This window comes from Phoenix dactylifera, unplaced genomic scaffold, assembly GCF_009389715.1.
Source record: "Phoenix dactylifera cultivar Barhee BC4 unplaced genomic scaffold, palm_55x_up_171113_PBpolish2nd_filt_p 000602F, whole genome shotgun sequence".
Lineage (NCBI taxonomy): Eukaryota > Viridiplantae > Streptophyta > Magnoliopsida > Arecales > Arecaceae > Phoenix > Phoenix dactylifera.
This window is the reverse complement of record NW_024067999.1, coordinates 1-72,089: the sequence shown is the minus strand read 5'-3', so window position 1 is coordinate 72,089 and position 72,089 is coordinate 1. Positions and strand designations below refer to the sequence as shown.

Below are 72,089 nucleotides of genomic sequence, written 5' to 3'. Positions count from 1 at the left end.
GCGTCTCTCTAGTAAAGCATCTCTCTGGTCGGCGCTCTCTAGTCGAGCGCCTCTCTGGTCGGCGCTCTCTAGTCGGGCGCCTTTGGTCGGCGCTCTCTAGTCGGGCGCCTCTGGTCGGCGCTCTTTAGTCGGGCGCCTCTCTGGTCGGCGCTCTCTAGTCGGGCGCCTCTCTGGTCGGCGCTCTCTAGTCGGGCGCCTCTGGTCGGCGCTCTCTAGTCGGGCGCCTCTGGTCGGCGCTCTCTAGTCGAGCGCCTCTCTGGTCGGCGCTCTCTAGTCGGGCCCCTCTGGTCGGCGCTCTCTAGTCGGGCGCCTCTGGTCGGCGCTCTCTAGTCGGGCGCCTCTCTGGTCGGCGCTCTCTAGTCGAGCGCCTCTAAAATGACTCGATTTGGGTTTTCCTCCCAACAGTACCTAAGTTTTTTTAATCATCAATAAAATAAAAGAGAACTGAAGCCCTACTTTTATAATTTTTCTATCTTCTTCTAGTTATCTTTTGAGAGATTTTAATTAAGTGGGTTGAAGAAAATCATCTTCTCTCTAATCAGATCATTAACAAAAAAATTGCTTCTTTATGCGTGCGCGCGCGCATGCGCATGCACACACACATACATCATACATGCATACATATGTATGTATGTATATATATATATATATAGAGAGAGAGAGAGAGAGATAGACAAGGCTCCCTAAGAAAAAATTTGGATCCAGATCTAGCTGACTCCCTCATCGTCCGGCTAGCACCAATCTCACAGCGAGCACTTTCCCCCTTTAACGTTAACGTTAATGTTAGCTATTTAGGAAGAAAATTAAAAAAAACAACATTTAATGAGACAGAACGGAAGGCCACGAATGCTCCTATCCCTTAGCCTCCTCCTTTCAAACCAACTAGCCTCCCCCCCTCTCTTTCTCTCTCTCTCTCTCTCTTCATTTGAACCCCCAACCTCTCTCTCTCCTCGTTGAACCCTCCCATATCTATCTCTCTCTCTCACCAGAACCCCAACCTCCACCTCTCTCTCTCTCTCTTTCCGTTGAACCCTTCCATCTCTCTCTCTTTCGCCAGAATCCCAATCCCCCCACCTCTCCTTATCTCTTGTCGGAACCCCACCACCCCACCTCTATCTCTCTCTCTTGTTGGAAGGAACCCCAACCCCCCATCTCTCTCCCCATTAAAACCCCCACCTCTTTCTCTCTCCATTAATGCATCCTATCTTAAAATATTTAAATTTTAATGATACAAAATATTTGAGTATAATTTACTAATTATATATTTTTGGAGTACCTAAGGATGCATACAGAAGGCAAAATAATCACAAAATGACCTAAATATATGGAGAAGAAATCAACTTAAAATGCTCAAGTTGGAAAGGATTTGACTAGTATTTTTAAAGTTTTGAAGTAAAGGAGTCGACTCCAAGTCATAAGGAGCCGATCCCTGAATGCCCACAGTTTTAGACAGAAATCTTGATTTTGAAGGATTTTAGTCCATTAAAAAATATTTTGAAAGATTTTAGGAGTTGACCCCAAAGTAACACAAGTTGACCTTGGCATAATAAAGAAGACTGGGACGCTTTCACCAGTCGACCCTAGGTAGATTTTTTGATGTGTGGTATATAGTACACTTGGACATGTGAACTTTAGTTATCTAAAGAAAATAAAACAAATTAGATTGGTATAAAGTATAAATGATAAAAAGTTGATAAATATGAAATATGTGTTAAAACTAAAATCACTAAAGGTTCATTTGGTTGGGGTACGTCAGATTACGAGATAATCTAATGATTTTTGAAAATTATTTATCTAAAAAAATGATTGTGGGAAAAATAAATTTTACCATACCTGGTTGGTGGAAAAATTACTCTAGACGCATCCGTGATTCCATTTAATAGTTAGTTGCTCATAAGTCAAAAGTCCCCTTTCCGGGGTAAAGTAAGCAATGATGATGGAAAACCATTTCTGATCTTATGATAGCAGAACATTGAACCAGTGGTTGGACTTGGTGAGCTATGTTGGCAGCCAAACAACAGTTTCTACTGAGTGGTCTCTGCCTCTCTGGATTACAATAAGATAAATCCTGCTACTCCAAAATGGCAGTCTCCATTGACACTTAGATATGACTAACAGAAATGCAGTGTTGTGCTTCAGGTGGCAGTGTGATGTAGAGATTATTAGGTTGCATGATGTTTTTGGGAAGACAGTAGTAGGGGCTGCTCTAGTTTCTTGCTTAGTAACCAAAACATTCTGGATTTGATTATTCATTGGTGCATCTCCAAAAATATAAACATGGTTAATTATTATAGCGGCAGGTCTTCCTCCCTTTCTCTTAAAAATAGATTTGTTGATTGAGATTTTTGATCTATTAAGTAAACTATCTCTCTCTCTTTGATAAAGAAGTTAACATTGTACAAGAGGGGTAAACAAGACAGCATATTTCTTGGTTTACGCAAATTGTTTCACTAGTATAGTAAATTTAATAAGGCCACGAACATGTCGGCAACTATAATTTGCTCTGCTTTTGGCTTTTGTCTCAAGTTATTAAATGGCTCAAATTAATATGATTAGTGGACATTTAGCTCCATTGCTTGCTTGAATGGAATCTATATTAATGCACCAAATTAGGTGGGTCATTCATCATTGCTGCACTAAACTTACAAACATGAAGCCAACTCAATTCAGTACAAATATTGTTGGCTTCAATAGTTCAAGGAGATGTCAAAGCTATTTAAGTTACGATACATGATTCAATGGGGTTCATCCTCTTCCTCTCAGAAAAGTTTTAGTAGCTAACTATTTAGCTTGTAAGCATTCTATCCATAAGACGAGTTACATTCAAAAGGCTCATTGTAAACATAGTTCCAACAATTTATCTTTTGCTGCCTCAAAGAGAGTGGGCAACCTTACCCAAAAAATGGAGAGAGGAAAAAAGAAAGAGGGGGCAACTAATGCAACATTTCAATAATATAATATACTAAAATACCAACCCCTCTAAATTTCTAAGATTTGCGTATTACATATTGTTTTTTGAATCAGCCATTTATTTTAAATGACTTGTATAGATTTAAGACGTGTTTGGTATTGTTGTTGTTTTTTTTTAATTATTTTGGTTTCTTGCAGAGAAGTGAAATAATGCATGGAGATTAATGTTATACCTTTTGCACAAAACTTCTGCTGGTTCTTTCTTTCATTCACTTATTTTTTAGAAGCAATAAATCTTCATAAGTAGAAGCTCTCAAGATTTTATAAACTATTTAAAAAGAAAAAGGTCTCATCATACATATTGGTCTATCTAGTTAAATTTTCTTCTAAGCTTTTTGAAAATAAAAACATAAAACAAAAGCAATATCAAATGGGGCCGTTGTAATTTTACCAATAGTGTCACGCCCCGAACCCAGCACCCGGGTCCGGTACGCGACCGGCCGCATGAGCCCTAGAGCAGTGTCCTAAAGATCATGCAAGGCCTAAGATAAACAAGAATCCAATAAATCCACAATTAATTTAGTAATTCAAATAGACAAATCCGACATGTCCAAATAAACAAATTAGTTCAATTACAAGATCTTCAAATGTTCATCAACATCAAAGAAGGGTAAACAAACTAACTAACTAAGGACTCTGGTACTTGCACTCTGCGCCCATCCCATCCAAATCTATGCATCCTGCAACTCTGGGAAAGAAAAAGAAGAAGAAGGGGGTGAGCTTTACAGCCCAGTAAGAATCCCTACACATCCATACCAACACAATAATAATATGAATTTGAAAGCCACGACAAATCGATGCACATTTCCTGAAATCATAAACCAGCTATCAAAAGGCTCAAATAATCAATATAAGTATGTACGTCAAATATCAATGAAAGTCCAACCACGCAAGAATGATATAGCATACGATAGCTCATAAATCTTCATTAATGTTTTCAATGCCTTTTCTTTCCATTCTATATTAACTTGATCCGGATCAATTATCTTTCCGACTTTGGGCTACATCCCGGTCACGTTTCTGGCCCGTGACGGGGCAATCGATAGTATCACATTTCCAGCCTGTGACGGGGCAATCGATAGTATCACATTTTCAGCCTGTGATGGGGCAATCGATAGTATCACATTTCCAGCCTGTGATGGGGCAATCGATAATAACGAGATAAGCCCAAAGTCCCTGTTCATTTAATCAATTCACAAACACACATCCATTCCCTTTTTCCACTTTATTTCCGGCCTAGACTAACCATGGTCACGTTTCCGGCCCGTGACAGGGCAATCAATATAACATGGTTAGTCCATACCACCACATCCATAAATCCAAATATGTAGGTATAATACACATACATGCATCCATCACACTACCAACCACAAGCCAACACGATCAAAATATAATTAAATATAAAACTATTTTGCTTTGTCCGGATTATAGCATATCAAACATATATAGTGCAAAAATATGTATATCACGTAGGATTGGCGTACAAGGATTCTTACACTTTGCTGACAACCCAGACAGACCACCGTGATCTACGAACTAGGGTGCGTAGAACCTTGCTCAATGTCTCTTTGTCCAACAGTTTGTTACCCTACAGAACCAAATCAATATTAAAAAAATTATCCGGAGTATCTGACAACCCAAAACCCTCCATTGACCCACGACTATCCAGCAATCCTTACAAACAATGATCTCCTCGAATCAAACTAGAGAGAGAAAACTCCAATCTAGAGAGAGAAAATGGTGAGAGAAATAATCCAAGTAGAGAAAACCTAGGAGAGAGAAGAGAGGAGAGAGAAAACTCTTCCTCCTTCTCAAAATGAGGGAAGCCGATCCATCTCCCTCTCTTCTCGAATTAGGATGGCACAGCCACCAAGGTGCCCATCCTTGGCGACGACGGCCGGCCTGTGACGACCCTCAGCTGTGGCACCACCGGAGACGGTGGTCGGCCGGCGGCCAACCAACGAGGGGAAGAGGAGACAACGGGATCACGAGGAAGAAGGCCTCGGATCCCCCATCCCCCATCTTCAAATAAATCATAGAAATCCCTCACCCATCTCCATACAACCCGATCGACACCCAACACCATGGATCTCGGCCAATCCCGGCGGCCGGCGGCGGCAACAACCGGAAAGAAGAGGCCGAAATAGGGGTACCCTGTTTTGGACTCTTCTCCAATGATTCACCGGCCAAATCCCCAACCACAGCAGCCCTAAATCTAGCAAATGACATGTAAGGAGAGGAGCCATACTTACCTCGGTCCGACAGTGTGTTCCGGCGATCTTTCCGGCGAGAGATGGGTGGAAGAACCCGTGAGCAACTCCCTCGGATCCAAGCTTCTTCACCCGTCGGAATCTTCGACAATGGGAAGTGGTCTTCCTCCGCGGCCGGCCGGATCCCGGCGTCGGTGCTGGGTCTCCTCCGGCGATCAACCTCACGCCGCCGCCGCCCCCTCTCCCCCTTTTTTTTTGTGTGTTTCTTCTCCCACGATCATACCGAGGGCACGATCGTATATGGTGGATTGGCCCGGTTTTTTCGGGCCGGCCCATCCACCCCTTTTTTTTTTTTTCTTTTCTGGGGTATTACATACTCTCCCCCTTAAAAGAATTTCGTCCTCGAAATTAACATACCTGAGGTTTCAAAAAGCTGTGGGTATTTGACTTTCATCTCTTCTTCGAGCTCCCAAGTAGCCTCTCTTTCTGTATGATTATTCCATTGTACCTTTACAAAAGAAATGGTTCGGTGTCATAGTACCTGATCCTTTCTGTCCATAATTCGTATTGGAAACTCCTCATAGGTCAAATCCTCCTGAAGATGTAATGGCTCATATGCTATCACATTACTCGGATCTGGGGTGTATTTCATCAACATTGACACATGCAAAACATTGTGCACACTGGATAAAGCCGGTGGTAAAGCCAGTCGATATGCCACATCTCCAACCTTGTCCAAAATCTCAAACAGACCAACATACTTAGAGCCCAATTTACCATGAACCTCTAATCTCATCACTCTTTTAGTGGGTGACACTCTCAAGAAAACATGATTCCCCAATTTAAAATTTCAGTTCTCTCCTTCTATTATCAACATAACTCTTTTAACGACTTTATGCTGTACGAAGTCGTTTTCTGATCATTTGCACCTTATCTATGGTCTATTACACTATCTCTGGGCCTAATAATTTTTTCTCGCCCACATCATTCCAACAAATAGGAGATTCATGTTAAAACATTCCAGGTCTAAGCCCAACCAAGTAATCATCAACCGTTAATGCTATATTTAAGATGCCCAAGGTTCTTCCAAAACTTGTCAATAATAGAAGAACCCACAGGTGAAAATTACATAGCTACCTCTAGATCATCCATAGAATCAACATGGCTACCTCTAGATCATCCATAGAATCAACAACATTCTCCTCTATTAGAAACTAACTCAAGTGTTCCATCATAATACCTTTTAGATCAAATATTAATGTCCTTAACCAGTTTCAAAATAACTCAAACCACCACACTTCCGCTGCGCACTCTGATTTAATCCATTAAATACTCTAAAGCCTCTAAATGATTTATGACCGAAATATCGCTTTGCACTTGGAGTAAGAAAATCTAAATTTTCAAACTTTAATTGAGCAAAACCTCCAGATCTCTCTGTCCTCAATTTATGTAGAGTATACTAACCATAACTAGCACTCAAGCCATTAATCATGTTTAAGGTCAGTACATGATCTTCACAACCATTTTAGAATCCAAAATATCTAGGTTTAATTTAAAATAAATTAACCTTGGATTTCCTCCGCAATTCGATTAGGCAATCTACGTTGATCTTCTTCCCAAAAAGATTTACTTCAAATTCAATGGGTTAAAAGCTATTGAGCCAATACATTATGATTAGAAATTAACTCTATCGATCTCTAGATCTTTCCCCACCAAAATTCTTAACATTCATCAGCAATGCTATATATGATAATTCATGTAAGCATCTCATGATCGAAGTCTTTACTCAATATGACATTTATTAGTGGCTTCATCAACAATGACAAAAGATCCCTGCTCAAATCTTAAACCTAGGCTTGAGTTTTACATTAACACATCAAATAGTCTTCTACAATTACAAGTAAAATCCAGTAGCCCAATCCAAATGTGAGAATTCAAATAATTAGAATTCCCCCATCAATATGCATATTCTATGGCCTCAAAATAATCAAATATATTAATAGGAAATAGACCTATTTGTAATATTCAATATGCCAATACCAGATATAATCCACATACATATTCAACTTCGAAGAACATTCCTTTCAATATTATGAAATCTTCTTAGCTCACTCCAATACTATGGAAGATCTACGTACAAATTCCATTCTAATAATTAGCAACAAAACCAAAAGTACGATCACATCATAACCCATATCAAGTTTGAACTTCCAGGTCATTTAAATAATATCTGAATATGGTATAACCGATATGCCATTGTTGACCTTCGTACAGTTATCTTAGGTCAACCTCTTTTTATCATCATCAAAGACAATTTATACTTTCCTTCCACACTCATCGAAAACCAAACCTGATGCATACATTTTATCATAATGCCCAGTGATCTTACACCTTAAGCACTGAATTTTATTGTCATGTCCCAAGTGATCATAACCTTAAGCTATTATATATTTCAGTCACAGTCCCTAGTGATTTTAAACATATGCTCAGATTTCAATTTTGTCACTATCCCTAATGATCTTAAACCTCAAACTCTAATGCCACTAAGGCCACAGTCCTTAGTGGTCTTAAACCTTAGATTACATTATCATTCCTGTTACAATCTTAGGTGATTATAAACCAAGGCTCTGATAGTTTTTCGATCATAATTCCCCACTCACACTCACATGAATCTAAACCCTAGGATACCTTAACCTTAAGCTCTGATACCACTCTGTCACGCTCCGAACCCAGCACCCGGGTCCGGTACGCGACCGGCCGCATGAGCCCTAGAGCAGTGCCCTAAAGATCATGCAAGGCCTAAGATAAACAAGAATCCAATAAATCCACAATTAATTTAGTAATTCAAATAGACAAATCCGACATGTCCAAATAAACAAATTAGTTCAATTACAAGATCTTCAAATGTTCATCAACATCAAAGAAGGGTAAACAAACTAACTAACTAAGGACTCTGGTACTTGCACTCTGCGCCCATCCCATCCAAATCTATGCATCCTGCAACTCTGGGAAAGAAAAAGAAGAAGAAGGGGGTGAGCTTTACAGCCCAGTAAGAATCCCTACACATCCATACCAACACAATAATAATATGAATTTGAAAGCCACGACAAATCGATGCATATTTCATGAAATCATAAACCAGCTATCAAAAGGCTTAAATAATCAATATAAGTATGTACGTCAAATATCAATGAAAGTCCAACCACGCAAGAATGATATAGCATACGATAGCTCATAAATCTTCATTAATGTTTTCAATGCTTTTTCTTTCCATTCTATATTAACTTGATCCGGATCAATTATCTTTCCGACTTTGGGCTACATCCCGGTCACGTTTCCGGCCCGTGACGGGGCAATCGATAGTATCACATTTCCAGCCTGTGACGGGGCAATCGATAGTATCACATTTCCACCCTGTGATGGGGCAATCGATAGTATCACATTTCCAGCCTGTGATGGGACAATCGATAATAATGAGATAAGCCCAAAGTCCCTGTTCATTTAATCAATTCACAAACACACATCCATTCTCTTTTTCCACTTTATTTCTGGCCTAGACTAACCATAGTCACGTTTCCGGCCCGTGACAGGGCAATCAATATAACATGGTTAGTCCATACCACCACATCCATAAATCCAAATATGCAGGTATAGGTTATACACATACATGCATCCATCACACTACCAACCACAAGCCAACACGATCAAAATATAATTAAATATAAAACTATTTTGCTTTGTCTGGATCATAGCATATCAAACATATATAGTGCAAAAATATGTATATCACGTAGGATTGGCGTACAAGGATTCTTACACTTTGCTGACAACCCAGACAGACCACCGAGATCTACGAACTAGGGTGCGTAGAACCTTGCTCAATGTCTCTTGTCCAACAGTTTGTTACCCTACAGAACCAAATCAATATTAAAAAAATTATCCGGAGTATCTGACAACCCAAAACCCTCCATTGACCCACGACTATCCAGCAATCCTTACAAACAATGATCTCCTCGAATCAAACTAGAGAGAGAAAACTCCAATCTAGAGAGAGAAAATGGTGAGAGAAATAATCCAAGTAGAGAGAACCTAGGAGAGAGAAGAGAGGAGAGAGAAAACTCTTCCTCCTTCTCAAAATGAGGGAAGCCGATCCATCTCCCTCTCTTCTCGAATTAGGATGGCACAGCCACCAAGGTGCCCATCCTTGGCGACGACGGCCGGCCTGTGACGACCCTCAGCTGTGGCACCACCGGAGACGATGGTCGGCCGGCGGCCAACCAACGAGGGGAAGAGGAGACAACGGGATCACGAGGAAGAAGGCCTCGGATCCCCCATCCCCCATCTTCAAATAAATCATAGAAATCCCTCACCCATCTCCATACAACCCGATCGACACCCAACACCATGGATCTCGGCCAATCCCGGCAGCCAGCGGCAGCAACAACCGGAAAGAAGAGGCCGAAATAGGGGTACCCTATTTCGGACTCTTCTCCAATGATTCACCGGCCAAATCCCCAACCACAGCAGCCCTAAATCTAGCAAATGACATGCAAGGAGAGGAGCCACACTTACCTCGGTCCGATAGTGTGTTCCGGCGATCTTTCCGGTGAGAGATGGGAGGAAGAACCCGTGAGCAACTCCCTCGGATCCAAGCTTCTTCACCCGTCGGAATCTTCGACAAAGGGAAGTGGTCTTCCTCCGCGGCCGGCCGGATCCCGGCGTCGGCGCTGGGTCTCCTCCGGCGATCGACCTCACGCCGCCGCCGCCCCCTCTCCTCCTTTTTTTTTGCGTGTTTCTTCTCCCACGATCGTGCCTAGGGCACGATCGTATATGGTGGATGGGCCCGGTCTTTTCGGGCCGGCCCATCCACCCCTTTTTTTTTTCTTTTCTGGGGTATTACATACTCTTCCCCTTAAAAGAATTTCGTCCTCGAAATTAACATACCTGAGGTTTCAAAAAGCTGTGGGTATTTGACTTTCATCTCTTCTTCGAGCTCCCAAGTAGCCTCTCTTTCTGTATGATTATTCCATTGTACCTTTACAAAAGAAATGGTTCGGTGTCATAGTACCTGATCCTTTCTGTCCATAATTCGTATTGGAAACTCCTCATAGGTCAAATCCTCCTGAAGATGTAATGGCTCATATGCTATCACATTACTCGGATCTGGGATGTATTTCATCAACATTGACACATGCAAAACATTGTGCACACTGGATAAAGCCGGTGGTAAAGCCAGTCGATATGCCACATCTCCAACCTTGTCCAAAATCTCAAATAGACCAACATACTTAGAGCCCAATTTACCATGAACCTCTAATCTCATCACTCTTTTAGTGGGTGACACTCTCAAGAAAACATGATTCCCCAATTTAAAATTTCAGTTCTCTCCTTCTATTATCAACATAACTCTTTTAACGACTTTATGCTGTACGAAGTCGTTTTCTGATCACTTGCACCTTATCTATGGTCTATTACACTATCTCTGGGCCTAATAATTTTCTCTCACCCACATCATTCCAACAAATAGGAGATTTATGTTAAAACATTCCAGGTCTAAGCCCAACCAAGTAATCATCAACCGTTAATGCTATATTTAAGATGCCCAAGGTTCTTCCAAAACTTGTCAATAATAGAAGAACCCACAGGTGAAAATTACATAGCTACCTCTAGATCATCCATAGAATCAACATAGCTACCTCTAGATCATCCATAGAATCAACAACATTCTCCTCTATTAGAAACTAACTCAAGTGTTCCATCATAATACCTTTTAGATCAAATATTAATGTCCTTAACCAGTTTCAAAATAACTCAAACCACCACACTTCCGCTGCGCACTCTGATTTAATCCATTAAATACTCTAAAGCCTCTAAATGATTTATGACCGAAATATCGCTTTGCACTTGGAGTAAGAAAATCTAAATTTCAAAACTTTAATTGAGCAAAACCTCCAGATCTCTCTGTCCTCAATTTATGTAGAGTATACTAACCATAACTAGCACTCAAGCCATTAATCATGTTTAAGGTCAGTACATGATCTTCACAACCATTTTAGAATCCAAAATATCTAGGTTTAATTTAAAATAAATTAACCTTGGATTTCCTCCACAATTCGATTAGACAATCTACGTTGATCTTCTTCCCAAAAAGATTTACTTCAAATTCAATGGGTTAAAAGCTATTGAGCCAATACATTATGATTAGAAATTAACTCTATCGATCTCTAGATCTTTCTCCACCAAAATTCTTAACATTCATCAGCAATGCTATATATGATAATTCATGTAAGCATCTCATGATCGAAGTCTTTACTCAATATGACATTTATTAGTGGCTTCATCAACAATGACAAAAGATCCCTGCTCAAATCTTAAACCTAGGCTTGAGTTTTACATTAACACATCAAATAGTCTTCTACAATTACAAGTAAAATCCAGTAGCCCAATCCAAATGTGAGAATTCAAATAATTAGAATTCCCCCATCAATATGCATATTCTATGGCCTCAAAATAATCAAATATATTAATAGGAAATAGACCTATTTGTAATATTCAATATGCCAATACCAGATATAATCCACATACATATTCAACTTCGAAGAACATTCCTTTCAATATTATGAAATCTTCTTAGCTCACTCCAATACTATGGAAGATCTACGTACAAATTCCATTCTAATAATTAGCAGCAAAACCAAAAGTACGATCACATCATAACCCATATCAAGTTTGAACTTGCAGGTCATTTAAATAATATCTGAATATGGTATAACCGATATGCCATTGTTGACCTTCGTACAGTTATCTTAGGTCAACCTCTTTTTATCATGATCAAAGACAATTTATACTTTCCTTCCACACTCATCGAAAACCAAACCCGATGCATACATTTTATCATAATGCCCAGTGATCTTACACCTTAAGCACTGAATTTTATTGTCATGTCCCAAGTGATCATAACCTTAAGCTATTATATATTTCAGTCACAGTCCCTAGTGATTTTAAACATATGCTCAGATTCCAATTTTGTCACTATCCCTAATGATCTTAAACCTCAAACTCTAATGCCACTAAGGCCACAGTCCTTAGTGGTCTTAAATCTTAGATTACATTATCATTCCTGTTACAATCTCAGGTGATTATAAACCAAGGCTCTGATAGTTTTTCGATCATAATTCCCCACTCACACTCACATGAATCTAAACCCTAGGATACCTTAACCTTAAGCTCTGATACCACTCTGTCACGCCCCGAACCCAGCACCCGGGTCCGGTACGCGACCGGCCGCATGAGCCCTAGAGCAGTGCCCTAAAGATCATGCAAGGCCTAAGATAAACAAGAATCCAATAAATCCACAATTAATTTAGTAATTCAAATAGACAAATCCGACATGTCCAAATAAACAAATTAGTTCAATTACAAGATCTTCAAATGTTCATCAACATCAAAGAAGGGTAAACAAACTAACTAACTAAGGACTCTGGTACTTGCACTCTGCGCCCATCCCATCCAAATCTATGCATCCTGCAACTCTGGGAAAGAAAAAGAAGAAGAAGGGGGTGAGCTTTACAGCCCAGTAAGAATCCCTACACATCCATACCAACACAATAATAATATGAATTTGAAAGCCATGACAAATCGATGCACATTTCATGAAATCATAAACCAGCTATCAAAAGGCTCAAATAATCAATATAAGTATGTACGTCAAATATCAATGAAAGTCCAACCACGCAAGAATGATATAACATACGATAGCTCATAAATCTTCATTAATGTTTTCAATGCTTTTTCTTTCCATTCTATATTAACTTGATCCGGATCAATTATCTTTCCGACTTTGGGCTACATCCCGGTCACGTTTCCGGCCCGTGACAGGGCAATCGATAGTATCACATTTCCAGCCTGTGACGGGGCAATCGATAGTATCACATTTCCAGCCTGTGATGGGGCAATCGATAGTATCACATTTCCAGCCTGTGATGGGGCAATCGATAATAACGAGATAAGCCCAAAGTCCCTGTTCATTTAATCAATTCACAAACACACATCCATTCCCTTTTTCCACTTTATTTCCGGCCTAGACTAACCATGGTCACGTTTCCGGCCCGTGACAGGGCAATCAATATAACATGGTTAGTCCATACCACCACATCCATAAATCCAAATATGCAGGTATAGGTTATACACATACATGCATCCATCACACTACCAACCACAAGCCAACACGATCAAAATATAATTAAATATAAAACTATTTTGCTTTGTCTGGATCATAGCATATCAAACATATATAGTGCAAAAATATGTATATCACGTAGGATTGGCGTACAAAGATTCTTACACTTTGCTGACAACCCAGACAGACCACCGTAATCTACGAACTAGGGTGCGTAGAACCTTGCTCAATGTCTCTTTGTCCAACAGTTTGTTACCCTACAGAACCAAATCAATATTAAAAAAATTATCCGGAGTATCTGACAACCCAAAACCCTCCATTGACCCACGACTATCCAGCAATCCTTACAAACAATGATCTCCTCGAATCAAACTAGAGAGAGAAAACTCCAATCTAGAGAGAGAAAATGGTGAGAGAAATAATCCAAGTAGAGAGAACCTAGGAGAGAGAAGAGAGGAGAGAGAAAACTCTTCCTCCTTCTCAAAATGAGGGAAGCCGATCCATCTCCCTCTCTTCTCGAATTAGGATGGCACAGCCACCAAGGTGCCCATCCTTGGTGACGACGGCCGGCCTGTGACGACCCTCAGCTGTGGCACCACCGGAGACGGTGGTCGGCCGGCGGCCAACCAACGAGGGGAAGAGGAGACAACGGGATCACGAGGAAGAAGGCCTCGGATCCCCCATCCCCCATCTTCAAATAAATCATAGAAATCCCTCACCCATCTCCATACAACCCGATCGACACCCAACACCATGGATCTCGGCCAATCCCGGCGGCCGGCGGCGGCAACAACCGGAAAGAAGAGGTCGAAACAGGGGTACCCTGTTTCGGACTCTTCTCCAATGATTCACCGGCCAAATCCCCAACCACAGCAGCCCTAAATCTAGCAAATGACATGCAAGGAGAGGAGCCACACTTACCTCGGTCCGACAGTGTGTTCCGGCGATCTTTCCGGCGAGAGATGGGTGGAAGAACCCGTGAGCAACTCCCTCGGATCCAAGCTTCTTCACCCGTCGGAATCTTCGACAAAGGGAAGTGGTCTTCCTCCGCGGCCGGCCGGATCCCGGCGTCGGCGCTGGGTCTCCTCCGGCGATCGACCTCACGCCGCCGCCGCCCCCTCTCCCCCCCCTTTTTTTTGTGTGTTTCTTCTCCCACGATCGTGCCTAGGGCACGATCGTATATGGTGGATGGGCCCGGTCTTTTCGGGCCGGCCCATCCACCCCTTTTTTTTTTTTTCTTTTCTGGGGTATTACAAATAGCCTGACGAATTTTAGGCTTCATGTGACGAATTTCAATATCGAAACCTTTTTCAAACCAATATGACACAATTAAAGATGAAAATCCTTCTCAATCTTGGGATCTCAATCTCATGGCTGAGCAAGTTGCGGATATTTTTTCAAAAGCACGCTCCTCTAGATTGGATCATCTAGTTTGGATCAAGTTAATGATGAGAGCACGATAAAATCCAAGCCTGAATGATATCATTTCAAACTAGATCTGCCATCATGAAAAAAGCATGCAAATTTTCAATATGCAGTCCAACCAAGAAGGCTTGAAGAAAAAATGAAATCTCATGGTACTCCACATTAACACAACTACGAAATGTTCCCTTTTTTATTAGTAACCAAGAAGAATCTTATAAAGAAGGAGAGCACGCAATACCCAATATCATTCTAGATATCAAATGTAAACTTATTCTATACAGGCTTTTGCAACAAATTTATTCCTTTCCCTTTCCCTTCATTAGGATTTTCTTTATTATCTATTTATTAAATTTGGGTCTCTTATGACCACAAAACTCATATTTATCGAGATGTGTTGCATGTACTTAGAAACAAGAGCAAGCACCGAACAAATTGCAACTTGGGCTTGGAATGGGAAAACCCAAATTAGGGAGGAGAGGGAGTTATAGAAAAGGTAAGGAAAAATTATGAAAAGTTGCAAGAACGGAGTTACAATAGATTCAAATTACTTTTTTAATAAAAAAACTAACCAAGTGAATGAGCTAACTAGTAAATGACAATTTTGCTCATTCTACGACAAGGGTTGAGATTTATCATCTAAATCAAAATTTGTACTAAAGCAAAATTCAGTTATTATTTGTTGCTATAACAGAAACAGTAATTGTTGTTTGCCTAAGGAGCTTTATCATCAATAAGATGATGATTGTCATAATAATCATTATTAGTTGTTAAAGCAAAAGACAACTAATAGTACTAAGATGATGATGACATTATTTGATTAGGTTGCTATTACATAAAATGAAATACTATTTTTTAAACTGACTAGAGATGTGCTTCCATCTGAATTGGTAAGATCAACATCCATCTGAATTGGTAAGATCAACATTGGCTTTCTTTACGGACTTTTTTCTGAATCAGACAAATCCTACCTTTGTTACTCAGTCAAGGTGTTGGAGTGATTGTTCTCTGCTTCACCAGCAACATCATACTCATTTAATTACTTGGTCTTGGACTAATCAAGGTGACTTGTGATGGGGCTTTAAGGAATGGGAAGGGTATTATACCTTTTTTTATACTCAGAGATGCAGTGGCTATTTTATTATGGACTGGTGGCAGGAAGCTGTTCTCTTACTCTGCTGTTGTGTTGCTGAATTAGTTGGGGCCCGGTTGGGTCTATTGTATTTTATACTCAGAGATGCAGTGGCTATTTTATTATGGACTGGTGGCAGGAAGCTGTTCTCTTACTCTGCTGTTGTGTTTGCTGAATTAGTTGGGGCCTGGTTGGGTCTATTGTATGCTGTGGTGATTTACCAGGCAATGGGAAATAGGATGGAAGATGATTCAGCCGCTGTTATCCATTGGATTTCTAAACCTTCTAATGATAGGTCGCAATGCAACCCTCTGTTGAGCGATATATATTCTTGGAGGGCTAAGCTCATTTCCTTTAAAGCAACTCATATAAAGAGGGAAGGCAATCAGGTTGCTGATTGGTTGGCCGGGCTAACTTTTACTGGGGATTTTGTGCTGCAGCAAGGAAATGTTCTTCAAGCTCATTTAGGGATAATTCTATTAGCAGTTGCATATGGGTCTGGTTATCTTAGAGGATAGTGCTGTTTGTAAATTTCTGCTTTGGTTTTGGTTTGGTTTCGTGTCTGTTTCTTGACCAATGTTTCTATTATATAAGCACCACTTCAATGAGATAATGATTAAAGAATAGCTGCCACTTAAATTTCTTATCATGTAACTCATACCGCCATGGCAAAATGCATTAGACCCATAAGCCATGATACAACCAAATCTGTATTTAACTTTTAGTACCCAACTAGATAAGTACATGGTTGATAAATTTGGATTTAATATAGTTACAATCACCTTTCAAATCCAAATCTATGTTATATGTAAAAATTACAATTTTGAAATTAGAGAATGTTCTATCTTGATTCCATATATCATTTTTTTTATACTTAGAATATCCCTCCTATTTATCTTAAAAAATAGGTTAATTGTCCCACTAACTTTCTTGCCCGTGTTAACTACCATATGCTCTCTTCCGCTGCTCCTTTTCTAAGTGGACTTCTTTCATAAAAGTCCCAAATAGATTGAATTATATCTCCTTTTCTAATCTGATATCCAAATAGATGGACTTTTTGATTTGACTTCTACATGATGTCCTCTCTCAATTCCTCTAACATGCATTGCATGTGTATGGTTGCTAGCATTATGAAAAGTTAAGCTATCCTATTATCTGAAGTATGGATTTGAGCAAAATGCATTTAAAGCAAAGTTGCCCTTTTTTATTTCCAAGTTGAAAGTTTAATTAATGATATCTTAATCTTCGTTTAACTAAATACTATGCACTACCATAAAAGTCATTAGATATTACATCATTTGGACATTTTCGCATTTTATATCTTATAAGTTTGATGCATTTCGCCCTATATGTAATAGCCTAGTGTTTTTTTAAAGCTAACGGGCCAACCTGAAGAGGCCGGTGCCCATTGGAGGGTGCGTGTTTGGCGCGTGTTGGAAGAGAAGTATCCAAGTAGAAGTCTTCTTCTCTCTTGACTAAGGCGGACTCCAAGAGTCCTAGCGCAAGCTAAACTCGGGCTAAACCCTAGAATCTCATCTATTTAAGGGTCTCCTCCTCCTATGAACTCCACCATTGAATCCTGAGAAATCATCGTCATTGCCAAGCCTTTCATTGCTGGCCATTGTAGGCCACCGTCCATAGCCTTTTCATTGCTCAATTTGAGAAGGAGAGGGAGAGAAAGTCCCTTGTTTTAAGGAAGAGGAAGAGGGCTCTCTCCTCTCTCTCTCTCTCTTCTCTTTTTTCCCTCTCTTTCTCTTTGTTCTCTCTACTTTTCTCTCTCTTTAGTTGGACCAAAGGATTTGTGGAAGAGGGATTCAGAGGACTCGATGGTAGACCCCTAGTTGAGGGTTCTAGGCAATTAATTTTCATTTTATGATTTTTATTTTAATATTGGATTTGGTTCTGTAGGAGAACAATACTCTGGATACGAGAATGTCGAGTAGGGTTCTTGACACCTAGTTCTTAAATTAAGGTATGGACTGAGTTGAGTTTATCACTAGTAAAAGTAAGAATTCTCGAATATTAATCACTTGCATGTATAAGCTATTTTCTGCATTAGAGATTTTGCTTTGTGTGGTATATGATGATTGCTTATTATATACTTATTTGTTAAGTATATATGGATCTTTATGAATGAATATATCATATATTACTAATCTTGATTTGTGTGGATTTTAATACTTGCATGCATCGAATTTTGTAAAGGAGTATGATTTTGAGTCATATTTACATAACAAGCAAATAATTGAATTGTATATTTGCATGGTTGATTGTGGTGCTCTGGACTAGCTATGTTGTTAATGCCCTACAACGGGTTGGAAACATGGTACTTATTGTTGCCTCACCGAAAGCCAAAAATATGGTATCATTGTTGCCCACCAGGGGCTTGAGACGTGGTATTGGTGATGCCTTGCCACGGATTAAAAATATGGTTGTGGTAGTCCAAAGCTAGGATTCTAAATATTATCGGATCTAATATATGCTAATTTGAGATAATTATTTGATATGATTTATTCCATTAAAAGATGTGTGTTTACTATGCTCATTTTATGGTGATGATATTTTGTGGCATGGAATTTATATAATTAAAAATTATTTGGCAATCTCTTATTTATTATTATTATTAAGATGTGGGTGTGTGGAATTTTTATTAGGCTCGAAAGCTCATATCCATCTGTTATTTTTTTTAGAGTTATAGGATGTGTAGAGTCGGATGGGCTAAGTGTGAAGTTCGAGCATCATAGTTACTGGTTAGTTAGTTAATCTATTTTCTAATAGCAATGAACGTTTGAAAATTTTATAATTAAACAAGTCAGTTATTTGATTATTGTGAATTTATTTAGTTGGATTATTTAGCTATTTACTATTGATTTAAATTTCTAGTATTATTGGAAATTGTTCTTTTTAGGTCTTGTATGATCTTTAGAATATTGCTCTAGAGTTCATGCGGCCATATCATGAAGTCGACCCATGTGATAGATTCGAAGGGTGATATAATATTAGACCAACTTATCATGAGCATCTCAAGCTTTTTATGCACTCATCTTATGGAAAAATACCACAAAAAATATCCAAGTTGAATCCAGCCTTTGTTCCGTTCCCGGCAAGGGATTCCATTCATATAAAGTATATCTCCCATCCGAGGCTCTAGTCTAGCTCTCTGGATTTATATCAAACTATGAAGTTGTTGGGGGAAGAACCCCAAGCCATACATTTACGGAGGTGCTCGGCCGAAGAGCGCCAGCCGGAAAGTTGCTCGGCCAAAGAGTGCCGAACGGAGAGCTGCTCGGCCAAAGATCGCCGACCAGAAAGCTGCTCGGCCAAAGGATGCCGACCAGGAAGGCGCTCGACTAGAAGGCGCCGACCAGAGTGCGCGCCAAGAGGTGCCCAACCAAAATAAGCTGCTCGGTTAGAAAGTGCCGACCAAAGACAGCGCCGAGGCGCTCTGCTAGAAGGTGCTCGCCTAAAGGGCGCCGACCAGGAGTACTCAAAGCAGCCCCGCCACAGGGCGCCCCATTGGGCCATCAGCTCGGCTCGGCACCCTTGCCGAGCCAATGCCTTAACCAAATGTTCAACCTCCGCCTAAAGTCCAAGGGACTTGACAACTCCTACGGCTTGCGACCTGCCACTATCTCCAAGCCATCAAGGCATAAGATCTCCTCAGGCGTTCGGCACGACCTGCCATTAATGCATGAGACTCCCTCAAGTCTCCGATGCACTCAGGCATTTAATGAACACGGCCCAAGACGATCTCCGGATCACTGAACCATCAGAACGTATGGCTCTCCCTGACCGCCGGTTCATTCGGTAATAAATGCACTTACCATCCACGGACCCCAGGCCCACCACAGCCGGCGGTTCAACCACTCCAACAGGTCCGATCGACCGTGACAACTCCCTGATTCCGGTCTGATCCGGTCCCGTTCTCCATTACGCCATTAATGGGCCAAATCGTGCCCAATTATTATAAAACAGGACAAACCTCCTGTCACCTCCCAGGTAACAAAAATCCTCCTATAAAAGGAAACCTGGAGGGAAAAGGGAGGGAGGACCAAAAAACCAGAGAAAAAACCCGGAGCTGGAGAGAACCCTCCTAAACCGGGGGAAAAAGGAAGAAAACAGCACAGACACAATTGAACACGAGATTCTCTTTGTCTTCTCCACATACTCTCTCCCCTGCTCTCTCCACATACTTGCCCCCTCTGACTTAGGCATCGGAGGGCCGGCGCCGGGGAGCCCGGCCACCGGTTTTCTTTGCAGGACTTGCACACCCCCCCGCAGCGGAGGATGCAGCCAGCCGGCGCACCGCCGTCCGCCCCCTGCAGCAGCGGAGCTCCTCCTTCCCCGGCTTCACGGCGGCCCCCGGGTCCAATTTCCAGCAACAGAAGTTATGACTTTATGCACTAAAACCGTTTGTTTCATTGTAATAGTTGGGCTTACCCGTAAATTTGTTATTTTATTATTAAATTTTATTTATTCTTGAAAGAAAATTAATAGTCCTTTCTAACATGTCCTAAACCCTTGGAATAGGGATGAAGGTGCGATTTAAGCAAGGCCTTGGTATAAATACCAAGAGACATCCTCAAAAAAATATGAGTTTTTTACATGGATATCCTTCTAAATATCGGATCTTGCATGAATACCCTTTCAAAATTGATATTTGTATGCATACCTTCGTAAAACTCTGATATTGTACAAATGCTCATAATATAACGGTTGTTATAATGGTGTTAAGAAAAATCATATTTATATTAATTAAAAGATAAAATAAAATTTTAAAATTATGCTATTGTTTCTATCTTCTTTCCTTACTATCGGATCGCGATCTATATATACGTCTCCCCATTAAGAGTATATTAGTCATTTTAATTTGAAACCATTATTTTTTTAACGCCGTTAGATAGCATGGGTACATATAAAAAAAAAAAAAAAAAAGAGGACAGAATAGTAAAATAAATATTTTATAACGGTATACATGTAAATATTAATTTGAAAGAGTATTTATGCAAAATCTGATATTTAGAGGGATATTCATGAAAAAAGTTAAAAAAAAAGAAGTTGATACCTTCGGGGAGAAGCCCATACTAGCTGTTTACTTGTTGGATCTTGGAAAGATATGGAATATTGTTAAATATTGATTTTTAACATGTGGTCCCTTTGAGGACTTGCATACCGTATACGGTTGGGAGGGACATGCAAATAAGGATAATGGCCTATAGGCCGGTCGTCTAATTTGCAGTCCCCCTTTTATTTACAATCACTGCATACCGTATACGGTTGGGAAGGACTGGGAGTTAAAAAATACTTAGGCATAGAGATTGGGTGTTAGAAGAATGGCTAAGAGAGGCTTATTGTTACAGTGTGGTCCAGCGAGGTCTGGTCAATAAGTTTCTTTCAAATATTTAACCAAAAAAAGGGAAAAAAACCGCCGGGCCATTTCCTTTGGGCCCTAGGTTGGGATTTTTGTGTAGTGGCCTCAAATTACAACCCTTGACACCGAGAGATGGCCTGACCTCGGACCAGGCCGCTCACGGCCCAAAGTGGCCATTTCTGAAGGTTTTTAGTAGGTGAGAGAGGGCGATACGGTTTCTCCGAGGACCATCAGCCATCAGGTTGGTCGTTTCCGATCGCTGGGCAGCGGCAAAACAGCCCTTGAAAACCCCTAAAATCTCGCGTTCGTTGCTTCAATCAATCGTTTTCCTCTTCCTTGACAGCGGATTCAGATCATTCCCAGTCCCAGGTGATTCTTTCTATTTTACTGCTTCCATATTAGGTATTTTTTTTAAATGTTTGGAAATTTATACTCGATATTAACCCCAACGGAGTACTCAAAATTTCTTTTCTCTCCAGTTTCCTTTGCTTTTGCATGCCTTCGTACTGATGATGGCGCCTTTATTCTTTTTTGACAATATGAGTTTTAGTTTGAGCTTTTATTTTGGCTTTTAGATGGTAAAATCAAAGTGGGCAAGAGAAGAGTATGAGAAAAAACTTGGGGAAAAGGAACAACAAGTGTAGTTTCTTATCCCAATTTTTTTTGCCTTCGTAGAGGCTTATTCTACTTGCACGAATGTCGAGAATATTCTTGAGGAATGCAGTCTTGTGATTGAAAGGACTGAATTGCGGATCCATGGTTGGCGTCCGTATTCTTTCAGTTCTTCCAGATTTGAGGAAGCATTTGTTTTGGCATATTTGAGCTAACATAGGGCCAAATGTTGCTCTGAATGTTGTTTCCTTGGGTTGGAGATCATTGCTTGGTCTGAGTGGTAGAGAATGGTTTTGTTGATAACTGGTGATGAGGAAGTGTTACCAAAGTATAATAAATCAATCACTCAGAAGGCACATAAATGGAGGTTTAACAAAGAAAAGGAAAGAAGAAAGTTACATCCATTTTTTTTTATTCATAATCATGCAGTCTTTTCCCAACTATTTAGGCTCCGCTGGAAAGCTACATTCAGGCACACACACCAAAAGGAAGTGACCAGCTAGAATTTACTGGCCTCCCATTTAATCTTCATCTCTTTTAGTTGTCAACTGGTTGTTGGCTTGTCCAATATGTGTGGTCCTCCATTCAGTGCTATCATAGATTTTCCACTTTTAGCTTATCCTTCATGAATCTCAATTTCATTCCCTTAGGGTGTTTTTCTAATCAAAGTAATATTTTCTAGGCATCATCTTATCAAGTAATGTGACATGCTTTAACTTGCTAGCGACATTGATTCTCATTTTTAAAGAGTATTTTCTGGTTAATATGTTTCATTCAGTTCTTCCATGGTATCATCAGAGGCTCAACAATTGATTGTTGAAATGCCTATCACCACCTTATCGTCATCAACATCATGAGAACCCAGGATAGAGGATTAAATGAACCAGCCAAAATCCTCAAGTTGATTTTTGGCATCATCATATTGAATAAAGTTGAAGCACTTGCATGTTCTACCTAACACATGAAATCTGATAATTTGTCTGTTCAAACATAGTTGCAGTGCTACCTAGTTGTTCTTGTAGTTTAAACAACTCTTCAGATGGAGGTAATCAATTCTCTTAGGAACTTAATTAGATACTAAAATGCCGAAAGAGATCAAACTAGTTCCCTAAATTAGAATTAAAGTTGTTGTTGTTGTAGTTTGGACCACGGTTCGCTGTTGTGGTACAGGACCCCATACCGATGCCACGCTAGTACTGTGTCGGTACGGTACGGTACGAATTTTTTTGGCATATTGAGGGTACTCCTTTCATACTGAATATCAGCACTGAACCAGTATAGTATGGTACGTCCTGTACTATTTGGTTCGGGCCGGTGCGACAAACCATGGTCTAGACAGCTCTGCACATGTAGAAAAATAATCAAATACTCTTAAGAACTTCATTAAATATCAGAAATGCCAAAGGAGCTCAAACTTGTTTTCCCTAAATTGAAATCAAGGCTGTGATATTTTAGATTTCCAAATTTCACTCAATTACAACAGTTAACAAATATTATTTCAGTAATCAATTGAAACTAGAATATCAATTTCATGGCGCAAAACCATCTGAGTTTGCATACGAAAAAGGGACTGCTGAAATACCAACCATATCTCCATTGCATTTAAACATGCTTTCTAACTCTAATTTTGTCACAAGTAGGATACTGTGGAGTCTCACCTGAAAGTGGGTAGAAATTAGACTCAAACTCTTTCCGAAGAGCTGACCGGCTGCTTTAACAAGTTTGTTTCCTCCAAAATTCTTATGACTCTCAAAGGGTGACTAGTTAGTGATGCCCGAACTACAACAGGGTTTAGTGGGCTTCTTTTCATAAGAGGTGGCTGACTACTTCAATAAGACTTTCTCCTCTTTAACTTCAATTTATAGGACTCTCGAAAGTTGACTGGTTTGTCATGCACACTTCCCTAAAATTTGAATATTTGAAAGAGATTTTGGCTCCTCAACTTGTTTACAGGCTTGTTCTGTATAAAATGGATTTCCATGCTCTCTTTTAATCCCATTTTTGAATGTAACTGTTGATTGCTCTCTGTTGATGGTAAGAAGTAGGTACTTATGTTTAAATTCATATTTAGAATGACCCTGACAATTCTATTTCCTGGGATAATAAGTACTTCCTATGCACTGGAAATTTGATTCTCTGAATAAAATTTCTCTAGAATTGTCCAACTTGTAGCATAACATATTTGTCAGATGTGAATTGTAGGAATGTTGACGGGTCATGCTATTAGTTTACATGAAAGAAGTGAATCAGATGAGCTTTTACTAGCAGATCCTGTATCTGAGATTGATGACGAGGAAGCAGAAATTTCTGGAAAAGTATTGTATAGAGCCTCATTTGAAGAGCTTGCAAAAAATCATGTGCAATGTGACACAATTATATGGGTATTGATATCATTATTGCTTGTTTTGGCTTGGGGAGTTGGTGTAGTTATGCTTCTATATCTGCCTGTCAGAAGATATGTGCTGCAGAAGGATATATCTTCACGCAAACTTTATGTCACACCCAACAAGATAGTTTACAAGGTAGTTATTGGCTTTCTTATATTTATTTACTTTATTTTCTTATACTCTGCTTATTGGTTCCAGTTGTTGTTCATGACATGATATAATTTTGCAAATAGGCCAGAAGACCTTCCTTTTTGCCTTTCCTAGGGTTTACAAAGGTTGAGAAGCACATACCTCTTCACACAGTCATCGACATCATTATGGAACAAGGTACATGTGAGAATAGTATTTTTATGTTTATATTATTATATTGCATTCTGTTGCACTATGTTTGTCCATGTCTCATATCTTATTCAAGTTTGATCTTTGCATTACCTGACCTAGTAGTTGATCTATATTTGTCTGCAGTTTACTAGATAATAGTTTTTAGCTATTAGTTGTTGCTCTAGACCATAGTTCGTGATACTGTCCTAAACTGGACAGTAGGGGGCGTACCGTATTGGATCGGTTCTAGTATATAGTACAGAAGGCGTATTGACACTCGGTACACTGAAAAGATTCTATACTGTGCCATACCGATACAATGCTAGTGTGGCACTGGTACATATTCCGGTATCGAGATGACAAACCTTGCTCTAGACCTTAACTTTTTAAATATATTTCTTGGACATCTTTAGGGAATTGAAAAATGCCTTTTCTAGTTCAAAATATGTACATGCGGATTTAGGTCTATAATACTTTATGCGGAACTTGCTGAATATGCATGATTAGGCAATAAGACTAATTCTATGGATTTATACAAGATTATAACAACTTAGTTTGGAGTAAGGTCAAGACAGAAAAATGTACCTTCGAATTGGGAAGTGATAGTGCCTTAGATTAAAACATTTTTCCTCTTTACTTCGACCAAGAAATGTGAAAAGTTAGGCACCATGTACTGCAAGTCTTTGATAAGTTGGGATAGTGATGAAAGTTTGTCGAGTTTTTAATGCTATCTCATACATCCTTTTGTTTCTTCAAAGGGAACAACAGGGTAAAGGATTACCACCTTATCCATGTTAAAGTGTAGAAAAAATAATGAAATACATGAAGTATATAGTTTACTATATAAGCAATCTTTTGCAAAATGGGAGCTGTTGCGCTTGTACTTTTATACAACAAATCTATATTGAGCGAAAAAGGTTGTCACTATACTAGTGTTAGTACAGGTAAATGCTTGGTCCTAAGTTAGGTGTTTTGCATAGTAATTTGACTGTTCATCTCTATTATGATAAGCTAATATAAACCCTTTTTCATGTCCTTAAGCCTATATTCATGCTGAAGTGTTTGCCACCTGTCCACCATGTAACAGGAGTGCACTGGCTAAAGGAGAGCTGTTGCACTTCTCAACTTAAATTGATCTTAGGATATCCGATTCCCTGATGCTGTTGCACCGAGTGCTAGCAAGTAAAATTTTTCCAGTCACATGATCACAACTATCCGTGCTCTGTCATTTGCACCTTGCACTTAACATGCATGGGTAATGTACATTCTATGGAACTCTCACAAAATTTAAACACTGACCCTCCTCCTTGGTGCTTCTCTACTTAAATTGATCTTAGGATATCTGTTTCCCTGCACCAGCTGTTGCACTGAGTGCTGGCAAGTAAAATTTTCCCAGTCATATGATCACGACTCTCCGCGCTCTGTCATTTGCACCTCGCACACCTAGCACTAGTAATGACATAACAATTTCAGGGGCTTCTTGTTATGTTTTATACATTTATAACAAGCTTTTAAATAACGGCCATTATTTTGCTGTTATTTGTTGTAATGGCTGTTATATAATGGGAATAATTTCCATTATTTATATGTCCATTGTTCCTCTTAATAAAATAACGTTTTCAATTAGAAACTGCATGCCATCTATGAAATATTCTTTATTCAATGAATAGTGAGTTGAGCAGAAAATGCCATTTTTCTGTTGGCATCTTTAATTTCCAGTTACAATGGCTATTATAACAACCGATATAATAGTCAATAATTTTTTTGTTGATAAACTCAGTCCAGGTTGTTTGAGGCAAACAAGGGTCATTATCTTTGTTATAATGGCAAATGATAATATCTAAGTGTGTCCATTAGTTTGGGAATTTACTATCATAAATCCTCCCCCGCCCCCTCATATCTTTAAAAACCAAATCTCTTCTCTATTTCAAATATGTGCCTTATCTATTTATGCAACCCATGGGCTTTATTGCCCTATCGCTTCCTTGACCTACCAAAGCCTATAAATGGTGTTTTTAGTTTGATGGCATGTTCACTTTTCTAAGTAATCAATGAACTCTAACGCTGATCATGTAAATACAAAAAGAAACAATCTCATCAAATAACCAAAACAAAAGTGTGAAAATGCTTTTAACATTAAAAAATAACTTCTTTTCTTTTGTTCCTTTTAAGGGTGCATTTTGGTAGGGAGCATCTCTTAACCACTTTATGTAGTCTTATCTTTTTTCGAAAGCCTTTAACTGTTAACACTTCAATTATTCGCCACTATGATTGGAGGGTATGATTTTGGGTTTGGGAGCAAGGTTGGAATAATGGCAGCTGTCTCTACTATTACAACACGACTTATTTAGATCTTTATCCATGGACCTTAAGTCTCCTTTCTTGAAATTTTACGACATGTTTTCTGTAGGGTTCTTAAATATGCCCCTTCTTTGTAAGGATACATCCCCATTAGTCAAACTTTTGCTTAAGGTACTGAAAAAGATGACTGCACCAGCTAAAAGTGGACTCTATTTATGGAATGGGGATCATAACCATCAACACTTTATCTCTCACATGATCTCAAGTATCCAAACTTCCTCTTGCATGCAGCCATGTGCCTAACTCTGGTATCTATAGTTGCTTTTTATCACAATTTGAGTCTAATTGTCAAGAATTCAAATTTCACCTTTGTTCAATTCTAATTTATCACATATCTTTTAAAGATTCTAGTTAGAGTTTCCTGTCATTGCGAGACTTGAGAGATCACCTATTTTGAAGATGTTGATAGAGGAATAACTTGTTTCCATAAGAATTTGAGAGTCTTGAGGTAAAATTTATTGAGGTGTAACTAAAATACCTTTGAAAAGATGGTGATGAAGGTTTGATGAAGAAAAGACAGAAGTTTATAAAATTGTGATTTTTTTAATTCTATTTTTGGAGGGTAATGTAGGGCCATAAGGTGAAGCTATTAAATCTGAGTTGGGTGTCAAAGGAGGTGATGATGATGGTTAGAGGGGGATGTTAGGGGTCATCAAAGTTGGGGATGGTTAATCTTGAAAGACTTGGGTACATATAGTAAAAGATTTGAATACATTTGGATTCTATTATATATATCTAAAATGGAGGCTTAGCTTGTATAGGACTCTCCAAAGTCCAAACACTATGTGGACACTAGTATTAGTGATGCCGGTATTAATATGCTTGACTACTATAAAATTTATTGCTTAATGTGCAACATATATTAATGATGGCTGTATTAATGTGTTTGGCCATCATTAAAGAAGTTGGAAAGAGGAGGAAAAAACCATACCTTGTGCATTGTAGGGGGCCAATATTCTTTGTTGGTATAATGATGGGAGTTTTTGCATGGAGGCTTTTGTACAGAGTTCTCCATTTGCCATGTACATGCTTGTATTAGTGACAGGAGTTTTTGCTCGACCGCAATTAAAGCTCATTACTCAATGTCAAGGTTTGCCGTCTTGGTACCGAACCCCGTACCAGTACCATCCTATGACAGTATTGCTATGCGGTATGGTACGAGACAATGAGACGTACCGATTGATACGGCGAACCTTGCTCAATGTGTAACAGAAATTTGGTTATTAAAGCCCTTCTATTTATTATAATTTGTCGCATTATTTTATTGCATTTCAGGAATAGCTGGAGAAAGGAGAATAAATCATACCCTGTGCATCGTGTTGGCCAGTATTCATGATGCCGGTATTAATGACTAGAGTTTTTCTATAGAGGCTCAGCTTGTATAGAGTTCTTTGCTGGCCATGTGGATGTTGGTATTAAAGATAGGAGATTTAACTCAGTTATCGGTATTACTTAATATATAACAGAAATTTTGCTAATGAAGCCTTCTATTTATTATAATTTGTTATATTGTTATATTGCATTTAAAAAAAAGTTGGAAAAAGGAGAAAAACTTGTACCCCGTGCATCATGATGTTGGCATTAGTGATGGAAATTTTTGCATGGAGGCTTTTGTGCAGAGTTCTTCTTTCACCATATGGATGCTGTTATCAGTGGTGCTAGTATTAATGATGAGAGTTTCTGCTCTACCATCATTAAAATTCATTGCTTGATGTGGGTCAACTTGTGCATAGTTTGCCTTTTGCATGTGGACATTAGTATTAATGATACCGATATTAATGATGGGAGTTTCTACTTGGTTATCGTTGTAGTTCATTGCTTAATGTGCAATAGAAATTTGGCTTTTGAAGCCTTCTACTTATTATAATTTGTTAAAATTGTAATATTGCATTTCAAAAGCAGCTAGAAAAAGGAGAAAAAACTCTACCCTACATGTTGCAGGGGCTGGTTTTGATAATAAGAGTTTCTATATGGAGACTCAGCTTGTGCAGTGTTCTCTATTGGCCCTGTAAATGTCGTATTAATAATGGAACTTTATGCTATACCATCATTAAAGTTCATTGCTTAATGTGCACCAGAAATTTGGTTATTAAAACTTTCTATTTATTATAGTTTACTACATTGCTATATTGCATTTCAAGAAGAGTTTGAAAGAGGAGAAAAAATGATACCCCGTGCATCTCACTGGTTATATGCCAGTTTTTCACTATTTTTGATAAAGACTAAAGGAGGCACATATAGAAATACGGTTGTAGGTCCATGTTGAAAAGGTTAGGAGAAGTGATATTGCTAAAATTATATGGATAGAGATGGTGTATAAGGATCTACAATGTCTCCAATTTGAAAAAGGGAGAATATGGTGGTTGAAGCATAGAGCACATTTCCAGTTTAAGAAATACCTTTTTCTTTTCTAACCTGATTGATGGTCACGTTTGAAAGCAGTCTTTGGTTACCAGTCCTCTTCTTTGCTCCTTTCTGATAGCGGGAAGGTTGAGTCCACCTGAACTGAATTATACGGCTAGTTATAGAGAGACGAAGGACCACTTCGTAAGGAGGCAGTTCGACGGTCTTTTATCTCGCGACTGAACTAATAGCAGGCTTAGTTTTGATAGACATGAATTCGGAAGTATGAATTGATATTTGATCCCAAGGCATGTGGATTAGAGATGCATAGTTTGGAAACAAGAATAATATGATAATAATGGTAGAAGTGGGCGGTGGTAAAGTAGAATTGGTTCATTCAAGTGTTTTTGCCTTCTTTTTTGCAAAAATAAAGCAATAATCCATTTTATTACATCTTTCTTTCAGATGTCTACCCATTCCACCCCCTACTCTCCATAACATGGTCCCTCATCTGCTAACTAAACAACAATTGAGAACACTATACAATTGAAAGCTAAGCTTCAAGCTGAAGTATTTAGTCTTCCTCTTTGTTTGACAAAAACTCCTTATGCATCACCTCATTTTTCTCCTCCCTTCTCTTTTTTACATCTGCACTAGACATAAAAGTTAGGTCCGTCGAACCGGTATCGGTCGGTGGACGGGTCGGTACGGTATCAGTTTGGTACCGTACCGACACACGGTATGCTTGGGCATGCTAGTTCCGTACCGGCACGCCCATTTTTTTAAAAAGTTTTTCAAGTTTAATTATTTTTTTCAACTTTTTCAATGATTTTAAGTCTAATTTGATTTTTTTTATATTTTTTGATGTTTCTATAATCTCGATTTAATCTAAATAATGCATCTTGTTGTTTTAAAATGATACAAAATATAAAATAATTAGTGAGATGTTGCATGCTATAAGAAACAGCTTGATATATTCTCAAATCAAGTAGTGAGGTAAAAAAATATAAAATAATACAATCAATTACATATATTTAAAGTACAACATATATGTTGATATTTAAAATTTCATCGAGTGGCGAAGCCTTTTGTAAATATTCAGATTATTAGCATAGTCAGGGTACATCAGCCCACCCCTCTAACCAAGTGGCATTGTAGTTTTGTATGTTTATCTCATAAGGAACGCGCTCTGCGTTATAAGCACTCTCGAATCTCTTGCTGAAGCTCTGCATTTAAGAGGTATTCTCTGGCTGATAAATTGGCTGATAAAATGACTGTGAAGGGTCTATCCGAATAAGCCGGCAACAAAATCCGACCCATAAAATACTTTGGGCTGCATAGAGTAATAGCCATAGGAAGATGCCTTAGATGCACCATATCTATATCCGTATTCGTATGGGTTATAGGCTGCCTGTGGTTGTGGATACTAGGATCCAGTATACGACTCGAAACCTAATACGTTTATAGATTCTACTTAATGTGCGAGGTCATCTGTAGCTGCATCATGTTCTTCTAAATGATTTTGAGGAGCCCGTCTCCTATATGAATCGGATCCTCGTGGGCTCCACCAAATCATGCACCGTGGTCCTCATTTTGTATAGCATGCATAAATTGGGACCCACTGATGAATCGAAAACCATACTGCAGTTATGTCTCATAAACGGAGGTCTCATATCCTCTACTCTCCTTGGCCAACAGATTTATGACCACCAGAGTTGCTGCTCTTGGTCTCTGAATCTAGTGAACTGGCTTCTTCTCCACACTCTCTATTAGGGCTGCAGGTGCCATTTGTTTTTCTTTTTTGGTGTTCTGGGCAACTTTCTTATTACTCTTCGTGCTACTCACGGCCGATTTATCCTTTGAGCCACTTGCTGCCTACTTAATCTTTGTGCTACTCTCTGTTTGCTTACCCTTCGTGCCCTTCTCTGCTTGGCTATGTTGGGAGGATGTATGCCCTCTTGGCCGAGTCGATCGGATGGCGTAGTGGCCTCGTATAAGCATCTCTCGATCATATCTTTAAGATGTCTCGGATAAGGAGTCATGTGATGATTGGCTTTCCTATGGCTATGGCCCATCAGTTAGAAGGGTACGTAGAATATTACTGTCTGCCCATTGCCCTACATCGATCCTAGCTTCGCTGGCTACAAAACCGATCGGTCGTGGAGACGATCCTTACTCATTAAGCCCCTCCATGCCTCTCTCTCCTCCCCCTCAGCATAGATCTTCCACCATGATTTGTATTCCTTGGAACCACATTTGATGTTTACGCTGACGTGCTGGGCACAAACCCTATATTTATACTTGTGTCTGTCATCTTGACACAGGTACTCTAGGGAAACTTGCTGAATACAGGTGTCATAGTTGAAAACATCAATTATTGATGTCATTTCATGGAGAGAAGGTTTTCATGGATCACTCTATTGCATTTGGTGGTCTATTTTGAGAAACTTTGGGAAGACTACTAGGTTGTCACAGTAAGTTAGTCTGCCATCTCAGATGCTTACCGCAATGTATCTCTCTCATAGTGTTACCTAGACATGGGACACAGGTGCAAGGTTCTAAGGATCCAAGTATCCTAACCAATCCAACACAATAATCTCAAAAAACTTGCACTTGGAGAAATTGATATAGAATCACAAAAGCATATTTCCATACGTACATACATATACATACATATACACAAACATACATACATATAGATATATGTATGCATATATGTATCTATTGACGTACACATACATGCACACACAACACATTCACTATATATATATATATATATATATATATATATATATATATATATATATATATATATATGTAAATTAGTGAGATAATAACTCTAATAAAAGAAGGTTAAGGGAGAGATCCAAACAAATTTAAAACTTAAATGCTATTGGCACTTGAAATACTGAAATGCACTTGAAAAGAGTGCACCATAGTTTTTGATGAAGCAAGGTGGGCAAAATTGGCATTTTGGCCTTGAAATAATGCCCAACTCTCCTTAAGTGGCACAGAAAAGGGACTAATCTTGAAAGAGAAAGAAAACAAGAGAAGAAACTTTAAAATATTTTCAGGTACATGACGGAGTACATATGTCAGCTACCTAAGGCAATGCTTGATGAACTAGCTCAAACCAAGTGCTACTTCTAGCTCTTCCCTTCTCTCTCCCTCTGTATGTGTCTGTCCTCTTTCCTTCGTTATTCTCCTTTTTTTCGCCTTTTTTCAGTAAAAATCTAGGATGAGCCATTGGAGTTGAGTGCAAGTTTTGTTTTCCTTCTTTACCTTCATCTGTTAGGGTAAGACATGGGAGCTAGGGTTTATCTTGCCCCTCTTTAGCCCTTCTGAATTGTCTAGGGAAGAGACATTGCTTTTTATATATCCTTTAAGGACAGTGAGATAGACAACTTATTAGGCAAGAAAGGCTTTAGTTTTCAGTGCATAAAAGTGTGATCCTACGACCAAGCCATGCCTGTGGCATATCTCAGCAAGTGGTGTCATGTATTGTCGTGAGGATACAACAAAAAGCCCAGATTTTCTGTGTCTAGGTTAACTGCGCTTTCATATGTGCTATGTGGGTTTCAAAGATTATTACCTTATGTTGCTTCTTATGCTATTTATCTGTGTTTCGTAGTTCTTCCCGTAGGCAAGTATCAACTTAAATAGTGCATGCTTTACTTGTTTTCAGTAGTATTTGGCTTTTGTTGATGTAAAAGATGCTGCAATTTTTCCCCCTAGATCTCTTGAGTTCTGTGGAAGACGAAGGATTTTCTTTTGTTAAATTATCATATGAAAGTTTAGGTTCTAACTGGGGTTTAGGTTATTAAATAAGCTCAATATATGCAACTTAGCACTTATAGTAGTTTCTATTAAATACTTCTCCACTGAAATGTTGTCTTTTGATGCTTATAGGTTGCCTGCAATCATTATATGGAATCCATACATTTAGGATCGAAAGTATAGCTCATGGCAAAGCTGCACCAGTGGATGAACTACAATTTCAAGGTGTTTCCAACCCAGGACTTCTAAGGAAGGTAAACTCCATCAGTTTACAATTTTGCTTGAGTCAGCAGATGTTTCCATTTACTAGGGGAATTGATAACAGCTGCAGTAGTTTTGAAATTAGCATAGCTAGGATAATTATGCATAATCTTTTCTCTAGGTTTTATAAGCACATCGTAATAGAATAGGATACTTCTAGCTAGAGGTTCGCATTCCAATCATTCAAATGCAATTCAAAGATCAATCAAACTTCATGTTTATGCTACTGAATTATCTTGTAAACTGTCGTATTATTGAATTCCAAGTTGATGGGTTATTAAGGGGATCTATGAAAGAAAACTTAAGTTTGTACCAAAAAAAAGAAAACTTAAGCAATGTGGTTCACAAGATATTATGAAGATTTTATGGTGATAGATGGGAATTTTGAATTCAAACCGAGTTAATAGTTGTCTTTATTGTTATGTTTTTCAATTTGAACAATTCTTCATCTAATGGATGACAAAACTAATCTCTTAATCATGGAAAGGAGATGAGATTATAATAGCCCAAGGATCATGTTCAAGGTTTGCGAACTCAGTACCGGACCTTGTACTGGTACTATGCTGATATATTGTTGGTACATCTGGTATGGGGTCGATTCAGTGTATGGAGACTCAATGCACCTTCTGTACCAAGGTACCGGTATAGTAAGCCTGGTACGAGGCGGTATGTACCGATAAGGTGAACCTTGATCATGTTACCTATATATGAGGTCTTTCTACATGATTTGATTATTCTCAAGGACATCGACCAGTGAACACTTGGCATTGGTTTTTGTTATGTCGGTTCCATCTACCATCCTCCCATGATCACGGGCAATTCTCTCCCTTTTTTTTGTGAAAGAACTAGTAATGAAATTATTTGATTTCAATTTTTTGACTTATCATAAGAGCTGTTCTAGACAGGTTATCTGTCACCCTCTGCTTCCAAGAGAGAGAAGAATATATCCATTGGTAGTAGCAAGAATGTGTTCGATTCTCTCCCTGCAAACTCGACATTTTGCTTCAGTTGACAAACTCGAATCTGCATAATTACGATGTTAAAGAAGTATTTTCCTGTTTTTATAGTTCAATTTACCTGCATGGATTTGCATTAAAATTAAATATGGAATTTGGTTTACATCATTCTTCATCAATTAGAAACATATAACCTAATACAAGCCTCAGAACTTTCTAGTCATAATATTTTATGTTGCATCTTGCTGAACTTTATCATTGTAAATAAATGTTAATTCTAAGTTCATGCATTGAAGTAGTTAAATAATGCATAACATTGTCAGCTTCCAAAGAACAAGTATTTGTGATAATCCTATATGGACAATGTGGGTTAGAAGAGCATCGCGGTCATACTTGCTAGTAATTATAAGATGAAACAGATCATCTCTAATGCTTAGCCTGAGTTCATTTGTAGCATTTATCTTTTTAGCCCGCAGTGAGTCAAGTTAGGTGATTTGGTAAAAACCATCCAGGTTCCTTGCATCTCTTAAGTGAAAAGGAATAGTGATATCATTCTCAGGGAATATGGGTATTAGGTAATGCTTTGTTCCTGCTTCATGGTAGGCTATCTGGTACATCATAGCCTTGGGGAGCTTTTGAGAAAGTTGCATCTGACATTACCTCGGGTAGTGTAGCATTGCTTGATTAATTACTTGAAGGCAGGCTTGGTTTGCAACATTCGATCAAATGAATAACATTTGATAGCCATAGAAAATAACTTCTTGCCTGCTTTTTGAGTAGTGCTATGTACTGCATTGTTGCAATGGGGACACTTCTGTAATTATGCTGTTACACCTTTAGACTGCTGGATTCTTTACTGGAACATATTTAAACCTTTTGGATGATGCTGGATGCAAAGAAATGAAAAGAAATGAACAATTTTTGCTTTCTGAAAGTCAGTTCTAATGGTAGTATAGTAGGATAAAAATGATGTTTGTCCATAACTGATTTTACTTCTCTTACACTTGGGATTTGATTGTCACTCCAATTTGGTCTGGCTGTTTCTTGAGTTACTTAGAACAACTTGATGATCTCCTTGTAATATTTTAAGTTATGTTAAAATTGAACAATGAGGTTATTTCATGCATAGTCATGTTCTAAATTTTGTTGGAAATGAAATATTTAGAGGGAACTTATTGCTTCTGGCATGATTGAGATGAGATGGTGCGTTGAAGTAGTTGAAGCGTTGCTGCCCTCATTAAATGGTTCATAATCTTTAGAAACAGAATCTGTTTTAAAAGTTTTGTTTGATCTTGTTGTCATTTGCATTTGTGTACGCATTTTGGCTTCTAGTGAGCCATGAATAACTGAATTTTTGTGATTAGAATTTTTTTTTGTCTCAGTGTGGGAAGCATAATTTTGGAGGTGCCAGAGCTTGCAGCGCCAGTGATCATGCTCTGGCGGACCCAAAAAAACATTTTTGTCTTTATAATTAATTAAAAATCTCCTTTACAAACGTGCAAGATCTATGAATATTGGCCCTTTCCTCTTTACTGATTGGAAAGATTATCTTGTCCTTTTAGTATTAGTTACCCTTTTTTAGATGTAAATGTGGAAATTTTACAATTACAGATTTGCTTATTATGTCTATTGTTTGTATGCCAAATGGCTGAAATCTGCTTATCAGGACATGGACATTAAGCCTTTGATCTTTTCTTTCCCCCTTGTGTGTGTGCATGCATGTGTATGCATCTGTATTTGAGGTGGTGGTGGTGTTGGGTGGGGGTGGCAGGAAGGAATTGGTTTGGGGGTTCCAAGACAGAAGTTGGCCTCAAGAGTGACTATTATTTTGAATTGCGTGAAATAAATTGATGCAAGTAATTATTTCATAATTTTAATTTTTTGAGATCCAAGGTTCAATTTTAAATCATTAAGTATTACTATCCACAAGTTATATAGCAACTTATATCAAAAAGGATTTACGAAGAATATGGAGTAAATTCTACTTCACCATTCTGTGGATATTGTTTGAGTGATCACTTTGAAACTTGCAAAGCACCTTGAAGAGCCTAATGTAAGCAAAGGCATCCTGGATTACTTTGAAAGTTTTATGACAATGAAATTTGATTTGGATATTTATTTTGAGGAACCAGACTTGGAGTTTTGCATTGGTGAAAAATTATGGCTGTTAGAGTATCCATAATCATAATGATGACATGAGACATTTTAGAGAATCAGGTTTCCTGGTAGCCTGCAGTCCACATTCAACGTAGATGGGTAGCTAACAATTATTTTGAAGATACTTGTGTCATGTACCCAATTTTAAATCTTACTATTGAAATTTGTGTCAGTTGTTATGTTTTAGGCATATCAAGTTTTTCAATGAGGTTTAGTGAATTGAGTCTTGGATCTAATACAAATGTTGAAATAGATTGTTAGGTTTATAGTCTCTATAAACATGTTCTTTGAAGCATTTATATTATTTTATATAATTTTAGTTGCTTTGTACTGCAATGCAAGAATTAGCTAAATCTTAGCAATGATTTTTTTTCTCTTTTCTTTTTCTTTTCTTTTCTTTTTTGGGGGGGAGGCATGGGGAGATGGGGGGCAGGGGGGATATTAGTATATTCCATTCTTACCTTTGTTTGATGAACTTGTGAAATGTCAGCCCTAGCTGTTCATGTCAGAACACAGTTGTAATATTGTTTCCTTCTAATATTTCATCGTTACAATTGTAAGAAGAACCTAGTTATTATTATTATTACTTGTGTTGTTGCAGAATTTCAACTAAGTATGCTTCTTAGTTCCTACCATAACACAATTTTTTAGGAATGAATTAATTATTCTTTTGGTACATTGATGCGATATTGGGCCCTCTTTATGTAGAGTCTTTATTTATTGTGCATAATTATCTGTGTGAAAAACGAGATGGGCTTTAATTGGAGTCTAAGCTTAAACATTGTTGCACAGACCTGGGCCTGAAATTCTTAATGAGAGTCTTGAGTGTCTAACATGGACGTTGACTTGCTCAGGTACCTATTATATATTCCTTTGTCTTAGAAACAGACCCACATGGTCTCTGAATCAGGGCCAATTATAGTGCTGGCCTTTATAATGTCCTACTATAGAAATGTTAATGAGGGTTGGAGAATGTTCCAAATCTAATATAATACAAAAGTGCTCAACCATGGAGAACCTCTTGCATGATAATTATTTTTAGCAAGATGTTCTCGAATAAATTGATTTTGAAATTAGTGATTAAAAAGCTCATTTAATGCTACTATGTTGTTAAGATCTGTTATCTCATGTCTTTAATTATTCTTCTTAGACAGCATGTGAAGCATGATTCTATAAGGGGAACTTTAATTTTTCCTGTGAATGATCTATGACACTGCTTAAATTTGGGCCATTTTTTAGTCATATCAAATACAGCAAGGGTATGTCCTTCAAAATTTCTAATTTTTAAAAACTTTCATATACAATTTTCTCCTTAAAAAAATGAAGTTGGCACTTCATTTATCCTATATTTATTCTTTATTAGTCTTGTTTATAGCCATATTTACCAACTCAGACATTTTAAAAATTCAAAATCTGCATGTTTAATTAAATAGAAGAAAATTAAACTTGTTGACCTAAATATCTATTATCATATATCAAAAATTGAGAAAGAAGATACCAAATGCAATATCAGTTAATGCGTATGGATTTTCATTCATTTTGGACACAGAGTAACATGAAAGTTTTTAGATTGATTAATAGTTGGAATTGAAGGTCAAGTATATGGTCAGAATTATTCAGCTTATGTCTAGTTGGAGTATGTGGTCTAGATTTATTCACAGATAACAATATTATGCAGAGTAATTTTCCTTTCTAGTTAGATTCTGACCTGTAAAACAGCCCTTTATAATTTCCTGAAGCTTATCATACTGTTTGAAATCCAATTCCCACCCTGGTACCACCCATTGACTGAATTGTGGATCTGATCTGACCTCGTATTTGAGCTAAAATTTGCCCTATATCCAATCTAGGATAGCACCCTTTTTATATCTTTTTATTGGCAGGCCAATCCAAGGCTAAACCACATTGTCAGCCCTAAGCAATCCCAAGAAGGGTAAAAGGGAAGCTACACTGAGGTATAGGAGGGAAGGATGAAAGATGTGAATTTCAGCATCCTGAATACTTGGGAAAGCCAACCTAGTGCTTTGAGCTATAACAATTCCAAACAATTTTCTGTTGGTTGCAATAATCAGCTTACCAGATTCTTTATACGGTACAACTACAGCTAGTAAGATTATTATTGTCAAAAGGATATTACATGGTCTGCAGTAACCGCCCGGTACGGGGCGTCCCGTACTGTATTCGTGGAGAACCGGTATGAAATACGCCTTCAAGTCGGTACAAACTCCGTATCATCCGTTCGAGGTGTACCGACCTGTACCGAGGTGCGTACTGGACCATACCGAGATGGAAATTGAGAAAAATGGTTGGAGAGCTATTTCAACACAGAGATGTACCGTGCTGTATTGGACTGTACCAAACTAATAAAGTATCGATATAGTATTCAGTATCGAGATTGCGGACCTTGAGATGTTGAGTTGAAATATGGCTATGGAAACAATTTTTTTTATATTCACCTGCAGCCAATATGGCATAGTTCCTCACATATAACATGCTGGAAAATGCATGAACGTCTGGTATACATATGCGAATATATACTATCCTGTGTAAAGCCATAATGTAATTTAAAAAAAAAAAAATCTGAGGCAGCTGTTTGCACCCAATAATATTGTAACCTTTAGCCCATGCATACAGTATGACCTTTCATAAGTGATATGTGTGTAAATTACTTTTTGCTACTATTTACCATAGAAAATAAGTCCATTCTCCTTCTGCAGTTGCCTTCATTATTTTTTAGAAAGCTGTCTTCTAATGCTCAACATTTTTTTTCTTCTTTTTTTTGGGATTAAATATGATTTCTTTAATCATGTGTTATTTTCACATTCAAGTATGTATTTTAAGCATCACATTTCCAATGGTTTTCTTCAAACAGGTGAGTAGTTCTTCCTTATATTTTTTCTAACCTGGTTTTGCTCAAATAGAGTGGGACCTGAGAAGAATAAATTCCTTTGGGAAAAAAAATTGAAATGTCTTCTTAGCAACTTTTGTGTGGAGTTCATTGTTAGGGCTGCAAGTGGGTTAGGCTGGATTAGGCACATTGCAAAACCATTCCATGTTTGAATCAACTCTAGAATTTGGTCACAAATTTAAATCCAAGCCTAATCCATTTCTATTCTGGTCAGTCTACAGCACATTGAGATTTATTTTATCGATACGTTGGGTTTCTAGGCCAAACCAGGTTGAGAATAATTCTGAACACAAACTATGAGAAACGCGTGTAAATTGGATACTTAATTTTATGCTGAAAGATATTATGCAAGAAAACTACCATCAAGTAAAATGTAGAAGTTACGAACAAACCATCCTGCATAAGATTGATTGACAAACAGATTAATTACGATTAAACACAAATTGGTGATTAATTACATAAAAGTTATTATTGCTAGCAAATTGATTTCTTAAATTCAAGGAAGGTTGCGGAAAATATAGTGTATTACTTTAGGGTCTGTTCATGTTGTCTGGATTCAACTTGAAGTAAATACTGATCCCTATCTGGTCAATATTAGAAAAGATCATAATATTTTTTTGATCCAAGCCTAATCCAAATAACACCAAATCAAATTGGTCCAGGTTATTTTCAGGTTGGTTCCATATTGGAAGCTGGTTTGTTCAACCCACCTGCAACCCTACATAGCATGCAAATGGCCTTTTTTTTATCACCAGGCCTTCCTGCTTTGTTCATTATAAGCAAATATTTGGCAAGTTAATAGATCAAATTTATCATCATTTTGGAGTCTTTGCATCTCACTTGTCAGATGAGCTGTGCTGGATCAGTAATCTCTTGATTCTCATGTCTTATTATTAATATGTTTCTTTTTTCTTTAATTTCAATCATTGGAATACTCAATTATCTTTGATAATTAGTGAATCCTTCATGATTTAGAGACGTGTCCATTTCAAACTAACTGAGTACCCCATTTAGGTTATTATAACAGAGGCTGCAAAGAGTATCCAAGAAGCCAGGAGTTGGAAGCCTACAATGCACCCCGGGGAAGGTCTATCCACACCAACTCATATGAGATCTCTAACCGAGGTTCCAGCAATTGAGAAGTTTCAATCTCCTGGCTGGAAGGTAATAGGTTAAATTTCTTGTAGTTCGAGTCCTTTTTTAGGTGAGGTAGTTCAACTTGTTTAACGTTTGTTTGCATGCTCTAAGTCAGTGTCTTTGATTGTGATTCACACATCATACATAAATGCCTTTTACCCTTCTGTGGTAGTTTTTTCTTTCCTTGATAAAACTATCCTGTTGGTCTACACCTGTTTTCATGAGTTATTTAGTTTAAGGAACAACTTTGTGTGTTGTTTAATAGAAAAACCGAGTCTTTCTTCGACTGGGCTTGACTTATAAAACATGAATAACCTTGTTAGTTTCCTGTCAAGTGCGCGAATTGTATGACCACAGCATACATAGATGCCCAAAATGTTGATACCTAATTTGTACTTCTATTCCCCATTTAACAAGTCCTAATCCTGAATTTTATCATGCATAAATGCATAATTGTGCTATCATTATATAACATTTGTTTTCACATCTATAGTCTTTGCACCAAACTATAGGAGTTTTTGGGATCCCCTAGCTTGATGTGAACTTTGTTGTATGGAAAATTGACATTCGGCTTTCCTAAAACATCAGAGAGAGAATCTAGGATTTTAAAGTTAACTGTTGATTTCTGCAGATGGGAGATTCTGTAAACCCTGAAAGTTGGGTACTGTAAATTGAATCTCGTTAGTATCTCGTTAGTTGATTACATATCCCATTTATGGAATTATGGAGTTGCATACCAACTAATTTGGCCTCTGCTGCAAGCCAGCGTTCACTGCAATGTCAGTTGATCACACAATGACACCATGATATAGTATATACATATAATAGCCGATTTACTAATTGACCAATCAATTATGTGATGCTTCTGGAGATAAATGATTTCCAATAGAGTGCACATAACTATATAACATTTGTTATGAAATGTGCAGGTCAAAGCTTCTCCTAGACGTGCTCTGTTTGAGGCTGGAGGGGTCATACCTGGAGACTTGTTGCTAAATAAACTTGAAGAAATAAAGCAATCAGTAAAGGTATGGGACTTGTTTTGTGTTAGCTGAACTTTGAAGAAAATGCCTTATGATTGGTATTTAATTTTGCTAATCTTTTAATTGATTTATGATTAATTCTCCATATTAACTGTTACATTTCTCATTGTCTGTCAACAGAAAATCGAATCTTTTGTGGGAACACAAGATTCATCTGATGGTTGCTGAGTTGACATTGTGCTATTCTTTTTCTCCCCAGTTTATTTTGTATCATATAGGTCTTTTCAAAGCTTTGTTTTGCAAGTGACTATTTCCTTTTTTTGAAGTATATTGTCTTGCAAATAACTTGTAACAATGGATGTGTGTAATCATCATTTTGAGCAGAAGAAGAAAGAATAGTGCAAATACAAATTCTCTGATTGAAATTCTGCTTGGTGGAGCTTCGACTTCTCTCTGCAAAATAAAGCCTTCGATTCATATTCAGGAAGAAATGAAATAGGTTGAGAGAATATGATAGCCAGACCAAGAGGCCAAGTGCAGAAGAGTGAATTAGGTTCAAAGCAACTTCTTCGGAAACCTGTTTATATTGTTCCCCATTGGGATGAGTTAGTAATGGAGCTTACAGCAGGAACATCGAGATTTGAAGCAGGTTGTGTATGGTTCCCGAAGATGAGGGATTTAGAGTATTTGAGCAAATAAGCTCAAGGCATGCCCTTTAGCATGGAGCACATCTTATAACTTCCAGAAGCCAACGCCATCATGCTAGGTATTGAACAGCTGACTATGAAACTGTTGGCATGCCCTACCATAACTCAAGGTCCCTGGACCCATGCACTTCACAACATGACGCATTTCAGAGGAATTAGAAGTTGGTCTACTGCCAAATGTCGTCGCTGATTGAAAAATAGGCCAGATATTTAGTTTCTGTTTGTTTAATGGTCTTCTGCTTTATTAAGATAATTTCTCTGTTATTGGGTGATACCAGAATTGTAGAAAACAATGGCATACTGGTGTTGGGCGTAATAGATACTCATCTAAATATGTTGCAGAAATTGTAATTTGCCTGTAACTTCCTCTTGTAGTTGCGTGGAATCTCTTTGTGGGTTCAATGATTATATTCTCCATAAGATTGTGATTTTGCTTTATCCACGTATCTATGAGTCACCAAGTGAAATATTCCCTCCTAAAGTCCTTAAGGGTTTGTTTAGACGGTTTTAATATTAAAAGTAATTATTCTATCCTCAACATCATTCAAATGTAAAATTTATAATTGAGAGTTTATGGAGAAGTTTTTGCTAGATAATTTGGGAAACTTGAGAAACAAAAACATAAATGCAAGAACAAAAAAAAAAAATTTCTGACCTTTCCTTTCGATGATCCCAAGATTTTTATGTAATCTTCTACCAAAAAAAGCATTAAATCAAATTATGACTTTTAGTTCCAGGGGGCACTTAAAATTATAAATATATTATAATTTCATAGTATAAAGTACATCGAGATGCCTTTTAACTAAATATAGATAGACTGGGAGTTCAGACCGAAGAATATGACCTTTGTTTGGGGGTCTTGACTAAGTTTGTGACCCACTTAAAATTTTCTCTCTTTATTTTGATTTGAAGTTTCGCATTGCTAGGCCAAGGTATTTATGAGCATAATCTTATGAGTGTGCAAGTATAACGGGTGAAGGTTCGGTTTAGTCCTTCTTTAGCTGTTCAAGCTGCTCCAAGTCTCTTCGATATTTTCGTACTCTTCTTTCACTCTGCTGCTTGTACCACCCTTTTGCCTCTTCCAACTCTTGTCAGGGTGAGATTTCTTCTCCTTTCCTCTTTTCTTTTTTTCTCTTTTACCTCTCCCGTTCTTCCCACCATTATTCTCCATATCTTCGCTCCAAAAATCTTATCTTTTCCATCGATCTCTAATAGCTTTCTCAAACCATAGAGAAATCCAAGCATAGTGGCCTCGTTTCCGTACTTTTTCTTTTTTTTATAATAAAAAAGATTACATCTTGAGGTTAAATGAGAGATTTTTATGGTTTTTCTTTTCGCTTCAGTTTCTTCTAGAGGTTTCAAGGTTATATAGAGAAGAGGTTTCAATAGATGTCTTGCCATTGATTCAGATGAAGAAGGAGACGAAGAGCCAGGGCATCAAGGGGAGCATTAGAGCCTAATTTCCTCTTACGGTGAGGGAACTGGAGTCAAGAATAGAGATGAGAGTTCCTTGGTCAAATCCAATGGCTAGAAGCGGACCACCACTTACATTAATTACCACATCACTGGAGGGGAGAAAGACTTCCCATCGCCACCACCCCGCCATCATTCCATACCCCTCCATCAAAGATAAACAAAATAAAAAAAGGCACAATTTTGATCTTATTTTTGAGTCACTAGCTCGAAATTCGAGTCTCTTGTGCCTCAATTTCTTAGTAGGATGTTGGAACCGATAGGGAGCAAGAATGACAAGTTGCGGTCACCATCCTCCTCATCAGAGGAGGACCAGTTCTCTAACCCTCACCGGTTCTTCTTAGCCTTCTCCTTCTCCTTTTCTTCATCCATGCATGGATAAAATTGAGGTGAATATGTGCGGCTCATCGAGGGTTCTTCTTCCTCTTATGGTTGACTAGTAGTCGTCATCTTCTTCTTCTTGATGGGTATGTGCTTCTTTTTCTTATTCTTCTTCTTCCTTCTCACTAGATTTTGATTTCTTCTCGGTAATTTGGTAAAAGCCCATTTTGCAAAACCCATTAGCCTAGCCCATTTACCAAAGGCCTATTTAGCCCTGCAACTCGATAAACTGAACTAAACCGAACCGACTTTTTTGGATCGGTTTGAACTATTTTCTAAATAGTTAGTTCGATTTTGATTGCAATTTGAAGAAACCAATTCAAGTCAGCTTGGTTTCAAAAATATCCCTAAACCACTCCAACCCTTCACTGCACACCCCTATATAATCCTATAGATCACAGATTCTTGCAAACAAACATGAGGACATTCCGCATCAAGCATCCATCGCCCCAGGCTTCCCGGTTCAAACTCCCCTATGAAGTACTGAGATTGCATCATCCCACTTCTTTCAGAATATGTTAATACATATCTGACAAATGTTCTTGCCGTGCGGAGCTTCAAGACACCTACGGGAAGAAAAAAAAAATCTTAAACCAGCTCAGAAAGCTTCCAAATTTGAGCAGGAAAAGCTAGACTTTAACCGCATCATTTTCACATTCAATAGTCCCCATTTCAATTAAAACACAGCAAACGTTAACATGCTATCATAACCACGCCATATTGCAATTCTGTGCAAAACATCAACTGTTACTCACTACAAACATCATATCATACAAGATATCAGAAAATGACGAGATTATCAAAAGTCTCACCAAGCAGCACTTATTGAACTAACAAATAAACACAAAGGGCAAAAACATCCCTCCCCTGCCTCTGAAAAGAGAAACACTCCAGAAGTTCTATATCATGCAGATCTGTATACAAGAGAAGCCCCTATCAGCTATCTTTTATATATATATATATATATATATATATATATATATATATAAGGTCTGGAGAATCAAGGAATTCAACAGAACCCTGCATATGTGACAGTTTACCACGAGAACAAAACAGTAATTTGAACTACTCCTTGGTTCCTCCGCCTGCACTGACTTCCGTCAGATTTGCACTGCAGTCAGCGGCATCAGCTTCACCACCATGTTCTGCTGGAGTATCGACCTTCAATTCTGTCTTACGCTCTTCTTCATCACAATGACCTGCCGGACCTTCTCCCTCTGATTCTGCTATATGCTCTGATTTAGCAATGCGGTTTGCCTGACCTGCCGGACCATCTTCCTCTGATTCTGCTATATGCTCTGATTTAGCAGCATGATCTGCCTGATCACTCTCCTTGGATTCTAAAGCATGACCTGCTTGACTATCTGCAGGGCTGATGCCGGCGGCATCAGCAGCTTTCTCTGTTGTTTCAGAGGTGCTTCCTTCGGATGCATCTGCTGCAGGCACAGTTTTCTTAACTGTCCCAACCTTCACATATTTGCTCATGAACTTGTATTCCCAGTCCTGCAGTGCGTCAAGCTCAAAAGGGCCAAGCCCAGAAATATCGCCAGTCAGATCCTTCGATTCAAAGGACATTTTTGCCAATGCCCTACTAGCATCTTTACCTGCAAATAATGCATATGGGCCACCAGGTCCATAAAACATCCTGCATAAGGAAACATACAAATATGAAGCAGATTTCAAATACTTGCAGCATCATACAAAAGCTGAACTCAAGGACAAGATTCATTCACACTTAGTAGCATGACAAGATGCCAATTAAACTGGTTGAGAAGAAAGTTCGGACAAATACGTGTAATAAAGATTCTGGCAATAAGAGCAAGGTGTTGGTGATAATGGATTCATCTGAAGAATTGATGGACCATGGAAAGATGGAAATCACCAAATAGATAAAGGATAAATATTAGATCAGGACAATAGATAATGATAAGATAATGTCCACAAACGGAATTCATATGATGCCATGCTGCACGACCAGCAGCAACACCAATTATAAAGTTCAGTCATGGTCCCCAGATCCCATGGTGACAACTCTTAATATGGCAAACAAAGAAAGCTACATTCCCATAAAAAATAAAGGCATGACTACAATTAATTAAGTATAATTTTTCATTTTATAATGCACATAAAAGGACCATTCAGCACATATTCTCACCTCTTATTGCTTAGCTCAATATATATAAAGAATTTCCACTATGATACACCAGAACAGAAAAGAGAAATCATAAATAGCACAGTTTAGCTTTAAAAAACAAGAAGTCAAATCATACACTAATTGACTCAATGTGTATCTACCATGCAATTTCATAGCTTCCTTTTCTTTGTCAAAGTACTAAGCATGTCCAACTATCAAAAATCCACTTTTCTCACCCCAAAAGAATTTTTTTTCTGCTAGCCAATGTCAGGTTAGCAATCATCATCTGATGTTTTTTTGTTTTGCAAATATTTCCTCTGCTCTGCAAGCTGTAAAAATTTATATTACAGTAAGATTCAAAGTGGAGAAACTAAACTTCCAGTCCAACGATTTGGCTCTCCAAATCTGGACAAGTTTTTCTGCTTCTTGTTATATGTCCCCAGTATAACATTACGCTGGGGTAAAGGGTTGGGTTTGACACTTTGGACCATTTGACGGTCCGACAGAGCTTACGCCCTTGGATATGTATTTCAATGCATGTAAAGTGCAGCTTTTAATGCACGGACCATGTCCATCACACATTGTCTGAAATTCTACACGCATCTTGATGCAGATCTAAGGGCCATACTGCATCAGACTATGAAATGATCTGATGAGAACCTTACCCAATCCGCTTCCTTACCCAAACATTTGGACCCTCCATGACACTTTGTAGTTTGTACCATCAAGCCTTTATGACATGTCAATTCTTGGCACTACTAACAAAAAAGGTCGAGTATCATACTTCAGAAAAAATGTCTAGCATTGCACTACCGGTCTGTTTTGATATCATCAATCAATGAGACTGGCCCCAAGCAAAAACACAGTTATAGATATCTACATCTTATGATCTTAGATCATGCCACTGTGTTGAATCCTTCTTCAAAATTGCCTTGCCTGATTCTCTCACACTGTTCAAGACATCCATCATTCATGCCACACATCTGGTACCTAGATAGCCAATAAAATTGTAGTAGCTCAATCACCTTCAAAGGGAGTAGAGATTATATCAACCAATCTTTGAGGATGCAGACACCAGGAAAAATTAACTCCTTGCAACCCCCAAGACTTGCCAAGGTACTTATGGGCCCAAATCCAAATTCTTGAACATTAAGAAAATGCACCTGGTGTCCTATTAGAGATCATCAATTGAATTGTTATGCTCCTCTACATATGCTGCCTCATAGATCCAGAATCTGGCTGCAGCATATGTCTCATTTTCAAAGTATTCCAGCATGTTAACACCATAAGCCTCCATGCCAAGAACAAGTCTTCAGTGTCCTATACTCCAAAGAAACAAGTAACACATTTTGCACCTCTTTAGAATTCTGGTAACCATCAAGCACAAGATCGTAATACATTAGCAACTTTGTTTTTATTCTCCAACAAAAATATAGGGGGTCAATAGGTTGTAATACATAAAGATTTCTTGGTTGTGAATAGGTTGTAATGCATAAAGATTTCTTGGTTGTGAATGGGTCATGAATAAATCATAAAATCCATGTAGAATCTGGAAATAATAGAATAATTCTGGATTTATTAGTTTAAGGAGAATAATTTGGAGAATTAGTCTGCCAAGAGAAAAATCATTGATGAGAATAATTCAAGAATTTTTTAATAAGTTGAAGAATAATTTTACTCTGGGTGCAATTACAGAAGTCATGACTTGAGTAGTGTCATCAAGACAAAAGCAGTTTGTTGAAATCAAATAGGTAATCAAGACAAAAACATCTCAAACAACAATTTTAGATCCATCAAAAGCATTTATATACATTATGTTGTAGTATCAAAAAATATAATGAAAAGGCATGTTGAAGAAAAGATTTCAAAAAGTTGACATATTGGTCATTTTGGTGTGCCTAGATGAAAGATGAAAATTTTTGCAAAAGCCCAAGATCTCGGCCAATATATCAGAATTGAGATATCGGTGCATCAGTGAATATGGTAAATCATAGATTAGCAACTACATTTAGGCATTAATTCTGAGATTTATTAATCAAAATTTCTCTTTAAAGAGGTAATAAAAAAGGTGATTAGGATATACTGGCAAATATATTGTTCTCATATCGATCAATATCTTACATATATCAGTTTACACTGCCAAGATAATAAAAGCCCAAAAATTTTATAATCAGAGGTTGCCCAATATCGACAAAACAGAGATAGCCAGATGAAAACCTTGGTTGAAGGAGATCCAAAGCATATTAAATGAGAAAAGTTTAGAAATATTACAAACATAAATAAGTAGGCTCTGCAACACTAAATTAATGACCCTGACACAATAATTATGCATTCCACAAACCAGGCAATTACATGGAATATATATATGCCAAACCCCATACCAGTGCCATACTAACACTGTACCAGTACGGTACGCGTCTTTTCGGTATACCAACGCTCGGTACGCCATCCGTACTGGATATCGATACCAAACCAGTACGGTATGCCATCTGTACCGCCCAGTTCAAGCTGGTACAAGGAACCATGATATAGACATAAAGGATGGAAACCTGTTAGCAACCAATAACTATTAAAACTATCCAAATAAGAATTGAACATGTAAATGGCCAAAAAGTGGCAGCAGATATATAGAGGAAGATATGGGGTCCAGTAAAATATGGATCAGACCAACATAAGCTATAGATAATACCTTCTCACTTTTTAGAACCATCACTGATAGTAAGACCAAAGGAAACCAAATATTCGGACATAACAAGTTATACAAGGTAAGCACCATATCCATGAACCCATAATCTTGACTTCTTATCAGTTTCGAAGAGATGGAAACAGAAGCAAGAATATTATCTAGGGGAATCATATTTACTTTAAGGACAATGGGAAATGCAAATACCCAAATTCAACTCCATAGCAGGCAAACATAAGTTCTTATATTCGAGATCTGTAGCACATAATAAATGCCAGAAGCCCCATAGATTCACACTAGACCAACCAGCAGTACTCATACAGTAATCCCTCCTGAACCCACAGGATGGAACAGAAAAAAGAAACTCTATTAAATTGAAACCAGCAAGAAAAAAGCAACAGCTTAAACCACAAGAAGTAACACATGTAGTAAAACAAGTCGAAATACAGATAACTGGTTCAGAATAAAACATCTTATATATTCACCCAAATCCCTAAAAATATATGCATAAAGACATCATAAAACGGGAAACCGGATGAGAACACATAAGAACCAACCATCCACAACAAGTGCATCAAAGCAGATCCAAGTAGCTCGAGGTAAACACATCGGATCCCATACCTCAAGACATGAAGGGACCGACGGCTATTACATAATTATTTTCCAGATCCCATAAGAATGAACAGAAGGAAATATAACTTTACTAATCAAACCAAACCAAAACAAAGCCATATCTTCAACCACAGTACTAGAACACCCATAAAGTACTCAAGCAAAAGGACTGATAGAGACCAGAAACCTAAAAGTAACTGAAGAAAAACTGATTTTGACCCAAAAAAAGTTTGAAAAAAAAAAACACAGATCAGCACGGGACGATCAAACTATCAAATCAGATCAGAAACAAAAGAAGGACGATGAGAAGAGAAAGGGGTGGAGATCGACCTGCTCTGGGTGACGTCGTAGATCTGGCCCTTGATGGCCATGAGGAGGGGCTTTTTAGGATCGGAGCCGTCGTAGGCCTTGAGCTCCTCCTCGGTGATCTCGCCGAGCTGGACGGGGGGCGGGAGGGGCTCGACGGCCTCGAACTTGGCCTCGCGCTTCCTCAGGGAGGGCGGGGGCTGGAGGAAGCCGGAGACGACGTAGTAGAAGGCCACGGCGAGGGCCAGCAAGGTAAAGAAGGTCGCCGGCGAAAGCCCCGTGTAGGCCTCGATCGCGTGCTTCAAAGTCCCCCACAGCACCGCCACCGCCATTCTCTCCACGGGCACTCGCTCTTCCTTTCTGTCACCCTCTTTTTACGGGAATTGTACGACTTTCTTTTCTTGTGTTCTCCGTTGCATATATGAAGAAAAAAGGAGGAGAGAGGAAAAGGAGGAGAGAAGTCCAAGGCGGCGAGTGTTACCCTTTACCGCTGCTGCTGAGATTTTTTTTTTTTTGGTGCATGTATTAATTGCAGTTGAGAGTCGTGTGATGGGACCATCGTGGAATCAGGAGAAATAAGATGCTTGGCACGTGCGAGGAAAAAAAAAAGGATGGGTGTCGGAATTTTTTTCCAAAAATAAATTTTTGCCTTAATAACTAACTGCCTTTTTTTTTGCACGTGCGGGGGGGGAAAAAAAAAGGATGGAGAGAGAAGGGAAAGCATAAAAGTAAGATTTATTAAGGCAAAAATTTATTTTTGGAAAAAAATTCAGACACCCACCCTTAGATGTGAACGCATAAAAGTAACATTGATATATTTAAATATTTTAATTGAAAAAATATTAAATATTTATTGGCAAAGTAAAATAAGAATATTTAGATAAATATAGTAATATTGTTTTAATATAATCTATAGAATGGAGAGAGAAGGAAAAGGATTTTTTTGTTTTTTGGGGGGCTAAGATGGTGCTTATTTAGGATTTTTTTTTTTTTTTTCCAGAAAAGTTTGAAACAATTACAGCGGCATTTTTTCCAATCTTTTACTATTGGCACTTAAACGTTAAAACTTTTAATTTTTTTCAATTAAACCTCAAAAAGTAAGATTTAGTTGCAATGTACCCTAATTGTTCATCTCCGTTAGAATCTCTAAATACATTTACTATTGCCATACGAAGATTTCAAACATTATATTCCATAGATATCTTTTCCTCTTGAATTGGAAGAGGGTTAAATTTTTCCCTCTTTTAATATAAACATAACGATGAATATGGAAATTCCTAATCCAGGAGGAAGTCCCTTCCCTCCTTTGGACTCGATTCACATGCTTTTTAATGGGTTTGGGACGGCAACATTGCCGATTTGCTCTCTTTTAATGAGTCTTTTTGCTCGACTTTGGCAGTTTTTACTATTGTTAGGTGTTCTTGCACTAATTTGAAGGAATTAAATAGGATCATGCATCTTTCTCAAACCCTCAACAAAAGATGGATCCTCTTCACGGTCTCCGGACTGGCGGTCGTGGGCTTGGCATTCCATCGCCGGAGAAATTCCGAAGTGGACACCTAGTGAGAGGTCCGATCCCCATGTCCCACACCATCCCTACAGAAGATGAAAGTGATTGTGGCTCAGCCGCTCAGACATGGATGAGTCCTCCGATACTAAGGCAGGGACTTATGAAGGAAGGTACTCTGTTACTTCTTCACGGTTCTAGATTCAGAAGCAGCGATACTACTCAAGTGATAGTTACTCAGACCTCAGTTCATCGAGGAACCTACTGGGCTGCAGCTGAGGATGCAAGTGACACAGAAAGTAACTCTTGTAATGTTTCCTTTAGAGTAGATGTGAAGGCTAAGGTACCGAGGGTTGTTGTGGCTTTTTAAAATTATTTATTTGCCCTTTTTGTCACTATCATTTTTTACAATGAGTATCAGATTGATATTATAAAGAAAATAGACATGTTGTCATGGCCATCCCTTGAATATTTTTTTGACAAAATATGCTATGTATGATGCAAAAGGCCCAATGTCTGCGATGATTTAGACTTCAAAGCCTTCCAGCTAATATTCATACATAGGGTACTTATAATATACTCATGGTATCATAATCATCCATGTTATGCTCACTCCTTTTGTATAATATACATATCCCATATGTGTGAGCCATGTCAATGTATTGTATATGTTTCATTCTAACCTCCACATAAGTATGAACGTTTCAAATCCCAACCACACATGGCCAACCTATTAAGCCTTTTGTGTGATATATGCAACATCTTTTCTTTACTTACATCCCCAGCAGTCTCATATCTCCTTATATCATAACTTGGCAATTTTGGGTGTCGGATTTTTTCTTTTCCTGTTATCCATCTCTTAGTTAACTTACTTCATATTTAGATGGAATCAGGAGCATTGATCTCCCAAAACAAGTGCTACTTTATATAAACTCTATTATAATAGAATAATAGCTAAAAACCAACATTAAATAATATATGTTATATCTACTATACTTTATTCTTGTGCTTCTAAAAATGCTAAAATGCAATCACTTGTTTGTCTATGTGGTGCTTTATATTTTCCTCTTCTTCAATAAATTGCCCCTCATAAGTTTAATGTTTTTTGCCCTCCTTTGTTTGAGAGAGAGAACATGAATTCAATCTTTGCAAAGAGATGCCACTTGCTAAAAGCATAAGTATATTTTTCTCAACAAAGATATTAAAATTAACAATTAATATGACAACATATGATTTTCTTTAAATGCATTGCATGAAATTTAGTGGTGATGCATACTAGAACCAAGCTCGTGCAATGCATGTAAAGTGCCAAAAGGATAGATGATTTGTCCATATTTGCAGCCTCTCATATCACTTGAATGTTTATTTAGATGGATGGATAACTATGGTCTCACGGTTGGATGAAATCTGATTTTTCAGGTTGTCTAACCTCTCTATCAGTAGTTATCCTCATTTTTTCTATTTTTCTCTCACTACTCATTATTAAACACTAATAAATTGTCAAGATTTTTGAATATAAAATATTTCTTATGTCACTCAGTTTTTTTTAGAAATTTCGTTTTTCTCATATAGATGATAATGCATCTATACATGTGCCCATATATATTTTTTCTCCTCTCTCCTAGGTTAAATAAATAAAAAAAATAAAGTATGAAATTGACAGATCAAAGGATGACATATGTAAGGTGGCAAGAATAGATTGATGGTCTTGTTAGATGGTTCCACTTGCTAGTAAGATAAACTACAATTGGCCTTACGAAAAAAGATTCAGCTGTAAAAGCCTTTCTTTATTAGTATAGGTCTTTAGTATCTAATTGCATGTGTTTTTATATAAAAAAAGTGGGGGTGAAAAGATTTATAAAGAGGAGATCAATTGATGAAGAGGTTGATATATCAATTATCAGAAAGAGGGTGAGAAGATTTATGTGAAGAGGGGACTGGCAAATAGATAACCATCTCGTAAAATTTTTGAAATTACATTGGTGGCCTATTAATTATTTCTAGCCATTAGAACTCAAAAATAATAAAGTCAAATTTATTTTTCAAAATCTAGAAATGGATAATAATTGATGGCTATAATAGATCTTAATGATATGGTATGGTATGGTATGTTGTCTCCAACAATGCACCCAATTATCTCATGGCAACCAAGCCCTTTATGAAGAAAAAGCTCTGATGTTTTGAGTGTAAGAGATAGAAAAAGAGGGAGGATTTTTGCATGCTTTCTAGCTAGGTTCTCTACCCTTGCTTGGTAGGGAACCCCCTCTCCTCCTCTCCCTTTCCCCTTCCCCATCTTTCTCCCTTCTTCCATCTCCCTTCTCTCCCTCCTCTTCTCTTCCCTCTTTCTCTCCTTTCTTGCTTCTATTTTGTGGTACCTATGATAGCTATGATGAGAGCATTGGACTAGTGTGAAAAGTGGTGTAGAGGGGCGGAGAGACGTGATGCGAGAGTTAGTGCGATAAAGGAGGTGTGCAAACGATAATTTCAACCTCTATCTCAAACTATCGAAAAAGTCAATTATAAGATCTTTGGAGCTTAATGGCGAGAGTATTACCTAGCCCTCGAGCAAGCATATGATTGACACGTAACTAGATTGAGCAACTGGTCCTCTATGGAAGAACGGGCCTATGGTGGAGTGGTTATTGTTGGTTATGTAGCTGTTGGGATTGACCAATCAAGTAGATTTAGGTATTTAACAAAGAAGACTTGATAACAATGGTAGAGATGAAATGGAGCCTAGAGGTGGGGCATAGGCTACATACTCAAGATATACGGTGTGACCGGTGAAGAAGATAAAATGGCTGTAGAAATGAATAAGGTGCCAAATTGTGGGAGGAGGTTCTTGGCATGCATCCATTGTAGTAGGTCAGGGGGTCTTCTTCTAGTAAGGAGGCTTATGAGGACAACAAGGTTTGAGAGGTGGGTTAAGGCATAGCGGCTCCAATGATAATGGGGGTGCTGCATCAGCATTACATTGAGCGACCTTATTGATGGTGAGAGAGACTATTAGAACTGTATCGATGATGGTGGATGTAGCCTTACGGACACCCATGCTGATTGTCTCACTAGGAGTGGGTTTGAATAGGGATTGTAGGCATGTAGAAAATCTTAGTCCTGTAGCAGGCGTTGTAGATGGATCGGCCAATGAGGGTTAGTTCGGTGAATCTTGCCCCAAAAATTAGTGAAACTATGCTAATGACCTAGAGCTAAAAATGGATTAAATACGAATTAGATATTGATATATTCATATCCAAATCAGTTTAGATTTGGTGAATATGAATGCAGATATAGATATTAATCAAATGCATAAATTCAATAGCTATGATAATTAGTTCGGCTTGCCTAGGACACAATCTTCATACCAATCCATAATGATAAAAGTGAAATCTCGAGCTAAAGTTTTGATGCGTTTGAGCTCAAAAATGCCGGAACCACATACCAACGAGCTATGACTGTCAAATTTTATGGTCGGTCGATGGTAGTCCATTCAGTCCTTATTTCATTTTTCTTTGTTGCTGATGAGCCCCATTCATGACCAGCACCTTCTCTTTTTTCTCGAGACCTCGAAAAATAATGAAATGGACACTTCAATTGAATAATTAAGGTGCATTCCTTTAAAACCATAGCATAGGCGAAACCTAGTAGCCTGCCAAGAGATTAATATTCTTCAATTTTAGAACGAAACCCTACTTTCCTTCCTTCCTCCTAAAATTAGAGGCTACTTTTGATACTAATCTCATTTCAAATGATCTAGAAACTTCCATAATGTTAGCGTGATCAGTTTGAGCAACAGATCCTAACATGATACATCTTCATAATGAAAATGGAGTGAAAACATCATGATGAGTTGGTTTTTCTTATTTTTTGAGAAGCCCTGCTCGCCATTCTCTATTTTGGAGGATCCCTCATCTTTATGATTCCAAGCTTCCCAAACTTGTAACAAACAACTAGGTATCACTTTTTTATATATAAAAAAAATAACGATTGCTTAAGAAGATATAATGGCCTAAAACTTGATAAGACAACGAATGAGTCTATACTTATTTTAAATATATATGAATATTGTTTACATCATAGCTTTACTCAAGGTGGCACTTGAGAGGCACATGCTTGTTCAGCCATGTGGTATAATTAGAATATGATAGGTACAACAGGGCTTCTACTGAAGGTCTTGATGTGAACTAAGGCTGGAATGACAAGCATCATAGAAAAGTTGGTCGAGTTGACTAGAAGATGTTATCGCATATGTTAAATAGAGAAGATGGCCTAGATTGAGTAGATTGAAGAAAAAATAGTAACATAATCGAGACTAATCAAGTATGGTTATCAATCTGATAGACGATACTGGATTTGGCCATTAGGATAGATGTGAGTAGTGGAGGATAGTTGGCACCAGTTGCTAGAACCATTAAGAAAGTAGAAGTCAGTTGTGGGCTATAATCATTAGAGTGGGTAGTTACTTTATCTTTTAATATACATAAATGGATGTAATCCAAATAAGAGACCTTTTGACATATCAATGAATATAGCTTATCTTTAATTATCTTTACTTTATCTTTACTTTTTCTCGCTTATAGATTACTAGTATGAATCTATTTTATTCTTAGGAGTGGCAGTGGAGTACTCTAATTATAACCCCAGCTATGCCCTATTCTATCCTATCCTCCTTCTTTCAAAAGGATGGTGCGATGGGAGCAAAAGTTTTCGAAGGTCAAAGCATCTGAACCCATGCTACCTTATCATCATCCTTTAAAAAATTTATTTCTAGCTAGTACAATGCTGGTAGTATACTAACGTATTTACCCCTAACCATGAGACTTATCACAAGCTTTCTAGCACGCCAATCTCCAGACAGGAAGAAAAGCATGCAAATAAGTTTTCTGGCACACCCAGTAGGATATTGTGGCATAGCTATCATCATTTCACTGCGAAGAAAGATCAATAATGCAATTGTAGGTAAAGTGGCCACTATGCTAGGGCCACTCATGGAGTGATATGTGGCATCTTTAGTTTTGGTGCTGAATAGGTCAAAAGATTTTTTTTGTTGTCGATGGCTAATATTATAAGACATAGCATATTCTAGTGTATACTGTGAAATAATTAGCCGATCATGTCTTCAAGGCAGATGAATCAACCTATAAATTTTTGTATAGAAATATTGAGGTCTTTGAGGAATTGACTTTAAGATTTCAACTTATCAAGAGAAAACAATCAAAGACTATCTTAGGAGTCCTTAGGATTTACTAACCAAGATAATGAGGAAATACTATTAGCAAGTGTAGGGCTACAACAAATCAAACCAAGAGTTGATACTTCGGTCAGCACCACACTGGCACTTGGAGCCATCAGTCATGGTGAATTACAAATGATTATTTGTAAATATGTTGAATCTATGCTAACAAGAGTCCTTAATAACAGAATCGACCACTCTCCAAGGAATAAGGGTCAAAATTGCAGCGGCCTCACAGTACTAACCATTTGCATCATGAAGGCTCAAAGGCATCCTTTCTAATGGATGCCACCAGGGTTTTTCTGCTCGATGCATGCTCTAATTCTATATGCCGGAGTTAACATGACAATGGAAGGCTCAGTTCAAACTAGGACTAAGGGACATGAGTCGTGGAAGATCCCCATGTTGATTACGAATGAGAGAGTTTTCTCTTGGATATTCATGGATGGTTCATTCAATCTAGAAGCAAAAGGTACAAATAATGTAGGGTTGGTAATAGTAAGAACATATTCCTTAAGTTGATTGGCAAAGGCACATCCGCTGCTTTTAAGGCCGAATACAAGGTTGTGTTATGGGTTATAAAGTGAATATAGATTTACAAAGTTCTAGATATTTTCTTACTATGCTCTCATTTAGCCAGTTTATCAGCCTTAGATACCTCGGTCAGAAGAGCAGGAAATAAGGACATGCAATTTTGAAACCAGGTGCATGCTTTTGGCCAGTGCTTGCAACTTTGCCTCATTTATCATCTCTTCCTCAGCTAAGTTCATCTTCAATCCCTTCAACTTGATGCGAGCCTCCGCCATTGGAAACTATAGAAAGTGATAGCTACTCGGCTAATGTGACTTCCTCTTGGAGATTATCACAAGAGCTCTTGCACATGATGATTTTGCCCTCAAACGTTGCTACATCAAGTTCAAACTCTTCCTTCTATGAGGTCCCTTGCCTAGTTTCTTTAGCTGTATGGCGATAGCTTGATGCATCTCAGAGAAGTTAGAAAGCTGGCTCCTTAGACTAGTCAAGTTTGCCACTTGGCCAATAGGTAGATCAAAGGCATGCGGTGGAGTATCAATTGCACCTCAAATTTGGGCCATCCTCCGTGGGCTAGTTAGGCCATTGAGTTCCAAGCCAATAACTTCCTAAATAGCTTGTTTGGCCACTAGGATTTTAACTAAAGAAATCGATGGAGTTTTGACCGAAGGAGGCACTATTGAGTGTGCAGCAAACTTGGCCCTCACCTTGACTAGTGAACTAAGGACAGAGCATCCACAACCATTGCCAGTCTGCTAGAAAAGAAAACAATTTGTTAGATTGAGACCAAACAATAGAAAATAAAGATGATTATTTACCTTGGCCTCTTGGTTATGCTTGGAGGAGCTCAAAAACAATGGTTTGGACGAAGACTCTAGGATCGGGTTAGTGCAAGGGATTGATGATAAAGGCTCTATTATATCAATATGGCTGCTTTTGGTCACCACTTTAAAACCTTGCTGAGTTGGACATCGACATTTTATACTACGTATGGTAATGTTTGGTACATCTCATCACCCTCTCTGACCGATGGCCGATAGGATGTGGGGGGTATTGTTTACACTATATCTTTAGTCAAGGTGCCACCTGAGAGACATGTGCTTTTAGCTACATAGTGGGGTTCGAACATAATGGGTGCAATAGGGCTTCCGTTGAAGGGCCCGATGTGAACTAAGGCTGGGGTTATAGGGATCATAGAAAAGCTGGTCATGTTGACTAGAAGACATTATGGCCCAGGCCACATACAGAAGTAAACATGATCCAAATAAATGAAAATGGACTAGGCCAAAGAAAAACTAGTAACAAAATCGAGGGCGATCAAGTTTGATAATCGATCTGATAGAAGATACTAAATTTGACTGTTAGGATGGAATTGAGTAATGGAGGACAGTTGGTGTCGTTACCAGAACTGTCAAGAAAGCAAAGGCCAGACATGGGTTGCCATCATCATAGTGGGTAGTTAATATATTGTTTGTCTTTTAGTATAAATAAGTAGATATAATCCAAATAAACGACATTTCATCTTATCTTTAATTATTTTTATTTTATCTTTAATTTTCCTCGCTTGTATTTTACTAGTAAGACTTTTATTTATCCTTAGGAGCAGCAATAAAGTATTCTGATCATAGCCATGACTACATCCTATCGTATCCTAGCATCCTTCTTTCAAATAGGCAGTGTGGTGGTAGCGAAAGCTTTTAAAAGTCAAGATATCTAAACTCATTCTACTTTATCATCATCCTTTATTCATCCTATTTATGGTTAGTCCAATACTAGTGGCGTGCTGGTATATCTATCCCTAGCCATTAGAATTGTTATAAGCTTAATTTCTGGCACGCCCGTCCTCAAACAGAAAGGAAAGCTTGCAAAGAGATATGTATCGAATATTGAAAGTATTGTTATAACTACGGATATAAGTCAGATAGTTAAATTTTATGGCCATAAAATTAAAGATGTCACTGAATATAAGCTAAAGTAATTCAGAAATATATTAAATAGAATTACAAATAGAACCGAATATTTGGATATAAATCAGATAGTGGTCTATTCACACATATATCAGATTTTCTTTGATAAATATGAATACAAATAGAAATATTAATCATAAATTCAAATTTGTATCTATCTTTAGGTAAATTCAGTGGATTTAAGTGAATATTATCTGTCCATTTGCGTGGCATGAAAGTTCTGGATGGAGTTGGATCGGAAGTCTCGCGTCACGCGGTGGACAGCGAGGTGTGCAACTTTCCTAGAATTTTGAGTGGATGCCGGAATCATCTATTCTAAGTATGGGCCGGTCAAAATCGTGCCTTGGGCAAGATCTTTTTTTGATCCCAGGATGCTATAATTTGGTGAGGCTAGCTGATTTCACGTCTTTTTACTTTTTGGTTATTTTTTTTATTTTATGTTACTCATTTTACGTGGTAGTACGGCTCCACCGATCAACAACTGTCATTATTCTGAATCTTGCTTCCGTCCACGTCTTCGCTCGCCGCCGGCTGGTAAGGCCGATATAATTTCTATGCAGGCCACATGGGTTTGGGTGGTTGATTCTCGTGGACGGAGAAACGTCAGCAGTGATGCATTTTGTCTGCACTTGTGTCCCAGACAATAAAACTCACCGACATGCAGACCCGACAGCAGAATACGTTGTTTCGTACGTCGGGAAGATGGTCGAGCATGGATGCGGTGGCTAAAAGTTTAGAACTTAATTTTTGAACTTACAGTGCAAATCTTTTTTTCCGACCACCGTCATATATGCTCCCGAAGAGCAATGGATGCCATTGAGGTGGTAGCTCAGCAGAATGGAGCCATACTTTTAACCAAGTAGTTCCGATTTCGAAACGGCGTCGATTAAATTGAGAAGACCGGATGCACCCTGCTTGGACACGGAATTTGGAAGGGTTACTAGTCCACTGGCAGCTTCGGTGATGCCAGATGTGACGTACTCACATGAAAAGTTCGTGCCAGAACTTAGAGGGATCACTAAGCCGGCCCACGGATGAAAATGGTATGAGTAAAACCGGCCGGGGTGCCCAACACATGGTCATTTCTATCCGCATCGAATATTCTCCTGGCGTAGTGGAGGCTGCTATGCAGGGGTGGGTTTGTCCCTTCCTCCCTCTTCCTCCTTTTTTAAAGCAAAAAAAAAAAAAAGCAATGGATTATTTACAGCTATGGTGGTGTTTATGCTGATGTTGGATCCTTTCTAATATGTTTATAGCTAGGTTCAATCTCTTCCTAGTAAATCAAATCCATCATTTGTTTCAGGTAAATCATCCACTTCAATCCTGTCTATGGCTTGTTGGACCACCCGCTATTGATTAATGGGACCCATTTAAGTGGAAGGTAGGTGAATTACCAAGATAAACTTAGACAAAAAGACAGAATTTAACGGATCCGAACTCTCTATCAGATTGAATGGCGATTGAGAATTTGATTTCCAAATTGATGTATCAAGTACGTACGACGTGGAGGTGAAATTTAGATATGCATGCAACTCCGACAGGTGACCTGTGTGCCTTAAAATTTAAAATAATTTCCTCCTAAATCTCCCGGGACATCTGTTCGTAACTAGCTGGAGTCCAGGCAAGGACAATCAAGGGAGTACCAGTTCATGGAGGGTAGCAACTCACATGCAAGCTTCTTGCATGGCGTGGTATATTGAAAAGTGCAGAGCAAATACATTATATGCCAGGAAAAGATTATTACATATTGTTGCTGGAATTTGGACCCGGGGGCGACAAAAGGGCCAGAAAGGAGGAGCTCCGGTGAGAATCGGAGAGTGGCGGTCCGATGGTGCACGGCGTCCTCCAGGGGATCTGCAAGAAGCCGGTGGCCGGGGTTTCCGGCGCCGGCCCTCCGATGCTTAAGTCAGAGAGAGCAAGTATCTGGATGAACTGTAGCGATGAATAGTCAAGGTCTCAAATCTTCCGGCCCTCCCTAAAACGGAGAAGTTCCCCTTTTATAGAGGGGGCTGGGTTACCTGTGATGTGATGGAGCAAATGGTCTGTCGTACAATTGGGCATGCAGTAGAAATTAATGCTCGATCGTGTGAATCAATGCTGTTACTGTAGGAGATTAGGCCAAAGCTCTTAAGTCGTCGTGGAGTCATTCCATCATTCGTAACCAAGCAGGTTTGCCGTAAGAGGCGCGACGTCCGTAGGCAACGGAAGCCATACGCTTTAATTGTTGAGTAGGCTGAGGGCCTGCAGGTGCCATACGCTTTGATTGTTGAGTGAACCGGAAGCCTACAGGACCCATACACATTAATCGTTGACGAAAGCAAAATGTAGCCCTCCGGTCGTGCTGTGGGAGGATGTGACCTCAGCGCGCAGGTCGGGGCGTCTTTGGGTTGGTAGAGCTATTCGGGTGCTTCCAGGTTGAAGAGGTCGGAGGGGGTCGACTCGGTCGGCCCCTGCTCGGTCGGCCCCTGCTCGGAGGGGGTCAGCTCGGTCGGCCCCTGCTCGGGCAAGCGTGGTGACATACTTTCCCCCAACACATATAATTATTGTAATCAAAATTTGCTAGATGGAGAGGTAAGAGCTTAGAAATAGGATGTCATAGCAGCTGCTTAGATTTACAATCCGACATGGAAATTGTGCAATCAAAGATGCAAATTCCATGTTTGAATGCCAAGAAAATCACTTGCAGTTCTTCGCCCTTATACCATAGTTGAGAAATGCATTTCATTCCGACAGACTGATTAAGGAATTCGCCCAAAATTTTCTGATTGATGCACTTGAATTGAAAGTTAGTGAGGACCTAAACCCTATTTTCACTAATTTTTTTATCTTTTCTAATTTTTTTTTGAGGTTTGAGTTAAGTAGAATGGTGTGTCCCAGAAATGTGCATACTTTGGTTGTGCTGCACATTATTATTTGATGAGGTTACTATAAGGCTGCAAATACGTTGGGCTGACTTGTGACTTGATCCTAACGACCTGCGTAGACCCGATCCAAACCCGATTTCAGGACCTATGGGGCTGGGTCGGGTCCCAAATTTAGAACCGTTCCATATTTCGGGTTGGGTCTGAGTTTATTGAGTTTTGACGTGGTCCGATCTGAACCCAAAATACCCATTCACCCGAAAGGGGGGGGGGGGGGGGGGGGGGGGGGGGGGGGGGGGTGGTGGTGTTAAGCAAATAAGCCTATTGGTGCTTAAAGGGTGAGAAAAGAGAATAATTTGGGCTTCCAACTTTATTTAGTGAAGAGATATTTCATTCAATGGATGTTGTTATTAAGGCACAGGAGATTTAGTCTGGCTCAACGGATAGTGATTCAGAAAATCTTAATGGTAAAATTGATGTTCAAATGGCTAATGATGATGCTGATTTAGGTATGTCAATTTCCTTTTTTTTAGTTAAGCCTTGCAATTATGAACAGATGCCATTTGATTACTCATGATGATCATGTGTAAGGTTTATCTTTAAGTGATACTTAAGATACACCTATGTTGCTTTCTAAGTGCCTCACTAAAAAAATACGGAAGATGGAGGCAATACATGTACTTCCTGATATGATCATGAGTTTGGAGGACCAAATCAGTATTGAGGCAAATAGTTTTTCGAAACCTATTTCATAGATCCCTCAGTATTTTTCCAAAAAATATTTTCTAAAATTATATAAACCAGACAACATTCTAGCTAAACATGCTTGAACAAGAAATCCAGATAAGTTTTGTGCAAGCCTAAAATGAAAGTATAATAATTTTAATAAAAGACATTTTAGGAGCTATTTTACAAAATGTTTGACAAGGTTCTGGCCTTTCTTCCTATTAATGAATGGACTTATTATCAAATAAAAAGTCTAGATTTCCTTGGAACACCGAACCAAGGGACCCAAATCAGGTCAGAAGTTGAAGAACATCAAGAAAACCAAGAAAATTGACACAATCGAGCAACATAATTCAGAGGATCCAGTAACATCATCTCAAAAACCCAATGGATTTGAACAAGATTGGTATCTCCCACTCTGAAGAACATACCAAACCCCAAATCATGAGAGAAAAGCATGGAAAAAAATAAACCTTAAAGTGAATAAATTAAAATTTGTAACTCATTGCTATACGCGTGACTTAGGTCCGACCTGGACCCAATCCAGATTCGAACTTATCGAATTGGGACCAGGTTATACATGTACCCGATCCTACTCGAATGATCTGCTAGGTCAAAAATTTTGGCCATAGAGACAACCCGAGCCGACCTAATTTTTTATTGAGTTAAATCTGGGTCCAACATTAGGATCCGAACAAGGAACCGGATTAGGTCGGGATCACTCATGATCCGGTCTAATCTAATTCATTTGCACCTCTAGGTCACTACAATTATGATCTATGTTATAAAAAAAGAAAAAAAAAAAATCAATGATTTGCAATTAGAATTTTTTGCTGCTATTTTCTTCGTATCCCAACCTCAATGGCTCCGTATGCTGGGGTCTTGACACAGATTCTGCAAGTTTTACAATTTGTTGAAGACGTGATCTCTCTCTCTTTCTCTCTCTCTCTCTCTCTCTCTCTCTCTAACTTGTGCTTGGCCTGGGAGTTGAAAGTGCCCACCACTCAAGCCCAAGCCTGAGTTATGAAGGCATCCGCAACATAACAACAAACTACATGCTAACTATGTAGCAATTGAAGAAGCACCCGGACCTGCCATGGGTTCCAATAGAATCATTCTATGATTTAGAAGCTTTGAATCGTAAGGTTTGAGTTATAAAATGCAAGATTCAATTAATAGGGGCCAAAAATATTTTTTTGAAATCCAAATATTATCTATTTGTAAAATTAGTTTAGATTCCAACCTCTTAGCATTATGATTTATATCGTCACCTAGACAAACTCTAAGGATGTTTTTGTGGAGGAGAGGTTGTGTGTAGTAGAGGATATAAGTTTTGAAGGGATACCCCCTATAACAAGGATAGGCTATTTCACAGGATATTTTTTCTTTTGGTTTTGGTTAAAGGGATAAGTGCAAGAAATAAATGAGTACATTCATTTACACAACAATTTGTTTTCATCATATAATAAAGAAATTGCTCTCACTTTTTGATGTGTTCAAAAAATGAATGAAGACAAATAGACTAATTGGAGAGGGTCAATTTTCTCTACTCCACGGGAAAACTCTCACACTAAAATATCGGAATAGATTTATCTCCTCTCCTTCACATTTTGCACTTATCCGAATAGTCCTATTCTAGGATGCTTTTGGACTTCATTTCATATCTTTCCTTTATTTTATACAATTATCTCCTCTCCTTCATTTCATATCTTTGTTAAAATTTGGACTTTCATTTATTAGTTTAATAATAATAGAAATATATATCCTACCGAGATAGAATTTGTAACTTGCTATTCTCTTGCCTAGCAGGCAAAGATTTACCTCTGTTCAAAAACTGATTCATTCGGATCATAAGAAATAGTGGCAATAGTTACTCCACCCATACCTACTTTCTCAAGTATACCAAACACCATCAAAATCATGCTGCTGCTCATATATAAGAAGGCCCTAAAACAACTCTAGATGTAAGAGTTTTAAAGCTGTTACGACTGTATGCTCATTAGGAACAACTACTTGGAAACCCCCCTGATGAAGGTTGGCATCCTCAAAATATTTTCTGCATTATCACTGAGAATCAGTCTTGCAACCTTTTGCTCATGTCCTCATCAAACAACCTTCCATAATCTCCCAAATCAAGAGAGCTCACCTCATCCTGGCGCCAAAACCAGGTTTCATACTGGTACCACCTCATAAAACCTTCATCCTTGATCATCCTCCGACATGTAGTGCATGAGCTGCTCTGACAGTGGAAGAATTCACGTAACCTGGAAGCTCTTTCACAAATGGAGTGGTCTAGTTCCCTGAACACCTGTTTCTGTCCTGCAGCTGTGTGCCCCTCCAGAAGGCAGTGAGATATATTGAGTACCTCCAGATTATCCATGACGTTCAAAATAAGCAGCAGGGCTTCCTTTGAAATTATAGAGCATCGCACGCTTAACACTTTCAGCTTTGGAAGACTGGAAGCAATAGCTGACGCAAAGTACACATCAAAAGTACCCATGATCTTGAGTTCTGAGAAGTTTTTGCAGCTCCTGCTTATTGCTTCCAAGATATAAGGGGGATGAGCGATTGCAGGCATTGTCAGCGATTCCAGCTTTTCCCACCTCTGTATAGCCCGACGGATACCAGCTTTAGTGATGCGGTTCCAAGCTGGCATAACTAGTCGTTTGAGATGAGGAGACCTGTTTTGAAAACATATCAATTTTAGTAACATATAATTATCATTCAAATCTAAGATAAAATCACAACAAATAAAGTAAGTAAATTTGTTTCTGGTCAATGTTGACTGTAGTGCATCTGACAGGAATTTAACAATGTTTGCACTAGATAACCATTACAACTGGTGCGACCGATATGGGTATTTCCATGTCATAATTTCTTTTATAAAAAGAACAGATAATATGTGCTCATATATGGTATGAACACTTGCCGTTTGACCATAAATTGGTTACAGTTAAGAGAACATAAAATCACTCACGCATCTTGATGCTTGTCCCTGGTAAATACTGTTTCTCGATTATTGTGTTTCCTTTGTTTCCTGGAGTCATGCTCTTCTTCACAGGTTCGAAAATTACAGGCAACTTACACTGTTATACATAATCTTTAGGGCACGCTTCAAAAATTTGCTAGGAATAAGTTAATGAAACAGAGAAATAAAAGTTCACCCAAAAAAGCAGAGAAATAAAAACAAATTGTTTTAATACAATATTATGTAATTATCTAATTAAATAGCATCAAACCACTGTTCTGACATGTGACGTAAAAAGAGAAAAAGGCCAGCTACTGATAAGGAAAACTTTCTGGTTGTAGTAGCGACATACAACTTTGTTAAAATGTAATTCCAAAAACAATATTTATGAGAAGCTTATGACCTTATATTGATTTCTCTCAGAGATTATGAACCAGAAAAATGTTTCTTATGGTAACAGTACATAATTATTAGGATTGTTACCTCTCAACAATGTAACTCAGATGCTCATCGTTCATATATAGATTATAGTGGTATATCATGCAGGTCACATTTCCACGACTGAGCGCCATTGCAATCCTCAATACTTGTGTCAGCCTCCGGTCAGACCTTTCATTCACCCAGATGTATGGTGATGCCCTGGTTGGAATAAAATTAGATTTCAAAAGCCCTAGATCAAGAGTGTTCCATATCAATGGATCTGAACAAGCCAAGCGCCATGACCGACAAACTTGAGAAACTGGAGCCAGCTCAATCATGTTCAATTCCTTGAACATCTTCACTAGGACATCAATGTCCATGTCTTCCCACCTCTTACCAATAGATTTAGTGTCTGCCATCCTTGACAACCTAAGAATCTAGGGCAAAAGAAAAGCATTAATATAATTCATAGATCATCAATTCTATAAGTTAAACAACCAATTTTCACCGAAAGCATCACAAATCAGCAACATGCCAAAGTATATTTCAGCACAATGATTACATGTACTTAACATGCATATAGCTATCGCAGTGAATAAAATATTAAGTGTATTGGTAGCAACAAAAGTCTGTCAGTTTAAAAAACCACCAACTATAAAGAAGCCATGAATCATGCAGTCATAGCAAACTATATCCATGTTAATCAACACCAGTTCTGAACAGATCTAGTTAAAATTAAGCATAAATAAATTACATGCTGAATATATAAGCCTAGATCTTAAAATTTATTTTTATTTATACATGTATTAGTGTATTAATGTGATAAAAATTTGAATAGTTATCCAAGAAATATGGTTAGTTTAAAACTCCTAAACATAAGAAGTTGAGACTTTACTTGTTCGGAAATTTAAATTTTTGGGGTAAGCAGGATTTATTAGGGTCACAAGGAATCTAATTGGGTAAATTTCGCTTCAAATCATTATATAGTCTCTATAAAGCTCCAGATCTTAATAATGATATGAACTAGTTAGAAACAGTGGCATTGATTAAACTCTCTCTCTCTCTCTCTACCCTCTTTTCTCCCCACATATCTATCCATCTATCTATTCGTTGTCTTCTTTTTTCTTTACCTTCTTTTTCCTCTTCTAATTCTTCTCTTTCTAATGCTTCTTGTTCACCATTTTTTTTTGGTCTCCACCATCTACTTTTAAAGAAGTCAATGTTCCATCTATTATTTCTTTCCTATCAATACCTACACATAAACTTTCCTTTCTCATTATATCATGTCTAGATGGAAACTCAATACTTTGAAATATCTGTTGGGCCTCCCATCATATCCCCCCCCCTTTTTTTTAAGGCACTGCTCATCATACCTTCTAGACTTTCCTCCTCCTGAAAGCTTCTTATTTTAAGTAATACCAATTTGGTATCAGATAAAGTTCCCGGTCATTTAAAATGAGCATATGCCAGTGATGCAAATCGTCCACATCAGAATTCATAAAAACAAGCAAGGCTTCAAGTATCGGTGCCTGTGGGTACTAGTGCAGTACATGCTGCTGCCGTGCCCAAACAAAAAAAAAGAAAAATTAATCCCTTTTCAAATGAAAAATATCAAAAAAGAGTTCATAGTGTCACACCAATTAATTCCAGGTGCTGATAAGGACCCAGCATGTTATGTGCTGATCGCTACAGCCAGCATTTGGAATCATGAAAGCAAGTATAACCTAGCATTTAGTTTAGCTTGTCCTTGTTGTTTTACATCAGAACTCTCCACTTTGTTTTCCTGATTATAAAAAGTCATCTCTATAAATTTTTAGCATCACTTATCAATTCATCATCTCAAATACCCTTGTACAAATAACTTAATATTTTATACTTAATTGGTCATGGATTGCAAAAGCCTGATGACAATACTGATGGCTCATTAACGTGACATTTGATTAAGACTACGCTAGCAATCATGCAAGGGGATAAGGGTGTATGTGTCATGCAACTCTTGAACAATTAAAATCAGTACTAAAATTATGCTACGAAAAGGAAATATGGCTGCATATGTTCAGCACCGCATAGAGGATTATAATCAGTATACTCAAATTTGCAGCTAAATTCTTAGTTGTAAATAGCCTAGCTTTAAGTCCTACATATCTTGAGTTATTCATCAGAACTACAGACACATGCATCTCACAATTCTAAAATAACTATGATGAATATTAACAAGAGTGCTATTATACAACCCCATATCACATCCTAATAGTTAAGAATATGAACGAGATCTGATCTATGGGAGGTGTAGAATATATTTTGCGGCAAATTTTCCATGTTGCCCTGCCACAAGTCTGCTTTTCGTGCTGCATTATAACTATCGGGATTTGGGAGGTTATAACAAGGGCAACATAACTTTATTTTCATAACAATTCCCATCATCCGGAATGCTCATTCATACTAATCATAATTTGAAAGCAATAGCACCAGATCTTCAAATTTCCTCTGTGACTTTACCTATTCTTGCAATATAAATATCAAAACCTTGTCTATCTACTTGAATTATGACTTCCATTTGAAATTCTCAAACATCTTACACCAAGAAGGCAAATAAAAGACTAAAAACAAACACAAGCATTAACAGCGTGCATAATCAAAACTTTAAAGCCCGAAATTCAGAAACGGAAAGATTAGCTATTGCCATATTCAATCAACATTACTCACACATCAAGAAAAGGGGTAAACAAATCTCCAGATTATTTGCAAAGAAACTTTGCCTCAGATAATTTCGAGATAATTCTGACATTAAAAATCTCTCTAGTACTTAACCAAGAAATTAAGGCAAGACATTGAAGATATAGTGTTTTGGTGATCAATCTCATTGGCAACTATTTCCAGTGACGAAGCATGTGGGCCCCATGCAACAACAGACGAATAGATATATTGGGTTATGTCTATCTTCTATGTTGGTGATTTAGCCTGTTCAGAGATGGCCATTAGTGGTAATCTCTCCTTAAAGATTTATTAGGTAACCATAATGAAGTCAAACAGAGACAATAAAGTCCTATCAAGTAGCCAGACTTTCTTCGCCCATCAATCATACTACAAAATTTAATTATAAGCACACGGATATCATCTCTCAAAGACAAAAATTAATTCTGTTATTTTTTTCTTGTTCATCTCTATTATGTTCAATTTTCTCTTCCTTCCAAAAAAGATTACCAGTGTTAGTAAAACCACAAGTACAGTGGCAATCAAGCTTACTAAAATTAGAAAATCCTTACTTCTGTTAAAGGGGTCTCGTAATTGGGACTCTTGTGGTGGGCAGTCAACATATATCAAGTTGTGCAAATGTTTTTGTCACTAATTTGTTTTTAAATTCAGATGCTACTACGGATATTGTCTTTTTCAAAATAAATAATCTAATCTTTGTTCAAGCTTCAAAAGTATGATGGAAATTGTTTTGTCGACCGAACCGGTGCCGACAGGCACCGATACGGTACAGCGTATAAAAACGGTTCCGACCCAAACTGAATCGGAATCGATTGGTTCCGTACTTGTACCGGTGCAAACCAGGACCGGTCCAACCACATTTTTTCCACGCGTGGGAGCGCGAGGAAGAGCGCCCGCGCGCGGGGCAGCGCACCCCGCACGCGGGGAAGAGCGCCCACGTGGGCCTCTTAATGCCACAGAGTGACATTGGCATTTAACGCGTCCGCGCGCGGCGATTTTTTTTTTTTTTTGGGAATCGCGTGCGGACGTGCGAGCAGAGAATGCGTGCCCGCGCGCGATTCCCCGCGTAGGAACCACGCCCGCGACTGATTCCCCAGCAGGGAATCGCGCTCGCGCGAGGCAGTGTACAGTGGCATTAAATGCCACTCTGTGGCATTTGACGCGTCTGCGCACGTCAAGTTCTGTTATTTTTTTCTTGTTCATCTCTATTATGTTCAATTTTCTCTTCCTTCCAAAAAAGATTACCAGTGTTAGTAAAACCACAAGTACAGTGGCAATCAAGCTTACTAAAATTAGAAAATCCTTACTTCTGTTAAAGGGGTCTCGTAATTGGGACTCTTGTGGTGGGCAGTCAACATATATCAAGTTGTGCAAATGTTTTTGTCACTAATTTGTTTTTAAATTCAGATGCTACTACGGATATTGTCTTTTTCAAAATAAATAATCTAATCTTTGTTCAAGCTTCAAAAGTATGATGGAAATTGTTTTGTCGACCGAACCGGTGCCGACAGGCACCGATACGGTACAGCGTATAAAAACGGTTCCGACCCAAACTGAATCGGAATCGATTGGTTCCGTACTTGTACCGGTGCAAACCAGGACCGGTCCAACCACATTTTTCCACGCGTGGGAGCGCGAGGAAGAGCGCCCGCGCGCGGGGCAGCGCACCCCGCACGCGGGGAAGAGCGCCCACGTGGGCCTCTTAATGCCACAGAGTGACATTGGCATTTAACGCGTCCGCGCGCGGCGATTTTTTTTTTTTTTGGGAATCGCGTGCGGACGTGCGAGCAGAGAATGCGTGCCCGCGCGCGATTCCCCGCGTAGGAACCACGCCGCGACTGATTCCCCAGCAGGGAATCGCGCTCGCGCGAGGCAGTGTACAGTGGCATTAAATGCCACTCTGTGGCATTTGACGCGTCTGCGCACGTCAGCAGACGCGTTGTTTTTTTTTTTGCTTTTTTTTTATTCCAAGTCGGTACCGAACCGGAACCGGTGCTCACCGGTACACCAGTACAGGTCGATCCGGCGAACCTTGCTAATAAAAGTGTCTCTTTAAATTTTTAAACATCACTTATCGATCAATCATCTTAATTACCCTTAAATAAATAGCTTAATATTTTATTCTTCATTGATCATGGCGAACAAAAGCCTGAAGAAAATATTTATGTCTTGTTAACTAGACATTTGATTAAGACTATGCTAGCAATCATGCAAGGGGATTAGGCTGTACGTGACATGCAACTCCCTGAAGAATTAAAATCAGTATACTTAAATTAATGCTACGAATCATGTAAGGAAATATGGCTTGCATATGTTCAGCAACCACATAAAGGACAATAATCAGTATACTCAAATTTGCAGCTAAATTCTTAGTTGTAAATAGCCTTGCTTTAAGTGCTAAATATCTTGAGTTATGCATCATAACTACAGCTCCATACATCCCAAAATTCTAAAATATCTATGACAATAATTAATAAGAGTGCTAAAAAAAGGAATGAGATCCGACCTATGGGATGTGAGAACATATTCTGCAGCAAATTTTCCAATTTGGCCTGCCACAAGTCTGCTTCTCATGATGCTTTATAACTATTGGGATTTGGGCGGTTATAACAAGGGCAACATATATTTATTTTCATAACGATTCCCTTCATCTGAAATGCTCATTCATACTAATCATAATTTGATAGAAATAGTACTAGGTCTTCAAAATTTCCCCATAATTTCACCTATTCTTGCAATATAAATATCAAACCAAAGTTCACCGAACCGGCACCGAAACCCATACCGGTTGGCGACCGGAACGATAAGGTAGGGATCCGTATCGTGCCGTTCCGCTGCAAACTGTAATTTTGTTTGAATTTTTTGAACTGAAGTTGGCAAATAGTTTGTTGACTTCACTATAGCAAGTCGGCAAACTATTGCCGACTTCTGTTGAGAAACAGCAAAAATAAAAAAGATCCTAATTTCATTTCGAAAACAGGGAGGGCATCCAAGCCCTCTCTTCCTTTCTCCAAGAGACTGGGACCTCTCTCAGCATGTCTCTCCCTCTCTCCCCCCTACCTCTCCTCTCTCTCCCCCTCTTCCTCCATCGCCCTCTCCTCCCTCCATCCTTTTGTCTCTCTTCTTTTTCCCTCTCCCCCTCCATCATCTGAGTTTCTTAAACTGAGGAGCGGAACCAAGCCATTTCACCCTCAATAAAGTCCGATACACCCTGAACTGGGCAGTTCAGGATGCTACCATTTTCCTTGATCAAAACCTTATCTATCTACTTGAATTATGTCTTCTTGTTGAAAATTCTCAAACATCTCACACCAAAGAAAGCAAATAAAAGACTAAAAAAATTGCAAGCATTGACAACATGCATAATCAAACCTTTAAGGT

The 72,089-nt window shown here is 38.4% G+C and overlaps 3 protein-coding genes across 6 annotated transcripts; 1 reads left to right on the top strand and 2 right to left on the bottom strand.

Moving 5' to 3' along the window:
• Positions 1 to 21,430: 21,430 nt before the first annotated feature.
• On the top strand, positions 21,431 to 42,541 carry LOC120103662. Of its 4 annotated transcripts, none has more exons than XM_008778151.4 (8): positions 21,431 to 21,653; positions 24,099 to 24,418; positions 24,517 to 24,610; positions 28,241 to 28,306; positions 33,218 to 33,339; positions 40,382 to 40,531; positions 41,434 to 41,532; positions 41,668 to 42,541. In XM_008778151.4, the coding sequence occupies exons 2-8, from the start codon at positions 24,101 to 24,103 to the stop codon at positions 41,713 to 41,715; spliced, it is 897 nt and encodes a 298-aa protein (XP_008776373.1). In that variant the 5' UTR covers positions 21,431 to 21,653; positions 24,099 to 24,100; the 3' UTR covers positions 41,716 to 42,541. The 4 variants fall into 4 exon arrangements, with proteins under 4 accessions (XP_008776373.1, XP_008776376.1, XP_038975639.1 ...); XM_008778152.4 differs by having other exon boundaries at positions 21,439 to 21,653; positions 24,086 to 24,418; XM_008778154.4 differs by lacking the exon at positions 28,241 to 28,306.
• A 2,183-nt stretch (positions 42,542 to 44,724) lies between these two features.
• On the bottom strand, positions 44,725 to 50,212 carry LOC120103808 (membrane steroid-binding protein 1-like). The gene is made up of 2 exons (XM_039119710.1): positions 49,808 to 50,212; positions 44,725 to 45,693 (listed from the first exon to the last, which is right to left on the bottom strand). Exons 1-2 carry the CDS (start codon positions 50,113 to 50,115, stop codon positions 45,114 to 45,116), a joined length of 888 nt encoding a protein of 295 aa, XP_038975638.1. The 5' UTR covers positions 50,116 to 50,212; the 3' UTR covers positions 44,725 to 45,113.
• A 14,217-nt stretch (positions 50,213 to 64,429) lies between these two features.
• On the bottom strand, positions 64,430 to 66,754 carry LOC103696496 (F-box/LRR-repeat protein At3g48880-like). Its single transcript, XM_026800916.2, has 2 exons — positions 66,057 to 66,754; positions 64,430 to 65,286 (listed from the first exon to the last, which is right to left on the bottom strand). The coding sequence occupies exons 1-2, from the start codon at positions 66,410 to 66,412 to the stop codon at positions 64,680 to 64,682; spliced, it is 963 nt and encodes a 320-aa protein (XP_026656717.2). The 5' UTR covers positions 66,413 to 66,754; the 3' UTR covers positions 64,430 to 64,679.
• Positions 66,755 to 72,089: the final 5,335 nt, after the last annotated feature.

Bases quoted from the DNA above. Each gene is read 5' to 3' on its own strand.
- LOC120103662 (XM_008778151.4), top strand. From the start codon at position 24,101: ATGTTGACGGGTCATGCTATTAGTTTACATGAAAGAAGTGAATCAGAT. The intron at 28,307-33,217 runs GTATTAATGACT...TGATGCTTATAG, and splicing joins GGCCAGTATTCATGATGCCG to GTTGCCTGCAATCATTATAT. The intron at 33,340-40,381 runs GTAAACTCCATC...TACCCCATTTAG, and splicing joins ACCCAGGACTTCTAAGGAAG to GTTATTATAACAGAGGCTGC.
- LOC120103808 (XM_039119710.1), bottom strand. From the start codon at position 50,115: ATGGCGGTGGCGGTGCTGTGGGGGACTTTGAAGCACGCGATCGAGGCC. The intron at 45,694-49,807 runs GTCGATCTCCAC...TTCCTTATGCAG, and splicing joins TACGACGTCACCCAGAGCAG to GATGTTTTATGGACCTGGTG.
- LOC103696496 (XM_026800916.2), bottom strand. From the start codon at position 66,412: ATGGCAGACACTAAATCTATTGGTAAGAGGTGGGAAGACATGGACATT. The intron at 65,287-66,056 runs GTAACAATCCTA...TTTTCAAAACAG, and splicing joins CTGAGTTACATTGTTGAGAG to GTCTCCTCATCTCAAACGAC.